The sequence below is a fragment of the Triturus cristatus genome, chromosome 2_1 (assembly GCF_964204655.1).
Source record: "Triturus cristatus chromosome 2_1, aTriCri1.1, whole genome shotgun sequence".
Taxonomy (NCBI): Eukaryota; Metazoa; Chordata; class Amphibia; order Caudata; family Salamandridae; genus Triturus; species Triturus cristatus.
In genome coordinates, this window is record NC_140581.1 from 46,380,693 (window position 1) to 46,452,781 (window position 72,089).

The 72,089-nt window shown below is 45.5% G+C and overlaps 1 protein-coding gene across 1 annotated transcript; it reads left to right on the top strand.

Annotated features, from left to right (window-relative positions):
* The first annotated feature begins 11,089 nt into the window (after positions 1–11,089).
* LOC146863696 (uncharacterized) lies at positions 11,090–52,296 on the top strand. Its single transcript, XM_085627834.1, has 4 exons — positions 11,090–11,202; positions 15,114–15,205; positions 24,823–25,329; positions 50,906–52,296. Exons 2-4 carry the CDS (start codon positions 15,160–15,162, stop codon positions 51,427–51,429), a joined length of 1,077 nt encoding a protein of 358 aa, XP_085483960.1. The 5' UTR covers positions 11,090–11,202; positions 15,114–15,159; the 3' UTR covers positions 51,430–52,296.
* Positions 52,297–72,089: the final 19,793 nt, after the last annotated feature.

Sequence of the window (72,089 nt, forward strand, 5' to 3'; positions counted from 1 at the left end):
ACTCTGGGTGATATTCATGCAGTGCCTAACCTTGTTCTAGCGCTGTGCGCACTTACGTGAAGTCTTTCCCTGAACGAGCCGTCTAACTAAGCATGATACTTGAACGGGGACACATTGGGCTCACTAACATGGCGCCTGTGGAACTGAGCGCTCCTCGTAATCGATGGCCCCTGATCCTATGAAGTAAAGCATATAAAACAAAGCGCTACGCGCAACCATTTGCAGGTAATTACAGGCGAGCAGAGCATATAATACAATACGTTACTCGTGATCCTGGTATGGCATTACCTTCGTGCAGAACATATAATACAATGCGCTACGCGCATCCCTTGGCATGTAATTACTGTTGAGTAGAGCATATAACACAAGGCGCTACTCGCATTTCCTGGCAAACAATTACTTTCGAGTAGAGCATATAACACAAGGCGCTACTCGCATTTTCTGGCAAACAATTACTTTCGAGTAGAGCATATAACACAAGGCGCTACTCACATTTCCTGGCAAACAATTACTTTCGAGTAGAGCATATAACACAAGGCGCTACTCGCATTTCCTGGCAAACAATTACTTTCGAGTAGAGCATATAACACAAGGCGCTACTCGCATTTTCCTGGCAAACAATTACTTTCGAGTAGAGCATATAACACAAGGCGCTACTCGCATTTCCTGGCAAACAATTACTCTCGAGTAGAGCATGTAAGACAAGGCGCTACTCGCATTTCCTTGTGAGGTAATTACTGTCGAGTAGAGCATATAACACAGGCGCTACTCGCATTTCCTTGTCGCTCCGGCTGGGGAAGCAGGGTCGGTGGCGGGAAGCGCCACTCGAGGGTAAAGTTAGTCAGTTCTTTAGGCGGCTTCCAGCGGGGAGACTGACCGGACTTGCGGAGCGGGTCCCTATGCTCCGGTGCAGTTCACGTAGCACCGCTTTCAGTCTTACGGAAGGGGGGACACGGACAGGATCCCTCGGCGGGGTCTCTCCGTCGCGCAGGCAGGGGAGGGGATTCCCACGGAGGGGACGACCCGGGCCAAGTGCGGTGCGGTTTCCGGACCAGCAGGGGGCGCACCAGGGGGGATCTCGGCCTCCGGGCTTACCTCCGTCTCGGCGTCAGCAGGCGTCCGTCCTCACGACGTTGGGGGAACTCGGCCCCGACCTTGCGCACCTCCTCACTCGGCTGCGACGGCAGCGACGGGGCCCCGGGCTTCTCCTGGGCCTCGCGACACAGCAGGACACTCCTCCAGGCCTCCAGGCCGCAGCGGTGAGCGCGCTGGCTTTGTCGTCGCGGGGGGGGCTCAAATTAAGGATGGGGTAAAGTGCTCAGCGGAGCACGCTGCCGGGGGTCCCAGACCAGGGTAGGAAGCGCGGGGGTCACAGCGCTGGTACCTGGTCGATCCCCGGTGTCTTGGCAATCGGCCTAGTATTTTGTTCACTAGGGTAGCTTGGACACGCAGTCTCAGCTCTGGCATTCAAGGCTTACAGCTCGCTCTTGTCATGCAGTCTCAGTTCTTAAAGTTAGATTTCAGTTCTCAGTTGACAGATGAAGTCTTTTGGCGCAGATGTATCTGGCGCCCTTAAGGGGTTCTGTTACAGGGGTAGGGATGGAGAGGGCGACTAGATCCTTCCTAGTCAGGTTGGCAGAGAGTCTCTGGGTCCTCCTACTACTGGGCAAGATCAGTGGGATTCACAGGGCACCTCACTCACTTAAGAGGCAGAACCTAAATCCTGTCACTCTCAGAGGCATAAGTCCCTGGCTAGGCCCTACCGCCTACACTCCTGGTGGATTCTTCCAGCTCTGCTTCACCCCAATGGCCAACTCACCACACAAGTATCCCTCCCACTCTTAAGTAGCCCTAGGTCAGGTGACCTCTAGCCAAGGCGGCAAAAGTAAAACCCCACCTCCCTTCTAGAAGGTTCCAGCTTCTTCCAGGAGCTTCCCCACTCTAACTATGGGACAAAAAGGCGGGCTGGTATCGCAACATTGTTGTGGGTCCCAGCCAGCTCCTGGCAGCTAGGGTGCTACTATGAAAAACGACCACCCTGCAGTAGCAGGGGTCGGTGGCAGCCATCTTGGGAGAAGTAAGCACCTGCACCTTAACACTACAAAAACGAAAAAAATCAGGGAAAAAGGGCCAAGTCCAACAATAACGGACTGATTAAGTGTATCTTAGTGAACACATGGGTTAGTGAGTAATGTTTAAATATGTAAATATCTGTATCAGTCTCTCACTTTGGGGCCGATTTTGATCCGGGTCGGAAAGCTCTCACACCGAGCTGGATCCGGAGTGTTTTCCAACTGAGCCGGAGTCCTGCAGTCCAACCTAGCGAGTACGATGCGGCCGTATACTGCCAGACTAGGTTCAGTCGGACTCCCATAGAAGTCAATGGGGGCCGGTCGTACGACGCGAACATGGGCTCCCATTGACTGAATGGGTACGACTTGCACAAGGGCACGCCCTACAGTGGGTACGCGTCAGTGCCATCCACACTGTACATGCCTGTGTTGGGGAGACCCTTGGGTCTCCCCCTGTGTCCGAGTCATAGGGCTGCGGGTGACAGGGGGTCCGCGCGGACTCCCAAAGGCAACTTCCCGGACGTTTTGCGAGATCCGGCTCGCACAGGCTGTCCGACACGTGCCTCGTACTGGCTCGGTCGTAAATCGCATCCACTGCACGCCACAGTTAGCTTAAGGCCGAGACGTACGGAGCGGTTTGGACCCGGAAACGACTCGGTCGGTGAAGTTCACGTAGCTCGCATCGTACTTGCTCGCTCGAACAGGTGTACGAGTCGGGCGGAAAACACGCATACGGCTCGGCCCCTTTGTGTATAAGTGGCTGCATGGGTTGGTGAGTAGCTACATGAGTGTCTATATAGGTTATTAGTTGGTTATTCGAGTATCTCTATGAGTGTCTGAGTGTCTGTATGGTTCAGTGGGGGGGATTTCTTAGTGCATAGATGCATGAATGAGTGCGTCACTGTTTGTATGTGTTGAAGACAGTATTTGTGCAGGACTGTATGGGTGGATGAGTGTGTGTATGGGTGTGTTAGTGAGTGAATGACTGTCTCAATAGTGTCTTTATAAGTAACTACATATATTTTAAACTAGTATATGTGAGTATTGGTGTATATAAGTGAGTATATGTGAGAGTGAGAGATTGGAAGAGTTCCTGTATAAATTAGTCTGTGTTTCTATAAGTGATTGCTTAAGAGAGTAAGTATGTGTACGTTTCTGTAGAGGTAAGTGTGGTGGTGTGTGTATAACTGTATATGCAGGTAAAAGGATGTTTGATTCTTTATTAGCATGAGTGAGCATGTGTGTGAGTAACTCTATGAATGAGTGGCGGTGTGTAACAGGATGTATAGGTGTATGAGTACATATGATGAGTGAGTACATATATGAGTGACTATATAGGACTGTTGTTGAATGAGTGGATGTGTATGTAGATCTTGGAATTATGCAGTGGCGCTTACTGAAAGCACTTGGTGGGCTAGTTGGCACCCAGGGTCCCTCAGGATTGAAGGGGAATTATTTTCCCAACTTAAAACATCCCACAGGGTGTGTTTGCACACCTCACCTCATGCCCCGTCCCCTCCCTTCACCACTGTGTAAACGCGCCCTATGGCCGTTCTAAGTTGAGAGATTAAGTCCCCTTGAATCCTACGGGTCCCTAGGGTCAAACCAGCCCACTAGGTACCTCCATTAAGCGCCACAGAGCTGCGCTGCAGAGAGGTGTAAAAAGGGGTGTGGCCTCAGAACACCTGTCTGCAACGCAGCTTCCTGGCGCATACTGGAGATACCTGTTGGGCTAGTTGGTCCTCAGGGACCCTCAGTATTGAAGGGGAATTAATTCCCCAACTTACAACTCGCCATGGGGCGTGTTTGCACAATGGTGAAGGAAGGGGGTGTGGCCTGAGGCGACATGTCTTCAAAAACACCGTGTGGCGCATTTTAAGTTGGAGAATTAATTCCTCCTCAATCCTGAGGGTCCCTGGGGGCCAACTAGCCCACCAGGTACCTCCAGTATGCGCCAGATAGCTGCATTGCAGAGACATGTTCAGAGGCCATGCCCCTTTTTACAACACTCTGCAATGCAGCTCCGTGGTGCTTACTGGAGGTACCTGGTGGGCTAGTTGGCCCCCAGGGACCCTCAGGATTGAAGAGGAATTAATTCCTAAACTTAAAACGCGCCACACGGCGTGTTTGCACACATGTCACCTCAGGCCCCGCCCCCTCCCTTCACCACTGTGCAAACGCGCCCCGTGGCGCATTTTAAGTTGGGGTATTAACTCCCCTTGAATCCTGAGGGTCCCTGGGGTGCAACTAGCCCACCAGCTACCTCCATTAAGGGCCACAGAGCTACGTTGTAGAGTGGTGTAAAAAGGGGCATGGCCTCAGAACACCTCTCTGCAACGCAGCCCCCTGGTGCATACTGGAGGTTTCCTGGTGGGCTAGTTGGCACCCAGGGACCCCCAGTATTCAGGGGGAATTTGTTCCCCATCTGCAAACGTGCCAGGGGGCGCGTTTGCAGAGTGCTGCAATGAGGGGGCGTGGCCTCCGGCACGATGTTGGTCTTTTATTTTTTGTTTTTTTTAAGAAGGGAGCAGTGTGGCCCCCCTTCTTTTTCAAATTTCTTGGCCCTGGGGACCCCATCCCCCACGGCCTGCCCCCTAATTTTTAAATAAAAAAAAAAATGGGAAGGGGGACGCATGGTCCCCCTCCTGAGGCCTTAATCAGCCCCGGGGACCCCATCCCCGGGACATGGTCTTTTTTTTAATTTGGGGAGGGGGCCGTGTGGCTCCCCTCCCGGGCCACTTGTAGCCCCGGGGACCCCATCCCCTGAGGCTGGCCCTCTCCGTTGGGGACCATGGGGGGGTCCCCAATCCCCTCACAGTCCCGCCGGCTCCCCGCGACCCTCGGGAGCCGGCATTGCTTTTCCACATGGGGAGTTGCTAAGATGCAGTACCCTGTGTGGAAAAGCAATTTGGTTTGCATTTTGAACGAGAGAGCAGGTTTCAAAATCCAAACCAAGTTTGCTATGACAGGGTGGGAGCCGCGCAGCAACAAAGCCGGCGCTTCGTTTTATTTTTTAATGGCAGGGTCCGCACATCCAGCGCAGATTTTGCCGATTTTTAAAACAAACACATTTTTTTTGGCCCTGGGGGTTCTTGTGGGACCCCCTAAGCAGGCCTAGGGGGTCAGGGTGTTTCTACCCTACCACCTTTTTGCGTTTTGCTCATTTTTTTCTGTGCTTTCTTGTGCCTCGGAGCGCCCGACGAGTTTTGAAAACTTCACGAAGATTCGTCGACCGGCGCCAAAGTTATTGGACATAGAATGTTGCGGATTTCCTATGGAAAATAGGTCCTAACTATAAGTATCTACTGGCGACCGCCAGTAGATAATATATATGTATGATTATGATGTGATTATGGTGTGATGGGTCACATGGTGCGGAAGCGCAATTTATTAGCTGTTAATGTAGTGCATTGTGTTATGTGAGCAAGGCTACCAGGGGTGGCCGAAATGCGTCATGCCGCCATGTCAGTATTAATAAAAAATGGATTAATTCGCAAATCTGTGAAGTCTGTGTCCCTGTGGTGCTTGAGCAACGCGTTATCTGGGACCAGCTGTTTCCATATATTATAAATATATATATATATATATGTGTGTGTGTGTGTATATAAATACACACCCACATGTTTATATATATATTTGTACATTTTAATATGATTTTAAAATTATAAGACAAATTAAAATTAATGGTTTATTAATTGTTTTAAATTAAATATATATTACTATATATTTATATATACTAATTATAATGTATGTGTGTAACTTTTTTTAATTAAGTTTATTTGTTATATTTGTTAAAATGTATATTAAATCTACTTTCTTTTTATATTAATTTTATTATGTAACATATTTAAGATTTATTTTACTTTCCATATATATAAAAATCGATATTTTGTACAACTATATTTTATACATCAATATTTGTTTTCGCTATTTTGGTGCTTACCTGTTTAAGTATAGGGAGACGATATTTTTGCATTCTATATTTTTGCATCGATATTTTTTACTTTTATATTTTTTTCATCGATTTTCTGTCATTGAGCCCACAGAAGCCAGGGCCACCATGGCCCTTCCTATCCTAATATCGATTACACCCCACCTTGATATTAATGAGGCCACCGACAAATACAATACCTGCATGGAATCACTTATCGACAAATTTACACCCCTGAAGTGCCCATTATCTAGACCAAAACCCTCCAATCCCTGGTTCTCAAAAGAACTTTACGAAGCAAGAAAGCTCATCAGAAAAAAACAAAAAAGAAAGGAGATTAGCGCCCTCTCGCCTGAGTATGAATAAGCTTCGCATAGCGCGAAAACAGTGCAAAGACCAAATTTTTAGAGCCAAATCATCTCACTTCAGAGCACTTGTGAATTCTGCAAAGAACAGACCAAAGTGCCTATTCGAGGTTCTGGCACAAGCTACAAACCCCTCTACTACTTCAGCTCTTGGGCCATCAGTGGCCCGCTGCAACATCTCTGGGGAATTCTTTGACAGAAATGTCAGTGACATCCATACATCGTTACACACCAATGAACCTCCAGAAACTCAGATTCTACCATGCAAGGCACTTCATTCGCTGTCCTCTTCCTCCCTTATTTCTGAACGTGACCTACAGCGAACAATCTGCAAAGCTAAACCCTCGAACCACCGTCAGGAAGGATGCCATTCCAGGGTCTATCAGCAAATCTCTTGCCACAAACCTACTCTCCCAAGGACCAACATGGTCAACTCCTCTCTTCAACAGGGCCTATTTCCAGAACGACTAAAAGTGAGTCAAGTCTCTTTTCTCTTGAATAAACTATCTCTTGACCCAGAGAACATGAACAACAACCACCCAGTCTCTACACTTCCATTTTTAGGTAAAATTATTGTAAGTTGCATTGCTTCCTAACTCACTTCACACATTAGAACAAACAACATCCTAGACTCTCCCCAATCGGGCGTCCGCTAGGGCCACAGTAAGGAAAGTGCGATCCTACAAATAGTTGACGTCTCCCTTAGAATCATCGACTCCGGGCACTCCTGCGTCCTGGTCCTCCGAGGCTTGTCTGTTGCATTCAACACTAACAACCATCTGGACCTCCTTCGCACTCTTGAATGACGCATGGGCTGTGGAGGCACAGTCCTCAATTGGTTCTCCTCTTACCTAACCAACCACTCCCAAATTGTGAAAATGGGAAACCCGTTCTCCAGGCCAGTCAATGTACATCAAGGCTCAATCCTTGTACCTGGAACCACTATGTGTGATTCTCAGAAACGCTGGGATTCTTTTCCACGTCTACGTTGAGGACACTCAAATAGACATGAAAATCTCTATCCTGAACCTTTGCCCTCCTTTCAATTGCGATCCCAAGGATTCAAAACTAGATGTCTAACCATCACCTAAGACTCAGCCCAACTAAAACAGAGTTTCTTTTCATCTCACCTCCGAAAGCAACAGGAATGGATGGCCAACTTTCCTACCCTGGATGGCTGACCTGCCATTGTCCAGAGTGATAGATCCCTTGGTATCACCATTGAGAATCATCTAAACCTCCACGTCCACATCACAGCCTTGGCCAAAAGCGCTGGACACCAACTCGGGCAGCTGTGGGGCGTCAGACGGCTGATCCCAGAACAAAACCTCAAAAGAGTGGCGCAGTCGCTCGTCCCCTCCAGACTAGATCACGGAATCGCCCTTCTCTCAAGCATTCCCAAAGTTCATCTAGGCTACCTGAGAGCAACTCTACACGCAGCAGCTCGCTTCGTGTTAGGTCTCAGGAAATGTGACCACACTTTGAGACCCTGCTAACCCTCCAAAGGCTTCCCGGGGCCAATTAAAAACTGCCTGCATTACCCACAGAGCCCTGCACTCCTCCTCACCCTCCTAAAAGAGAAAGTGAAAATCTGTGGAGCAAATAGGGGTTCCAGAAATGCCCAATCCCTGCTCCTGGAACCCCCCACCTTCCGGCGAGGATGGTACATGAGCCGGTCATTCTCTGATAGAGCGACACGAATCTGGAACTCCTTACCTCCCTCGCTTCGCCTTACAACCTGCGTAGCCACCTTCAAAAAGGACTTTAAGCTCCTCCTATTTGACAGACACCTGGGTTAATCACCCTCGACCATACCCGAGTACACTGTCCAGGAGACAAACTGCCTTCATTGTGTGTCCTCACCATCCTAATCAATGCTTGAACCGTGTATGTCGCTTGTCCAACTGCTGCTTTTGTCCTGGTCGCAGCTACCGATGCAATATGTCTTAACGTAATTATTGTAACTGTAACTTGCTATCCCCTTGTATCATGCTACTGTTGTAAAGCGCTCTGATGCCTTCGCGCCATGTCGGCGCTATATAAAATTGCAAAAATAAAATAAAATATAGTTTAAAAAACCCATAAGCCGCAGACTTGAGAGAGAAAGGAGAGGCTGGGGCGTTAATCACACGAGATCTAGCAGGGGTAGGCGACATGGAGGCGGGGAATGGAGCAGTCTAGAGTCTGAAGCATTTCAGGACAGTCCTGGACAGGTCTTGAGAAGCAGGCATGGAAGCAGACGGCGAAACAACAAGCAGTGGGGGCACTGAAGAGACCACTATTGCTGGGTCAGGGGGTCAGGATATGGAGGTTACAGCACTAGACGATGGCGGGGGTTACAGGGTCAGTCATGGATTGGATGGCGCGAGGCAGGAGAGAGAGCTGTGGAAGGGGATTACACTTTTAAATTCCGGCTCACCAGCAAACTCCTGTGATTCTGCGTAAATCATGCTACCTCAAAGTGTAAATAGTGTATTTGTGACTGAGTCATGTAAAGGAGGGGTGTGTAACACAGGCAGCTGCACACTGACTGCTGCCACGTGTGTTCAGATTATCCTTATCGTGATTGCTGGTTTCCTGGATTCTTTTCCGAATGAAGTTCCCACTAAACTCTTGTATGCAAATCGCTCGCGCTCCAGATGCTTCTCTTTGGCGCTTCCTGCTGCGCCCTGGAGCCCAGGATCACACAAGGGAGGTGCGGCCGGGTCAGCAGCAGGCAGAGCAGGGCGAGAGCTCGCGCAGGGAGGCGCAGACCTGTGGGGACAGCCAGAGGTGGCCGGGCCCTGGTGGGCGCTTCCTGCTGCGCCCTGGAGCCCAGGATCACACAAGGGAGGTGCGACCGGGTCAGCAGCAGGCAGAGCAGGGCGAGAGCTCGCGCAGGGAGGCGCAGACCTGTGGGGACAGCCAGAGGTGGCCGGGCCCTGGTGGGCGCTTCCTGCTGCGCCCTGGAGCCCAGGATCACACAAGGGAGGTGCGACCGGGTCAGCAGCAGGCAGAGCAGGGCGAGAGCTCGCGCAGGGAGGCGCAGACCTGTGGGGACAGCCAGCGGTGGCCGGGCCCTAGTGTGGGGCTTGCAGGGGTGTCGGGGACCGGTGATGAAGAAGGCGGAGAGGGCCAGGCATGGGATGCATGTACTTCCGGTGAGGGAGTGCAGGTCGGGCCCGGAGAGGTCACAGTGTAAGGGTCTCTAGACGGAGGTGTGTAAGGATCAGAGTGACAGAGGGGCGGGGGAGGGCGGCTACAATAGGTTGCAAGGAGCCGGAGGGGCAATGGTGTCAGGGGGGGCGGTGTGAAAGACTCTTGAGGTACACGAGAGGAGGGGTTAAACACAGCGACGTGAAGGGTCAGTGAGAGGAGGGGTGAGAGAAGGGAGTGGAGGAAGAGCAGAGAAGTATGGAAGAGTCAGGAGGTTGAGAAGAGAACATAAGAGAAGAGAAGAGAAGAGAAGAGAAGAGAAGAGAAGAGAAGAGAAGAGAAGAGAAGAGAAGAGAAGAGAAGAGAAGAGAAGAGAAGAGAAGAGAAGAGAAGAGAAGAGAAGAGAAGAGAAGTGAAGAGACCAGACCAGACGAGAAGAGAAGAGAGCAGGGTACAAAGGGATGGAGGGTCAGTGGGGGGAGGGAAGAGCAGAAGGTGGGGGGTCAGGGAAGAGGCAGCAGAGAGGTATGGGAGAGTCAGGAGGCAGAGAGGGGGTAGGGCATAGAAGAGATCTGGGAACAGCAATATGAAGGGTCAGCGGTAGGAGAGGCGAAAGGGGCAATGCAGGAGGTGGGTGAGGGTCAGAGAAGAGGAAGAGGCAGCAGAGAGGTATGGGAGAGTCAGGAGGCAGAGAAGAGGCCAGGGGACAAAGAGATGGAGGGTCAGTGGAAGGAGAGGTGAAGAGCAGGAGGTGGGGGGGGGTCAAGGAAGAGGCAGCAGAGAGGTATGGGAGAGTCAGGAGGTAGAGGAGAGAAGATGCCAGGGAACGAAGAGATGGAGGGTCAGTGGGGGAAGAGGTGAAGAGCAGGAGGTGGGGCAGGGTCAGAGAAGGGGGAGAGGCAGCAGAGAGGTATGGGAGAGTCAGGAGGTAGAGGAGAGAAGAGGCCAGGAACAATGAAGTAAAGGATCAGTGGGTGGGGAGGTATGAGGGTGAGGAGCAGGGGGTGGGGGGCCAGGAAAGAAGAGTCATGAGGTAGAGGGGACACAGGCAGGGAACACAAAGTGAAGGGCCAGTGGGAGGTGAGGTGAAAGGGTCAAGAGTAGGGGAGTGAGAGGGTCGCGGTTGGCTCAGACTGTTGTGAAAAATATGTTATTGGTGAATGGAAAGTTGTCAGGAGGAGGTAGTGTGCAAGGGTCAGGGGTCAAAGAGAGAAAGGTCAGGGAATGGAGGTGTGAGACGGTCAGAGAGGCCAGGCTTCGGAGGAGTCAGGGTTGGGAAGGTGAAAGAGTCAGAGAGTGGAGCTGTGAAGCGTGAGGGGTGGTTTGGAAGGGCCTGCTGAAGGCATTGGGAAGCTGAGGGAAGGGAGTATTTGAAGGGCCAGTGCAAGGAGTTGTGAAGTGTGAAGGGAGGTAACTGTGAAGTGTGAGGGTGAAAGGAATGATAGCACCCGAGGACGGAGGTGAGGAGGCCTCAGCAGAAGAAGGTATGCAAAGCTCCGGCCAGTGATTATTGGCTGTTTCAGCGGGAGGAGGGGCCCAGGTGGCAGGGTGAGTCCAATGGGCTGCTTCTTCCTCATGACACGTTACCTTATTTGCATTCCTGCGCCTATATACCCCCGGGCTCCCGCTCAGTGTCACACAGCGAGGCGGAGGCAGCGCTGAGGCGGCTCGACACCTGCTGCGACTGCGCGCTCTGGAGGTAGGAGGGTGAAAGCAGGAGTGCGGGGATCTTTTGTTATTGATAACTCGATATTGACTCTAAACAGGCCATGCAGGAGCGCACGCTCGTGTGCGTGTGCACGGCCCTCGCTAGGGGGCAGATTTACAAGCCCCTTGCGCCACTTTTGCGTCACTTTTCCCATGTTAAAAGTGGCGCAAGGGGCTTGTAAATCTGCCCCTCTGATTCTACTTTAGGTCACAGCTGAGTACTTAGCTATTTATTAAAAGATCACTGAACCTCGTCGGTACAGAGATGCTGTACTCCTATTTTAAATGCATCTCTGAGTGTTAGGCTAAGTCCATGGACACATCTTTTGGCAGTGAGCTGCTGCCCAGAGGCACGCGCCTCCATTTGGATTCTGTGGCAACTTCGGTGGCATTCTTGCCCCACAAAAGACCCTCACAAGCAATTTGGTTTTAATGGGTCAAATTATGGGACATAAAATAAAATGTTTTGCACAAATTATTGTTCACAAGAGCGTTCGGGGTGACTTGAATTCCAGGTGAGAAATGTGCGCGTTTATCCGCAGGAGTTAAGAATGGTTTATGTGAATGGTAAACATCTCTCTCCTCGCTGGCTGTGCTGTCAGGGCCCAGGAGCAGATATCACAGACATTTGGAAGATGCTGCTATTTTAGGATGCGTCCTGCCAACCAAGGCGCTTATTTACTAAAGATTGCGCGGGTGTAACACAGCTCATTGAAGCCCCGCTGCGCGACACGCAGGCACCCTTGATTGGGGCACACTTCCGAAGCTCGCGGAGGTCCCATTTTGGGAGGTGCAGGGAAGTGCAATCATCTGTTATTACTGTCATGCGGGGCACAAGTCCTAAAAAAAGAAGTGAGGGGACTAACCTAGTTAATCAGTAAGCAAGTGGCACATGGCGGCGCATGACGCGCATGACATCACAGGAAGTGGCATCACAAGAAGTGACATCAGATCTTAAGCCCTCACATACATGTTTAGCAGGTGTATCATGAGTACATTGGAGCACATTTCGAGTACACTTGCAAACCCTCCAGATTGAGGCAGAAGATTCACACTTTTGTACGCTACACATAAAACAATGGTGCCTTTTGTCAGCGTAAAGCTTCCTCTTGCCATAGTGCTTTAAAAGAAAAAATAGTGATATTTAAATTATTCCAACGCCTCCTCAGGGGTAGTAAGCGCTATATAAATGGTATTTATTTCGTGCAAATACTGGGAAAGACCAACACATCTGACACTCTTACAGGGCATGCACATCTCGTAAACAAGGCCTGAACAAAGTAAAAAGCTGCCTCTTTAAAGTATGTGTGAAGAGCTTCACAAGGTGTGAGCCTTTGTTTCTCCTCTGCTGCATTTTCTTCTAGGCGCTAGGCTCCTGACTGCTGCCAGCCAGGAGACTCAACAAAAGGAGGCCCGATGACCCCTCAGACTCGGCCTTTGTTAAGAGCCGACAGGAGCTAGAAATAAGAAAGCCCCGTCTGCGCCTGCACATTGTTGTGGATGGAAAGCAGATAACAACGTGCAGGCGCTGCTGAAAGTGTCCCGGTGTTTGGGAATTACACCGGGACGAATTCAGCATCTTTATCAGTGGGGCTCATCTTCTTGGCAGGGTGGACGGCGTCCACCCTGTGAAAAAAGTGGGTTGACGCCGTCCACCCGCGTGTACCCCCGACTCGTGCCCTGCTGTCATGCAGGGGCGTAACACAGGCCCCTGCAACCCCTGCGGTGCGGTGGGGCCCCCAAGCTCCAGGGGGCCCCCTCAGCACAATGCTCTGGCCCGGGAGCTACTGATTGAGCCCCGAAGGGGCCCCTCCACATACCTTGCAGGGGGGGCCCCCTCAAGTTTACGCCACTGCTGTTACGCCACTGCTGTCATGCCCTTGAGATCGGTAAGAATAATGGGGCATCTTTACTAATATTTCTCAAATCCCAGCGCAGCAAACTTAAAGGAGCAGGACTGCGCCAAACCTGCTACGATACAGCGCTGACGCGCACATCCCAAGCGCTGGGGCACGAGCAGGCACCTGTTTATTCCATTCATTAGTAGTAGCCGACTCCAGCTGCGTACAGTTGCCGATGTCACCCAGACGCATTTTGCCCAACACTCATGTGGATGAAGTAAAACATGTTCGCTCGTGATATATTTGTTAGCACTTTGGGAGAATTTATCAACACCCATTGCAGTCAAGTGTCTCTATGTCTACCAGCCTGCTCTGGCTTTTCTCCTGGAATCGCGCTGCATTCTGGGACCTGTAGTGTTGCATGTATCACTGGAGCAATGGCTCATAAATAGAAGCATGCAAAGTGCTGTTTGCTTATTAGCCAGGATTGGCTAAAGGTGTCCACTTGGCAGCTAGTAACGTCACCTGTAAAAATCACCATATCAAATATAACAGAAAATGTTTTGATTTCTACAAGATTAGCAGTGAGTGAAATATTAGCAGCAGTGTATCCAATGTGATGGCACAAAAGGCACTCTTCACCCAGCCCGCACCGCTCCTGTGTCCTCTGCGCCCACCTTGGGCACAGCATCAGCCTGCAGTCATCTGGCAGTGGCAGACACAACTCTCTGCGCTCCCGGCTCCTGTAAAGTGAACCTCGTGCGCCTGCCCCAATGTTCTTTCGGCCTCATTTATTGATCCAATACGGTGCATTCCTGTCCTTCCTACCTGTGCTGGTGCCGTTTCAGCTCCTAGCGCCCATGCAGAAGGCCTTGCAGCATAGTGCAAAGCTGCCTGTGTTGTGAGCAGGTTTAGTTTTGTGCTAAAAGGACCATCCTAAGAGGCATTTTCCTCCCTCAAAGTGTTCCTCAGAATGCAGCACACACGAAAAGAGGAAGAAACGAGGAGAAATTAATATATTTAAATTTCTCCTCGTTTACACCTCACCTCGGGAGGAGTACAGCTTTGAAGCCTCCCCAGTTTACATCACTTTGTAAATCTGGGGCAGCACCAATATCCATGGATTTTTTGTGTGGAAAAACCTGTGCAGCGCCCATGCAACGCCTCCCTGACACAGAGTAAAGCGACACAGTGATTTGCACTGCATCGCCTTACTCATGATTTGAGGCCACTCAAAGCCATGCAGGGTGTCTTTGCGTGACTTCATGAATCTTTATGAGAGCCCCACGTTAAGCATGTACCACTTTATGTGGTGCAAATGTGGCACAGGGCTCTCATACATAAGCACCTAAGTGACCAAAACAGTGATTAGAGTATTTCCTTCATTTCTTACTGACCTGTGGGAGGAAGTCATTGTCTGCAAGACGAGGGATCTACTGCAGCTGGACTGGTTTCTCCAGCCAGGCGCGCAACGCCCATTGGACTCATAGGGCTTCAGCCCCCCAGTCGTGTGTGGCAGCCCTGGATGAGACAGTTTCCCGGGCACACACACAGCCGCACCCGAGTACTTCACAGGTCTTTAAAAGACCTTTTGCTAGGTAATGAAGCTTTGATGTTTTTCACCCCTTCTTGGAGCCCCTGCAGCTCCACTCTGCCTTTTGCTTGAAGAATCAGCCCCCCCCAAATGTTTTCTTAGCCCCCCCCCCACCCCCGAAATGTGGCTCTAGGCACGCCTCTGTCTCCAGAAGCCTCCTGTTGTGGGTAGAGGGGGCAGCCTGTCCCCTGCATGGAACTTCTTCATCCATGCAGGAGGCGCAGCCCTTCCAGTTTGCCTTTTTTTTTTTGCCTCATTCAGTCCACTCTTTTTAGCAGTCCCCCCTCAGGAGGCCACTAAGGTGTCTGCTTAACCTAGTTCCAATCCATGGTGGGGGAGGGCGGGGGGTTTCAGGATCCTACATTGCAGGATCATGTGGGGTCCATAAAGTGTGACAACATTTAAAAATGGAAGATTAGCAAAATCAGTTTTCTGTTGCTCTTGATTGTGATGGTGATCTTTCTCTAGTCTTCTGCAGGAGTCTGTGATCCGTTGGACCCAGAGTTTGTCAGCCATGAATCCCATGATGCTCCGTTCCTTCGCAGTCTTTGTCATCGCAGGTGAGTCCGCGACTCCAAGGTCCATATTCCAAAGACCATTTGAAAGACCAAATCTAGATAAATCATTTGTTAGGAACCTACTGCTCAGCAGGCTTTGACGTCAGCGGATTCAGTATTAAGTAGTGTGAACCTGGGCCAAAATATTCAGCTATTGTCTTAGAAATATATCAGAATATTCCCAGGTTAGAAACCTCACTCTGGTTCAAAGCCTGCACCTAAACAAACAATAAACTTGGTAGACTGATGCGTCTCGTGTTGGGCCTGTGGCTATCATGAGCAAGGAGCTGAAGTAAATATCCTGATACTGTGGGAAGATGTCCCAGGACTACCTACACCTCTCTCCTCAACATCCTACTTTCTGATTCACCAAGATATTCTATTACTAGGCATGTCTTATCCCCTCCCGTTGAGGTGTGAATTGCTCCAAAATTAACAAAGCCTTTTCTACGAGTAAGTATGCTTCCTCCAGGCCTATGGGTGTCCAACCAGGACCTTCCAGCAGTAAGACATGCTTCCTGATAGAATAAAGGTTTTCTGCTTTGTGTCCTTGAGTAAACATCTCTTACTTGTCGAAGGTCCCTAGTGGGTCTCATGTGAATCGCAGTAGGACACTACTAACATCAAGAAGTGATTTGTTAAACAAGCAGTATGCTCCTGACAGAGAGGCCTATCACCCAGATCTCCTGCCACATTTACTAGTTCTGCAGAATGTGCGCATACTTTTCCAGAATTATGCACAACTGTCCCAAAACGAGCTATAATTATGGCAAAATGTGGCGTTGAATTGCCAGACCTGTCCTGGAATATCTTGCCCCAGCTCCAGAATACTGCAGGCCTGTGCCACAGCCCGATCCCTGCAGGTTGTCACATAACCACAAAAACAAATCCACTCCATCAAATTGATGTGCCACACCTGAATCAAAACAGCCCATTTGTGTTCCATAGCTGTACTATGATGTACACTTATTGTGCCACTGTGACAAATAGAGTACCACTCTGTCAGAATTGGAGCAGAATTCTCCACCTCTGGGCTTGAGTACTCCACCACCGTTGCAGAATTAAAACTGGATCAGAATTCTCCACCTAGGGGTTTGAGTACTCCACCACCGTTGCAGGAGTAAAACTGGATCAGAATTCTCCACCTCTGGGCTTGAGTACTCCACCAATGTGGCAGAAGTAAAAGTGGATCAGAATTCTCCACCTCTGGTCTTGAGTACTCCACCACCCTGGCAGAAGTAAAACTGGATCGGAATTCTCCACCTCTGGGCTTAAGTACTCCACCACTGTGGCAGAAGTAAAACTGGATCCGAATTCTCCACCTCTGGGCTTGAGTACTCCACCACCATGGCAGAAGTAAAACCGGATCGGAATTCTCCCCCTCGAGGCTTGAGTACTCCACCACCGTGGCAGAAGTAAAACTGGATCGGAATTCTCCACCTCTGGGCTTGAGTACTCCACCACCGTGGCAGAAGTAAAACTGGATCGGAATTCTCCCCCTCGAGGCTTGAGTACTCCACCACCCTGGCAGAAGTAAAACTGGATCGGAATTCTCCCCCTGGTGATTTGAGTACTCCACCACCGTGGCAGAAGTAAAACTGGATCAGAATTCTTCACCTTGGGGCTTGAGTACTCCACCACCGTGGCAGAAGTAAAACTGGATCAGAATTCTACAGCTCGGGGCTTGAGTACTCCACCACCATGGCAGAAGTAAAAATAGTATATGAAACGAGTGAGTAAAAGGGTCCGAGGGAAACACACGACCAACTTAGACAAATCCCCCAACTAATTATGTATAAAAAAGAGGTCCAGGGGTCAGAAGAACAGAAAACAGAAATCAGTAAAGTAAAAAATGTGGAAAACTGTATGGTATTGCACAAATTACTATCTGAACAAGAAAGTCCTCATAAAGAGGACGTAATTCCATCACCCACCGAAGTGGCATGCTTCATCATATGGGATCTCCTCTTAACCGCAACCTGGTGCAATTAAGGAGCTGCTACTCCCAGCAATTGTCTAAGGGAGGAGCTCGCGGATGTTTTGACTATACAAAGAGGACTAGATCTCCTAAAGATCGATGAAGATAGCCTGGGATGAGTGAAAAATCAGAGTGCAGTGTAAGAAAAAAGTGATATAAAATTGACTACAGGGAGAAAATGTGATTTAATGGAGATCTCCCGGTGCCAACATTAAAACAACAGTAGTAGCGCGGTCTAAACGAAATTGCGAGCGCGCATACAGTGGATCAAACAAAGGTCTACATGTTTCAGCCAATATAGATCAAAGAATTGTGATCATGGCTTTCTTCAGGACCATACATAAACTACTGCAGCAAAATACAAGTGCCTAAATCACTAATATGTGTAAATGTCACAAAAATTATATTAAATTGAAACGATACAACCAACTGTGTACCTGAGTGTTGACTCTATTGTATAGAGCACTACAGGACAAGAAGATAAGTACCTATAGAAAAATGACAGAAGACATAAGACAAATGAGAATTGTTCTCAACTAGATAGTGTAAACCACACAGCTTTAAACCAACATACCCAACTTAAGCCAGATAACTCTTGGCTGATCTTACCCATATTAAATCGAGACTACCGCCTGCCGCTCCTGGTCACACTCAGGGCGTGAGGCAACGCTCTGTGAAAGATAAAATAAACTAATATAGTGGGGGTCATACGCAGTGATGGCGGTAAATAAAGCAAGTGTATTAATGATTTTATCAACACTACATGTCTCTGGTAATGATCCCTAAGAAAGATCAAAGTAGCCGCTATAGAACTAAGATGTCGCGTAAATAGCGCTAACAAACCTAATAGACATAACGGTAGCTCGTTGTGGTTATATCATGGGGGCCAGATAATCATACATAACAGACTGATTGGCCACCTTCTGGATTAATTAAATATCTAATCTTAACAATCCCAAGGAGGGGTTACAACTGCTTAAAGACTGTTGAATGAAAGAAACGCCTCTAATTATAATGTTAGAAAAGGCCTCATTCTAACATAACGAAAGAGCAACCAGATCGTATTGAACATACAGAAAAACAAAAAACGAAGAGCATCTAGTTGCATATAAATGTGTAGCGGTAAAAAAGCTCCCTACCTCTCCGTCGTTACCCCAGGCTTCCTTCCAGGTTGCACCGAGCGGTAACCGGAGGGCCGGGGGACACAGAATTAAATACTTTCAAGACGCCAACAAGCTTGTTCTGATATGCGTGATGACGTCAATGCGCATAGACTGCTGGCCAATACCGACCAAGGTAGCGGTTAATGACGTAACTCAATCTGGTGGATAGATGGGAAATGTAGTTATCAAAAGCGGCAGCTGTGAACGAATAAACAGATTCAAATTGGCTCACTTAGGTGATATGCATAAACACACCAACGAGTAGAGAAACCTTTAAAGACTGAATCGCTCATGTTCGCACCAGTCTGAATACCAAATCATATCTGACTAGAAATTAAATAATTATCCCATTATTGAAAATAATAATCAGGTCATACAAAGGCATCCATGGGGTTGATGAATTCACGACTAAGAAGCAATCTCTGTCATACAGTAGTCACCGCTCCTAAAGTGTGCACGACCATGTGGTTGTCCGACACGGTACCTGTTATTTATAAAAGTAGAATTAGAATTATGTACTGCCCATCAATCATTTGTTATATGTACACAACCTAGAAATGGAATCCAATGAGCTCAAATGAGGTCATAGAGTGTATACATATACACAATGTGGTCAAGACCGATCATACCAAACGCCTCTCATCATTGATAAAAACCTGGTAGCATTGGACAGGAAAAAATCATAACAGATCATGACAGACTAATACTCTAGTCAAGAAAATCACACTTCTCAGACAAAGAAGAAATAATCATCTATTAGAGAAGATGTAGGCTACTGACTCATCTATTGTAATAAAGTCCACGGTATGGCATCGTTCAGACCAAGTCGATCACTACGTAGCTTGAACACCCAACGTTGTTCTTCTTTAAAAAGGAACTTAAAAACGTCAGTAACATGGGCAGGAATGTAGGGTTGTTCAAGTACAGTCCACAAGACCTGTTCAGGAGTATGGTTGAACTCCAAAAAATGATTGGTCAATCTAGTTGATGACTTCCTGCATCGAATGGTACTCTTATGCTCCATAATGCGTTGTTTAATCTTTCTTGTGGTCATTCCCACATAGTATTTGAGACAAGGACACGTGATGAGGTATATGACCTTATCACTGTTGCAATTAGTGTGTCGAAGCTGTTTCCATGGTTTGGACAGACCGATATCAATGTCAGTAGTATGTCTCGCTTGCGAACAAACAACACAGCTGCCACAGGGATAATGTCCCTGCACAGGAGGAAGATTCCACAAGGAATTAGATATAGAGGGTGTTTTGTTCCTGGGTCTAGTGTGGACTAAAGAACCACGCAGATTAGTCCCTCTTTTGAAAGAAAACAGTTGAAAAGCTAGTTTATCATTCCCAACATTGAGAATGCGCCAGTGTTTCCATACAATTTTTTGGATCTGATTAGAAGAGGTGCTGAAGGTGTTTACAAAAGTCAATCTCTCGAGAGGAGCTTTAGATACAGTAGCTTCTAACAGAGCTTCTCGGTTGTTGTTCGCTGCTCGTTTGTATGATTGTCTTATCAGTCTAGATGGATAGTTTCTAGAACGGAGGTTCTGTGATAGAACATCAGCATGTTTAGTAAAGACCTCATTAGTGGAACAGTTTCTCCTCAACCTGAGGAACTGACCAAAGGGCAAGCCTGCCCTGAGCGCTTTTGGATGAAAACTATCATATTGGAGCAACGAGTTCCTTGACATAGGTTTAGTGTATAGTTCACTTTCCAAGCCTTCACTGGACGGGAAGATCCGGAGATCCAGGAATGGCAGGCCCAATTTGCTAAATTCCAAAGTGAAATTAAGAAAGTTGTTTTGATCATTGAGCCAGTCATGGAAAGCATTTAAGGTGATATTATCACCTCTCCATATGACCAAAATGTCATCGATGTAACGTTTCCATACAATCATGGAACTCCAAAATGGATTAGTTTCAGTGAGCACATGGTTCTGTTCAAACGATGGACATAGACATTGGCCAAGCTGGGGGCGAAAACACTGCCCATAGAAGTACCGTAAATCTGAAGATAAAACCGGTCTTCAAACTTAAAAAAGTTTTCCATCATTTCCAGCCTGGCACACTCCATGATGAATGAAACTGGCGAACTCAGCGGGTCAGTGCTGTTATCCAATAGTGATTTAATCGCTTCTAACGTATCAGACTGAGGGATACAGGTATATAAGGATTCTACATCAAAACTGACTAGATAGTCAGTGTCAATGTTAAAATCAATACTTGGGAGGATGTTTAAAACATCCTTAGTATCCTGTAGATGCGTCGGCATCATTTTGACCAAAGGTCTCAAGAAAAAATCAACAAAGGAGGACAAAGGCTATACCCGAAATGATGGGTCTTCCGGGAGGCGGGCGGCGCTCTTTGTGTACCTTAGGTAACGTATAGAAATATGGTGTCACTGGATGTGGGGTAATCAGATGGTCAGCCTCATGACTAGAAATCCAACCTTCCAGTCTAGCTTCAATCACTAGTTCTCCAATTTCTTTCTGCAATCTGGCCGTGGGGTCAGCACTCAACAATCTAGAGGGACATTCATCGTTGAGTTGTCTGAGGCATTCCTCACGGTAGTCTATGGTGTTAAGGATAACAATCGCTCCCCCTTTATCCGCAGGCTTGATAATAATAGCCGAGTTCTTTAATAGAGAGTCAAGAGCCTTTTTTTCAACATTCGAAAGATTTTGATAATGTTTATTGGAAAACTTGTTCAGTTTAGATACTTCAAGAGAAAATGCTGATTCAAAACATGTGCTGGTATCTAATTGGCTTCCGGCAAGAAAGTAGGTTTAGTTCGTAATCCACTATCGGCAGTATGGTCTATTGATGTAACATTGTCTGGAGTTTTGTCCTTGAAGAAAAATTGTAGTCTGATTTTAAGGAAAAATCTGGCTAATTCCCATTGTATCAAAAAAGGATCACCAGAATTCGTAGGTACAAAACCTGACCCCTTGTTGAGGATCTTTTCTTCAGAGGAGGTCAGAACATATGTGCTTAGATTTACTATTAGTTGTTGCTGGGTCCTGCTGTCGGTGGGCCTTTTGTCATGCTGCGGAGGCTTCTTGGAGATGTAGGGGGTTCCAATGCACTCGTGTCTGACCCTGTTGTCCTCTCCTTCTCCCTCTGTTTCTGCACCGACCCTGTCCTACAAAAGGCTGCTGTTGAAACATCTGTGGAGGCGGATTAAACGGCATCATTTGTGGATGGAAAGGGACATTAGGGAATTGCCAAGGTGCAGGGTTCTACCATTGAGTCTGTGGGTTACCCTGCCAATTGCGCCTAAAGTTATCTCTACCACTACCTCTGTTTCGTGAAGGGACCTGTTCTGTTGTATCTGAATCACTAGACCAATCTTCAGAACCAGAGGACGAGTAGTTAGAGCCATACTTCCTGCCTTTCTTGTTATATTCAGGAGGTACATAGTTCTCCTGAGTATAAGGATAGACTTTCTCAAGAGAGAACTTGGCCAGGTCTTTCTTGAACTTATCAATCTTTGAAGCTAAGAGTGTCCTTCAACTCTTTACTTGATTTGTTCGTTTCATCAAGATTTTTCTTATAGACTGAGTTGGACAAAGTGGTCTAGATCTGGCCTTCTAGCAATTGAATCTCAATCAAAATTGTGTCAGCGATGCGTTTTGCGGTACTGATAATAAGAATTAACCAGTCACGCGTGCACCGCCAATCTATCAAGGACCAGCAGCTCCTTAATCGCACCAGGTTGCGGTTAAGAGGCGATCCCATATGATGAAGCATGCCACTTCGGTGGTTGATGGAATTCCATCCTCTTTATGAGGACTTTCTTGTTCAGATAGTAGTTTGTGCAATACCACACAGTTTTCCACATTTTTTACTTTACTGATTTCTGTTTTCTGTTCTTCTGACCCCTGGATCTCTTTGTTTATACAGAAGTAAAAATAGATCAGAATTCTCCAGCTCGGGGCTTGACTACTCCACCACCGTGGCAGAAGTAAAGCTGGATCAGAATTTTACAGCTCGGGGCTTTAGTACTCCACCACTGTGCCAAAATTAAAACTGGATCAGAATTCTCCACCTCGGGGCTTGAATACTCTACCACCATGGCAGAAGTAAAACTGGATCAGATTTCTCGACCTCTGGGCCTGAGTACTCCACCACCGTGGCAGAAGCAAAACTGGATCAGAATTCTCCACCTCAGGCTTGAGTACTCCACCACCATGGCAGAAGTAAAACTGGATCAGAATTCTCCACCTCAGGGCTTGAGTACTCCACCACCATGCCAGAAGTAAAACTGGATCAGAATTCTCCACCTCGGGCTTGAGTACTCCACCAGCATGGCAGAAGTAAAAAAAGATCAGAATTCTCCAGCTCAGGGCTTGAGTACTCCACCACTGTGGCAGAAGTAAAACTGGATCAGAATTCTACAGCTCGGGCTTTAGTACTCCACCACCGTGCCAAAAGTAAAATTGGATCAGAATTCTCCACCTCGGGGCTTGAATACTCTACCTCCGTGGCAGAAGTAAAACTGGATCAGATTTCTCGACCTCTGGGCTTGAGTACTCCACCACCGTGGCAGAAGCAAAACTAGATAAGAATTCTCCACCTTGGGCTTGAGTACTCCACCACCGTGGCAGAAGCAAAACTGGATCAGAATTCTCCACCTCAGGCTTGAGTACTCCACCACCATGGCAGAAGTAAAACTGGATCAGAATTCTCCACCTCAGGGCTTGAGTACTCCACCACCATGCCAGAAGTAAAACTGGATCAGAATTCTCCACCTCGGGCTTGAGTACTCCACCAGCATGGCAGAAGTAAAAAAAGATCAGAATTCTCCAGCTCAGGGCTTGAGTACTCCACCACTGTGGCAGAAGTAAAACTGGATCAGAATTCTACAGCTCGGGCTTTAGTACTCCACCACCGTGCCAAAAGTAAAATTGGATCAGAATTCTCCACCTCGGGGCTTGAATACTCTACCTCCGTGGCAGAAGTAAAACTGGATCAGATTTCTCGACCTCTGGGCTTGAGTACTCCACCACCGTGGCAGAAGCAAAACTGGATAAGAATTCTCCACCTTGGGCTTGAGTACTCCACCACCGTGGCAGAAGTAAAACTGGATCAGAATTCTCCACCTCAGGGCTTGAGTACTCCACCACCGTGCCAGAAGTAAAACTGGATCAGAATTCTCCACCTCGGGGCTTGAGTACTCCACCACCGTGGCAGAAGTAAAACTGGATCAGAATTCTCCACCTCGGGGCTTGAGTACTCCACCACCGTGGCAGAAGTAAAACTGGATCAGAATTCTCCACCTCAGGGCTTGAGTACTCCACCACCGTGCCAGAAGTAAAACTGGACAGAATTCTCCACCTCGGGGCTTGAGTACTCCACCACCATGGCAGAAGCAAAACTGGATCAGAATTCTCCAACTCAGGTTTTGAGTACTCCACTACCGTGGCAGAACCCTCTGCATGCTAATGTAGCACCCCCTGCTCAGATGGAGGCATTATGCATTTCTTTGCTGTCAGGAGACCCCCTTGGTAATCCCGAGCAACAGCTGGGTGAAAACAGGGCCTTGAAAGCAATACGAACTCCTCCTTATTAGAAATAGGTAGTCAGAAATGTGAGAGAAAATGAACGGGAAGAGAAACAGTAGGCATCTGTGACCTCTGTCTCACACATGGAGGGGTCCACTATCAGTGAGTTTATTAGCCCAGCAGTTGAGGACTTTGGCCTCATTTATAGGGGTTTGGTGTAGGGCAGCACAGCAGTCACCTTGCTGCACTGCCCTATGACAAAGTGAAAGGGCAGGAATGCACAATATTTATCAAAAGTGATGCATTCCCCTCCTTTCCCCCTGCGCTGGTGCAGTTTCAGAGGGTTAACGTAATCGCATGCACCCTTGCACTATGTTAAGCAGGATTAGTTTGTGCAGGAAGGAACACCTTCCGGCACAAAAACAATCCTAAGAGGTGTTTTTCTCTTTCTATGAATGTTGTAGAATGCAGCACATGTAAAAAGAGGGAAAAAAATGAGGAGAAATAAAGATATTTCTTCTTGTTACACCTCACCTCAGAAAGAATAAGATTTTAAAGCATTCCCAGGTTTACAAGTCCTTGTATATTGGCAATGTATCAAAAACCATGCGAGTTGTGTGGGAACACCCACTTTAACACCTATGGAATGCCTCTCGTTTGCAGAGTAAGGCAACGCAGCAATTTGCGCTCCGTCTTCTTACTCATGATTTATGAGGCCATTCAAAGCCACACAGGGTGGCTTTGCGTGGCTTCATAAATCTGACTCAGAGCGTTGCGTCAAACATGTACTACATTGCATGGTGAAAAGTGAAGCAGGGTGCTTATGAATGTGCCCCATGGATTTGGGCAAAGTTGTCCTTCTGCAATGGCCATGCTTCCCAGTTTGTAACCTCCCCTCAAGTTTCCCCTTCAGTTGGATGTGGTTTCTGTCTTTGTTGTCTTAGAGTGATATTCTTGTTTTTTGTTCTAGGAACCTTTGTGTGTTTTTGTGACCCAACACTGGCTCCTGTTACTGTTGGAAGCACAGGCTTTAGTGGAGCAGTTCGGGAGGCCTTCTTAACAGGAGTCAGTGCCCTGGAGAAGCTGGCAGAGAGCCTGCTCAACACTAACATCACTGGTAGGATATATAGGAGGATTCAGTCTCACATAGGGGAGGCTCACACCAACCTTCGGCAGGCAGAGATGATGGCCCTGAACAAAGAGACTACACTGCGCTCCCAACGCGCCGCATTCATGACCGAGCTACGAAGGCTAGCGGAGCAGCAGAACGCGCTAGAGCTGCAGGTCAACGGGACGAACACTGAGCTGGACGTGCTGAGTGACCTGGAGAACAGGAGCCGCGTTGAGCTTCAAAGAGCGAAGCAGAACCTGGAATATTCAAATGTGGACCTGAAGAAGATGAAAAAAGAGAAAGCTGCCCTGGAAGCTGACAGAGAGCAGGGCAAAGGCGTCTTTGCTTCTACCAGCAAGGTTGTGGGTAAGTGTGCCTCATTGCAAACAGGTATTTGTGAACATCAGTGAAGTAGCACAGTGGGCCTATCTGTGGGGATCTTTACTCCTCTGCGCAATGACTGACATGAATTTGGTACACAAAGGAACATACTGTGCTGTGGCATGAGATGTCTCCTCAGAGCCGAACCTCGGCCAAACACCATCATATCTGCTAAGGAATGACATTGGCTCATTCCTACAACATGAACCTGCCTTTGGATCATGAACGGCCTGCTCATAACATTGAGTCACACTGATGTGCTCCAATGGGTTCTTATTTCAGGGTCTGTGGTAGCATCTTTATGTAATCGCACAGTATTTATTGCTGCCACATACATCCATGAGCATATATATTGTGTCAGACATTAACACATAGCAGCTATTACTGGCCGCAAGAGCACTTCAAATTCAGTCCTATTGTAACCCCAAAGTACTTTATGCTGGTGCTTGACAACACATAATGCCCCCAGAGATTACACTACGATTTTCTTGAGAAGCTGTCCTACAACACTTAGTCCAGCCATAGTTTACATTTCACATCCCATGGCATAGTAACCTTACAGCACTTGATATTGTCATAGTCTGCACTGCATACGTCATGGGAAGGTAGACTTCAGCACTCCTGCCAAAGACTATCCTTCATAGCACATCAAAGAGTGAACCTATGTCACCTGATACTGCCAGAGCTGACACTTCGGGCCTCATTTATGACGAAGTCACGCAGTGAGAGCAGCAAGTCACCTTTCTGTGCTAAATAACAAGGAAAGGGCAGGAATGAGCCATATGTAAGGCAATATGGCACATACCTGTCCTCTCCCTTGCACTGGTGCCAATTTGGCAGCCTAGTGCCACACAGGCACCCTAGCACCATGGTGCAAGGGTGCCTGCGTTACATGCAGGATTGTTTTTGTGTAGGAAGGGGCGTCTTTTTGCACAAAAGCAATCCTGGGAGGCATATTCCTCTTTCTATGTGTGCTGCAGAATGCAACTCAAATTGGAAGAGAAAGAAATGAGGCGAGACAGAGCTATTTCGCCTTGTTACGCCTCCTTGGGAAGATGTGAGCTTTTGGCACATCCCCGGTTTACAAGTTCTTGTAAATCTGTGGATGCGTCAATATCCATGAGAGTTCCATGGGAGCATCCACACAACACCTTTGGAACACCTGCCCAGTGAAGAGTGGTGCAATGCGGTGATGTGCTCTGTGTTGCATTACTTCAGATTGTTGAAGCCACGCAAAGTGGCTTTGCGTGGCTTCAAGATTCTGAAGTTTGTGTCATGCATCTACCACATTGTGTGTTGTAAACATGACACAAACCTCTCATAAATGGGACCATTCATGTCATTTAGAAGGTGCCCAGCAGCATGTAGTACCGACCACAGTGTACATTTGCTCTTATATCACATGGCAACCCTATTACTATTTATACCTCCAAAGTTTGCATTTCATCACGCTTCACGAGGTACCCAGACAGCATGTGTATATTTCATCTTGCACCACAAAGTAATCACCCAGCAAGTTTACATGCAATCTTTGCTGACAAGATAACAGCACAGCAGGTTTACATTTCATCTTTTATCACCCTCTAATCACACAGCAAATTAGCATCTCATCATGTGTTCCCAGTTAACCACAGAGCAAGTTTGCATGTCATCTTTCATCACAAGGTAACCACACAATAAGTTTACATTCCAGCAAGTTTGCATTTCATCTTGACCACAATGTCACCACAGATCAAGTTACATTTCATCTTGTATCACCAGGTAATTTCACAGCAAGTTTACATTTCATCTTTCATCACAAGGTAACCTCACAGCAAGTTTACATTTCATATTGCATCACAAGGTAAGCTCACAGCAAGTTTACATTTCATCTTTCATCACAAGGTAACCTCACAGCAAGTTTACATTTCATCTTTCATCACAAGGTAACCTCACAGCAAGTTTACATTTCATATTGCATCACAAGGTAACCTCACAGCAAGTTTACATTTCATCTTGCATCACAAGGTAACCTCACAGCAAGTTTGCATTTCATCTTGTATCACAAGGAAATCACACAGCAAGTTTACATTTCATATTGCATCACAAGGTAACCTCACAGCAAGTTTACATTTCATATTGCATCACAAGGTAACCTCACAGCAAGTTTACATTTCATCTTGTATCACAAGGAAATCACACAGCAAGTTTACATTTCATATTGCATCACAAGGTAACCTCACAGCAAGTTTACATTTCATCTTTCATCACAAGGAATCACACAACAAGTTTGCATTTCACCTTGTACTTCACAGCAGTTTACATTTCATCGGTTCCCTGATTAAATATCGATTTATAAAATATAGACATACAAAAATATCGATGCAAAAATATAGAATACAAAAATATCGACTGCCTATACTACAACAGGTGAGTACAATAATATTGAATAAAAAATATCGAAGTAAAAAATATAGATGTAAAAAATATCGACTTAAAAATATGTATAACTTAAATAAAATATATTAAATAATATTAATATTTTTAACAAAATAAATTACATTTAATATATATTTTAACTAAATATAACAAATAAACAATTAAAAAACATATAAAAACACAAACATAAAAATGTATACATATGTTTACTTAAATATATTTTATTAACTATTATCTTTATTAAATTTATAAACTTTCTAAATTATATAAAATAAAATATATACATATATCAATTATTTAAAATAAAATAAAACATTCTATAATTAATTAAAACAATAAACTATTAAAAAAAAATAGACCATACATTTCGCAACACAATAAATACAACAGTAGGGAAAGTATTGGATAGTGGAGGGGTAAAAATTACTATTCCCACTCCAGTGAATGCAACAGCAGGGAAAGTGCTGGATAGCGGAGGGGTAAAAATTACTATTCCCATTCCAATGAGTGCAACAGTAAGGAAAGTGCTGGATCCCATACCAATAAAAAAAGACATCGACAATTTAAAAAAAATGCGAGTTGCAATTCTGGGCAATTTGCGACTCGCTAACCTGAATGGTCGTACATCTGGCCCTTAGAGGTGTATACATTCATTCTGTACACTAAAAACCCACTGATTGAGAAGCATGCAGAAGCATGCTCTACATATTGGCACCAGTCAACAGGTCAGTGTTAAGGATTCATTGTCTGCAGATATTTTCTGAAAGGAAGTGGCATTCGAAATATAGAAGGAACTCGTTCTTACTCGGCTATCGTGAGCTCCTATAATTGTTTTTAAGAGTATAATATTAGAAGTACTATATGAATAGGCATTTCAGTTCAGGAATACGTATCTGCCCGTCTACCTGTTTACACCCAAACATGCCTGTCAGCTATTGATCATATCATTGGCATTTCTGTCTCTTTGGCATTCTGTTGTATCTGTCTGAATTTGTCTTTTTCCCTCTATATATCTGATTTTCTATCTATTCATCTTTTTCATTACTTTCTTTTTACATGGTTTCCCGTTCATTGGTCTGTTTGCTGTCGGTCAGTTTTTCGATCTGTCCCTCTGTTTGTCTTTCTTTCTGATAAAGCATCTTTCTCTATGTACCTCTGCCTGTTCTTCTGTCTATCTCTCAATTTTGTTGTCCATTCTTGTGTCTAATACTCTGACGGCCCCTGCATCATCTATCCACACAATCACTCACCCATTCAAATTCATTCATCCATCCATGCATTCATTCATATATCCATTCACCAGTCGCTGTTTCTCAATTTTCTGATTCAATCTCTCTCCTTCCCTCGCTTGTTATATCTTTCTATTTCTATATATCTCTCTAGACCTAATTCACAAACCACTTTCTATAAATACTTTTGTCTTGCTTCTTACAACGAACTAAGGTGGGCCTCTAAAGTCACTTCCACTAACATATTAATTCTAATAACATCACGTGCGTGTGATTTCAAATGCATCATTGTTTTGTTGTGTGATGTTGCATTAAAAATGTCCCACTAACTTTCAGATTGGGTGACTGATTATTCAATTGCTATTCTGAAACATTTACAAGTGAAAGCTGATTTGACCAGGCTAAATTTGAAATAGCAATCACAAGCCTTGTTTAAGAGAAGTGGTTTGGCTTCTAAGTGAAAGTGCTGCTTTACAAAAAAAGTGTGTATGAATATTGTGGATGGATGAATAGGTGATTGCACAAAATGAGTCAATAGTTGGATGAATGTATGATGCCACCCACTCAATTATTACTCAACCAATAAAATGGTCACACATCTTTGCATTCATTTAATCACACATTTGTCACTCACCAATTTACAATATCACGGACGCAAATTTGCCAACCGATGCACTTCCAGGTATAAGTCTGACTTATTGGCCTTCCCAATGCTTTCTCTCACAGACTCCTAAAATATTGCTTGGGAGGGAAGGATTAAATTGTGTCCTAGTTGGGGGGAGTATTACCTGCTGTCAAAAGCAGGGACAAGGGCACAGTCTTCGCTGCCCTTGCACCCAACGCCTCAAGCAATTCAAAGACTCAAAATGTTTCCTACTTGTAATTGGGCCCCAAGTGTCTTAGTGGGTGACCCATCTACCTTCGATCGAACAATTTGAAATGGGGTAGCTTGCTTCGTAAGCATGGGCCTGCTTGCGGATTCCATCAGTTTAGTGAAATAACGCTTGTGCTGTAGCTGAGTGTAAATGGATGAGATGCCGGAGACTGTGCGGATTTCGCAGGGATGACGGCAGAACAAGAGGGGCAGGACGACAAATTTTAACAAAAGATGGCTAAGGTAAATTTGCTCAGTTTCCACTAAGAGACATTTTTTATATAGGCTTACTTTTAAAAACATGAATTTCACAGTGTGCTATAAAGCTTGCAAATGTTTTGGGAGGAACAGTTTTTGCTTACTTGTTATTGCAAATATGCTTTTGGCTTCTCTAGTAGCTTATCGTTAATTTGATGAAAGGGATTAGCGGATCACATATTGTAAAAATCTACAAAAATCCAATCATCACTTTACCAGTCATTTAAACTGGTGCAACACTGCTTTTCAAGAAAAAATGATGTTGTCAGCATTGTTTGGAAGCCTGCAGGGGCTGCGTTTGATGGCAGTAATTTGTAGCTCAGTCTGTGCTGAGGGGGCCCCCTGCAGCTCAGGGCCCCCTGCACCGCGGGGGCTGTGGGGGCCTGTGTTATGCCCCTGCACCCTTCCCACCATTTACACCTACAAACTTCACAACACACACGTAAAATTAATTAAACAATTACCATAATTAATTAATAATCAATTAATTTAAATGAATTGACAACTAATTATCAAACAATCATTAATACATTAATTTACTCATTTAACTTTATAACTTCACAATTATACAAATATGAATAAATATAAATTATTCAACACTTTTCATATAATTAAATTACTTCCCACCCTATTCCCCTATAAACCCACAACCTACTACGGAACTGAAAACACAAAATTCAATTTAAAAATAATTATTAACTACTATAAATAATAAATAAAATGTATATAATTAAATTACTTCCCGCCCTATTCCCCTATAAACCCACAACCTGCTACAGAACTAAAAACGCAAAATTCCATTTAAAAAAACATTAACTACTAACATTTTAACACATATGATAAAAATAGAAACAATTCTCATACAAAAAAACAAACAGCACACACATATAAAATAGATACTAACATACATAACATTAATAAAAAATCGATATTTTTAACAACCAGATTTTTACAAACGATATTTAACACTTTGATATTTTTTCAATCGATATTACTTACCTAAAAATCGATATTCTTGACCACGATATTTTTTCTGCCGATATATCTGACCCCTGATATTTTTACCTCGATATTTGTGCAAATCGATATTTTTACATCAATATTTTGGCTCTGCACCTTTCATCTTATATCAACAGGTAACCTCACAGCACGTTTGCACTTCATCTTGTACCTCACAGCAGTTTACATTTAATCTTGTATCACAAGGTAACCACACAGCAAGTTTAAATGTTTCCTCACAAGGTAAGACCATAGCATATGTCCATTCCATCTTTAATCCCAATATAACCACATAGCAAGTTTACATTTCATTTTACAGCACAAGGTAACCCCACATCACATGACTACCAGTGTTTAGACTTCAAAGGCACAGGAAGAAACTTTACTTATGTAAGTTGAAGTTGAAGTTTAAACTCACGTTTTATATGAAAGTACATTACTTCTGAATTTACATTTCATAGCATAAGAAGGTACCCTACGCCACAGAGAATATCGAGTTCAACCCTGACTTGGAAGCCCCAGGAAGAGAAGTCACAGTGGTCTCCTGGAGCAATCCAAACATCGCCATGGGGATTATCCCCCATAGGGACGGCTTTTTGAAATGGGGCATTGAAGTAAAAACCATGGAGACAGAGCGGTACACGGGCCCACTTTGTCCCAATCCAAAGCCACCGCAAAATACCGTTAGTGGGGTACTAAGGGGAGCTGTAGGCTCCACGGAATACCCTCTGAATTATTTCCCAAACCTAAGCATCCAGCACTCAGCAGCTGCAGGAGCCCTAAGCTACATGAGATATGTGTCTCTCCACAGTGTGGGATTTGGCACTACCTAAGTCACAAAAATACGGCAACACACGGTCCCTAGCAACATCCAACTAAAACTGTACTCCTGGAACATAAACAGCCTCAGTTGCAAGTTGGACGATATTGATTTTGCATCCTTTCTGCAAGAGTTTGGCATCTTATTACTGCAAGAAAATTGGGCTGTGCTTCCTTTGCCAATCACAGGCTTTAGGGAGCACCACTTAGAAGCGACCAAAATCAAAAACACAAGGTAGAGCTTCTGGCGGGTTATCAATATTTATTGCTAAGGTGCCAACAAGAATCGATTGATCTAGGCCAGACATGGTTTCAATGTGTCAAACTCTCAGTCCAGCAATATTCAAACCACTAAACCAAATCTGATAATGTCACCTTTTAATTTGCAATGTGTATATTTGTCCTTCCCAGCAGCAAAATGCAGGACAAATAGTGTCTAATCTCTCTTCTCAAATCATTGTAATTCATTTACCCGCAGGCCGCCATAGTTTTGTCAGGTGATTTCAACATATCGCTAATTCAAACAGGCATGATCCATCATGCTCAATCCACACACCCAGTTGCAAACAGCATTCCACCAGTAATAGCCAATCACTCCCCAACAGACCGCCAACGCAGAACTAGCATTGATGCATTAATAAATATATGCTTGTTTGCCCTCAATGAGTGTTTGCCTCAAGACTAACCAGCAGCCGCTTCCAGAGTCTCAAACCATTCAAGCACCATTTTAGATTATATTCTCGCAGATGTGGAGCTGTTCCAAATGATCGGCAGTTATCGAATAAACCCAAGACTGGAGAGTGACTACTTTCCTCAACTTATTTATACTGCCATCCATCCTTCAAGAGCTCCACAAAGCAATGATTTAAGGGTTCTTCCAAGTGCTTACAATTTGATAAGGCTCACTTGGAACGACATGGAGGTATCTACAATAATGGAGTCAATTATCAAGCACACTACAGGCACACCTGACAACCATTACGGCCTCCATGGCAAATATGGGAATCCACAATAAAGCAAATTATTGACAATTTTACGGCTCATCGCCTTCACCATCACACTTATCATAGAAAAGATGCACCCTGGTTCACCAAATCACTCTTAGTTAAAAAAGGAAACTAAATAAGGGGATTAGAAAACCCTGGAAACAAGACAAAAATACACAGCTCAGACACAGAACAAAAAAATCAAAATACTAAGGGGTGTCTATAAAAAAGACATCTGGTCAGCAAAAAACACATTAATCAAATACTTGGATAAAGTTGCTGCATACAATCAAAACTTAGAAAAACAAACAATTATGGGCAGAAATTAACACCGTAGCTAATGGCAATTTCCACCACCACAGTGCAAGCATCTTGGAGGCAGACTGGTCAACACACCTGGAATTTTCTAATGCCCAAGCACCATCGGCCAAAGATTTCCAAGGTTGAAAAATCCAGATAAATACCTATCCTGATAATCTGCTTGAGAAACAATGGCTGAATGAATCACAAGTCCGGAACACCTTAAAAAGACTGAGAGCAGATGGGGCTCTCAGCCCAAGTGGTCTCCCAAAAACTCTATTCAAACTCGACCAACCATTTTGGGCCCTGTACCTTACTCCTTTGCTCAACCATTTCTTCATAACTAACAGCATACCTGTATCATGGAGGGGTAACATCTGCCACCCAGTCTTCAAAGCAGGTAGTAGATCAGACCCAGTGAACTACCCACTGATCGCACTCATTGACTTCAAAGCCAAATTGTACACCTCTAATCTCTTTTTAGATCTTGAGACAAGGGCCACGGAAAAGAACATAATTCCAGTGACACAAACTGGCTTCAGACCAGGTACCAGCACAATGAGCAAAATTTTGGCTCTCACCCTTCTTGTCGAAAAAGCTTTCCACTAAATTATACACCTGCTTAGTCATTTGAAAGCCGCTTCCGACTTGGTTCCAAGAGAGTGTCTTTGGTCAAAGATGGGTAAATATGGTATTCCCCCAGCTACTCGAGGCCATAGTAAATTTTTATTGAGAGACATGGGTCCATGTCAAACTAGGCACAGGCTATAATACCACGGGGAAGATCCCTATGTACACAGGTCTAAAACAAGGGTGCTTTCTCGCCCGTGCCTATTTCAAACCTACATGGCGGACCAAGATGATCAGCTGTTGGAACCTCATAGCGATCCACCCAAACAAGCATATCATCCAGTGAGGTGCCTACAATATGCTGACGACATAGTCCTATGCAGCCAGACACCAATTGGTCCTGATACATAAATTACACGAATATACGGAGGAGCTTGGTTTGAAATAAAAATATAATAAAACAAAGGTGATCTGTTTTTCTGCAAATGGGTACATCCACAACGTGAAGTTCGAGAAGATGGTAGCAGGGAAAACAATAGACCTGGTCGATCATACAAATATCATGGGGTGGTCCTGGATTCTAATTTAAAATATATAGGACAACTTGTCACAGAAGGGCCGAGGCGAACAAAATCAGATTCGCACTTAACACACTACGAACAAAGTGGGGGTGCTTGTCCCATGCTCACCTCCTACAAGTAATCACAGCCAAGTATCTACCCACTCTCACCTATGGATCAGAACTTTTAAAGGGAAAGGACGGGACTACTTTGAATCAACAGCAATCCACTCTGTTTAAATGCAGCTTCCGCCTCCCGTGATTAATCTCTCCGGCACAGGTGCGATTGGAATTTGGCCTATTCCACTAATCCCCGGTTAGGATGGCCACACTTATCAAAATGTGCTGGAGATTAAGAGTAGCACTGCCAGAATCTTTGGCCACCCTATGCTGGACAAAATAAAGAGCCAGCCCAAATCCAAGAATGACTGGCCAACAGCGATTCAACAAGCTCTAACCTCTCTCAAACTGAATGAAGCATAGGGCCTTAACATCAGTTTTTCTGCCTTCAAAAAAATCACCACCAAAGCATCTAAATCACAGGCCTGGTTACTTGATAAGGCTGAATTGGCACGGAAAAATAACAGATGGATGGTATTCCATTCATATGAGTGTTTGGACCCACAAGCCTACCTCATAAGTCATATATCCCCATCAATACGGCATTCTCTTCTCCTTATTCATCTGGAAGCTTCTTCAACAAAAGACCAGGTCCCATCTTGGAAACAAACATGGCCGACTCTCCTTTGCAGGCTATGTGGCACTTCCGAAGAAACTATATTAGATCTTTTGTGCATCTGCCTCGCGATTGGTCTACTGAGAAGACAATCACTATTACCAGCACTCTGGTCTCTTAAGATCAGATTCTGCCGACCAGCCGTGATGACACTTTTGAATAGTCAGTCGCTGCAGCTTGCTTGTAGGGCAACAAAGTTTCTGCAGTTAGTAAATAAACAGCTACAAATACAGTGGAAGGAGAGCAAGAAGTCTGACAGTGTCAGTACGGCACATGGAAAGGAAACTAAAATTAAAATTGTATTCATTGAAGATTCAATGGCACATCAATAACAACTGGGAACTTACATCCCCTCGAGTCATTCAAAAGTGCACAAGGTCTAATCTAACCAGTGGCCATACTCGGAGTAGACTTTTTGGGGTGACCAACCAAGCTAAATGTAATCACACAGCTCATGAAAGGCCACAGACGAGGGCACCATGGCAAATTGAACTCTGAGTGATTCCCCTGATGTGAGGCATACTCATTTGTGTGGGACAGTTCTACCTTCACCGAACTATATTTCACGTCTTATAAAGCAAATTGACATGCAACATGAATCGGTTCGGACTTAGCCTGTAGATGGCCTTTAAGCATGCCCTTGCATTTTGGTTGACTAAAAACATCACCTCGACCAATTTTAATATTTTATCCTTGTTATTAGTATATGGTTTTTTTCGCAATGCTATTTTATACACTAGCTGCTATACAAATGTTTTATGTCTTTGTACAAGTTTTAATTATCAAACAAAAAAGATATCTTCTTCACAGAGATTACACAACAGATTAGAGGACAGGGTCCCTCCACACCACTTTAGATTCCTAAACATTACACTTTTAATTGCATCATGCAGCATTTCAATTTGTCTTTATATGCACTTAAAATTGTGTCTGAGTCATAAAGCAACAATTGGGATGTATTAAATCTAACTATTACCTAGTACTATTGGAAGGCTGTCTGCCTGTTGTTCATGTTTTCATATGCTACACTTTGGTTTCGGACGGGTGCACAGCACTTTATTTGACCAGATCCAGCACTTCCTGTTCTATTAGAGGGTGATACTAGGAAATACCATGTAAGAAAAAATACAGTTATTATTGGATCGATGGTTAACAGGCAGCATGTTATGCCCTGATGTTATGCATCCAAGAATTAGGGCAGGATGACTAACCTGTTTTGCAGTCACAGATGATCCAATTTGCTAAATAAGTGCATGTGTATCAGCAAAATAGGTTTAGTCTGTAAAGTGTATCTGACTTCTACAATGAGGTGTTAAATAGATATGAATTAACAATATGAATGGGGATATGTTAAGGTGCCCCATCAAAATTGCAAGTTGATACTATATGTAAAAATGATGTGTGACCTGAATTCTGGTCACAAACCATTGAAAGATTGCTGACTCCCAGTTTTGGGTGGCAACACATTCGAGCTCTTCCCCATTGTTAATTGCGAAGATTTTCTGGCGGGTGGGGGAACAGTGGTCCACTGCCAGCTCTCAGAGAAGCTTGAGTTTAAAAAAGACAAAAACATATTTATTTATTGAAAAGAAGCCCTGTTTTCTTTAAGGTAAATGGGCTGATTTATAAGACAAATACTATATACATAGCAATCACAAGCATGGTGACCTGCTAACCTTGCAGGCCATCATCCCTGTGGTCAAGTCGCAATTTGTGACTTACCTAATGAATATGGGTATGATTGTTGTAGCAAAGTGCCCCTTTTTGCATGGTTACCCCCCACGTTTTGCCTGACCTCTGATACAACCTGACTTGATGTGCCCTGGGTACCAAGCCAGTGGCAAGACAGGAGGACACCCAAAGGCCCACTTAATCCCACTACCAGTGGTTGGAGTTCCCTTTGAGAGTATAGTAATGGATATAGTGGGACACTTGAACCTCCCACAGCCTCAGGCAACAAGTTCATACTAGTAGTAGTGGATCATGCTACTAGGTATCCTGAAGCCATTCCCCTTAGGACTACTACAGCTCCTCATTGATGTCTTCACAATGGTAGGGGTTCCTAAGGAGGTAGTATCAGAAGAGGTTCCAACTTCATGTCTATATCCTTAAAACACATGAAAGATGAGTGGGGAGTGATCTACAAGTTCACAAAACCTTACCACCCACAAACCAGTGGCCTTGTTGAAAGACTAAGGAAGACATTAAAAGGCATGCTAATGGGACTCCCTGTAAAACTCACAAGGAGATGGCATGTTCTGTTGCCCTCCCTGCTTTTTGCCTACAGAGAGGTGCCTCAGAAGGGAGTAGAGCTTTCACCCTTTGAACTTCTGTTTGGCCACCCTCTAAGGGGACCACTTGTGAGGGAAGGAGGGAAGAAACCCCATCATGTACCAAAACAAGATGTGGTGGACTATATACTAGGCCTTCATTCCAGGATGGCAAAGTACATGCAGAAAGCATCAAAGAATCTTGAGGCCAGCCATGAGCTCCAGAAGCTCTGGTATGACCAGAAAGCTGCACTGGTAGAATTTCAACCAGGGTAACAGGTGTGGGTTTTGGAGCCAGTAATTGTTCCCAAATATTTGCCCAGTACTTCAGGCACCGGAAGTTTGTGGGTGGATCAGTAGATTCGTAGCAAAATTAAAGAAAAAGAAGAGTGGACTCCCGTGCTTCTTTTTGGGGAAGCCCACAGGTGGGCCAAATCCCAGTGGCATGCAGGCATGTGGTCCCGTCCAGGGCTTTGTAAAAGACCGCCACCTCCCGGGGCACTTTTTTTCATTTATTCGGGGGTGCCCACACAGCACCCCTGTGCCCTGGGGATTGCCACCTCCCTGGGGCTATTTATAAAGTTAATGTGAGGGAGGCAAGTACAGCCTCCTCCGCAGCTCAGTGGACCACCTCATCCCCGAGGCTAATAGTGATAAAATCTGGGGGCATAGCGGACCCCCCATGCATGAGGTCCACCACCTCCCTGAGACTGTTTAATGTCTTCACGGACCCCCTAGGCCCCAGGGATCACCACTTCTCTGGGACCAAAATACATTTTTTTAAATGGGATGGGGTCTTTGTGTCCACTTCTCCAGGGCTGTTCTTGATCCCGTGAACCACCACATCCCCAGGGTAGGCCATCATACAAAAAGGAGGGAGCCGTGCAGCCCCCTCCTGGAGCCAATTATCACACTGGGTACCACCACCCCCTAGGGCCAGCTCCTGCAATGTCCCAGGGTGCCCACCCCCAGGACATAGCTGTTTGCTGTGGCTAGAAGGGAGCTTTACCTCTCCCGCAAACGCTCTGCTTCCAGCAAGTGAGCAAAATTGCTTTCAGATAGAGGGAGCTGCCTTTCCAGCAGCTCCCTCTGTCTGAAAGCAATGCCCCGCAGGAGGTGGCAAGGACAGCGGGGGCCTTCAGACTCCCCCCATGGTTGCAGTGCACCCAGCACATACGGGGGGCCCAGTTGATGGGGTCCTCAGGGGTAAAATCTGTCCGTGGAGGGGGCTACATGGCCCCCCTCCACCATTTATGAGAGGTTGGGCTCCGGAAGAAGGGATCCCCAGGGCTGAAATTAACCCGGGGCCTTATTAGAAATAGGCCGGGCCCTGGGTGATGAGGTCCCCAGGACCAAGATCGGCCCATGAAAGGGAGCCACATGGCCCCCTTTCCTAATAAAAGATAAAAAAAAAAAAACAGCCGGCCTAGGAAAGTCACCTGAGACCCCACCACTATGCAAACAAGGCTCCTGCTGCACTACTGGTTGGGGATGGAGTTTCCTTGGATGCTGAGGGTTGTTGGGGGCCAAGAATCCCTCCTGTTACCTCCAGTAAGTCCCACACACTGGGATTCCTGTGAGCTGGTTAGAGGCCCGCCCCTTTCTCACCACTCTGTAACTGCACCTCCTGGTGCACTACTGGTTTGGGCATGAAGTCCTCTTGGATACTAAGGGTCCTTGGGGGCCAAGAACCCCCCCCTGTTACCTCCAGTAAGTCCCACAAAGCAGGATTCCTGAGAGTTGGTCGGAGGTCCCGCCCCTCTTCTCCACCACGCTGGAAACGTGACTACTAGTTAACCTTAGAAATTCACTTAAAAAAACAAAGGTTACAGGGTCTTTATAGTTAGGAAATAGTATTTCAAAAACCTTAGAAATTTGTTGAAAATACCAAAGGTTACAGGGACATTTTAGTTAGGCTCAGATTTCACTTGTATAAAACCAGAGAAATTCAGCAGTTATAGTTAGTTGAGCTAACTATAACTTACACCCCCACAATGCACTGTGTATGACCTCACATATTATAATACTCGTGACATAGTCAGTGACATCACTCATGACATCAATGATGGCATCTCAAATTACATCACGGATAACTTCACTGATGACATCCCAAATTACATTATTGAATGCATAACTGATTGCATCATCCACAGGACCACTGACACACCCACTTACACCCACATCCAAAATATCATACACCCACTCCCTCACAACCAATGGCTTACCCATTCACATACCCATACAAACACACACCTACTCACTGATCCATAGAGCCACTCACACATCAACTCACCCACAGAGCCACTACAGCACTACTCACTAACCAAAACAGCCATTCACACATCCAGTCATACAAACATATAGAGATTTACCCACCCTCTTATACACCCGTACAGCCACTCACACACCAATTCACTTACTCATAAATATACTAACACATGTACACACTCACCTATACAGACAATGATACAAACACATACTCGCTCATACAACCTCTTTCACACTCACTTACTCATCCATACAGCCACTCACACACCCATTCACTCACCAATGCATGCACTCACTCACCCATACACCCACTTACACATCCATTAATCACCCATACAGCCACTCATATACCCTCTCAATCACCCATACGGACACTGATGTACCCTCTCATTCACCATTTACAGCCACTGACATACCCACACAGTCATCCAAATAGGCACTCACTTACCCTCTTATTCACCATTAAATCTGCTTACATAGCCACTCAGCCATCCCTGTAACCTTTGTTTTTTTCAATGAATTTCTAAAGTTTTTGAAATTTTGTTACCTAGAGCTGTTTTTTTCAGTAAAAAATATTAAATCAACATGTCTGTATCATTCCTTATACATTTTTCAGCCCACAAAGTCCAATCATAAAAACACTATAATGTCCCTTTAACCTTTGGGGTGTGCGTGTGTGTGTATATATATATATATATATATATGTGCATATTATGAATAAGCACATTCATGTTTATATATAAAATATATTGTATACATATTATATATGGATATGCAGCTCTCCCCACCGGACACCCCTTCCATCATGAAATCGGTCCACTCAGGGCCCCAACCGAGCCATGCCCTCACCACATCTTCAATCTAGGCAAAACCAGAATCAGCCACATACTCACCACTTGGTTATACACCTTAATTGCCATGGCCACCTTCCCTGAGGACTGGAAACACGCAGAAATCAACACCCTACTAAAGACACCATTAGCAGACCCAGAGAATTCAACAACTATCGACCGATCTCTCTGCTCTAATTCCCAGTCAAAGTTTAGAAAAAACTATCAACCAACAACTGTCCTCACATCTGGACTGGAACCTCCGACTTGGCTCCTCCCAATCTGGATTCCACAGCAACCACAGCACTGAGACAGCCCTCATCGCGGCTACAGATGACATCCGAGTCCTTCTCGACTGAGGAGAGACTAGGACTCTGATCCTTCTAGACCTCTCAGCAGCCTTTGATATGCTCTCCCACCACACACTCATCATAAGTCTGCATAACAAAGGCATCCAAGGAGCTTCGCAGATAAATAGCCTTTTTCCTCAATGGAAGACTGCAAAAAATCTGCATACCCCCTTCACCTCTGAACCGAAGGAAATCATCTGTGGAGTACCCCAAGGATCCTCGCTCAGTCCCACTCTCTTCAACACTTACATGACACCTCTGGCCAGGATCACCAAAACCCACAGACTCAACAACATATCTTACTCCAACGACACACAACTCATCCTCACTGTCTCCAAAACACCACCACGACCAACTTCCACAACTGCATGGCAGATGTTGCTAACTGGATGAAGGACAAATGCCTGAAGCTCAACACGGACATGATTGAGGTACTGTTTTTTTAAGCTAAAGCTCCCCATGGCAGAACTTTGACCTACTCGTACCCCCATTGATCATGCTAGGAACCTAGGCATCATTTGTTACAACAAGCTAACAATGATGACTCAGGTCAACTCCGTCTCCTCCTGCTGCTTCTTCATATGTGCTTCGCTAGATATTCGGGAAACAGTCAAAACACTATGGTTTAACCAGGCGTTTTCCGACTACTCAAGCTCAACCACGCTTGCCTTAACCATGCATATGCCTTAACCAGCATTGACGGAAGCAGGAAGACCTCGCCAGGAAGAGAGCTGCGGTGAGGAAAATGGGGCTGGGTAGGGTAGTTTTCTGGGCTGGAGGCAATTTTCAGGGCTGGAGGTTTCGGGGTAGTTTTCTGGGCAGGGGTGTAGGCGGTAGTTTTCTGGGCTGGGGGTCAGTAGTAGTTTACTGGGCTGGGTGGGTCGGAGTAGATTTCTGGGCTGGTGGGGTTCAGGTAGTTTTCTGGGCTGGGGGGTCATGGGTAGTTTTCTGGGCTGGGGGTTTCAGGGGTAGTTTTCTGGGCAGCGGTGTTCAGGGTTAATTTTCGGGGCTGGGGGAGTCAGGTGTAGTTTTCAGGGCTGGGGGAGGTTTGGAGTAGTTTTCAGTGCTGGGGGATGGTCGGGGAAGGTATTTTTTTTAATTAGGGGTTAATGTATTAGGTCTAAGGGCAGTGGAAGGGGTTGGGATAGTTTTAGGGACAGCGTGGGGTGGGAAGGGGTCAGGATAGTGTTTGTCAAAAGACAGGGTTTTAGGTCTCTTTACAGGGTGGCCGAGAATGGGTAGTCGGGGTAGTTTTTAGGGCTTAGAGAGGGCAGGGTAGTTTTTAGGGCTCGCGCTTGGGGGGTCCAAGTAGTTTTTAAAATAGGGGTTTGGCGTTTAGGCCTAGAGGCAGTGGAAGGGGTTGTGATAGTTTTAGGGACAGCGCAAGTAGGTGGGAGGCTTTCGAGGTAGTGTTTGTTAATGGTTAGGGACATGGTGGGAGTTGGTATGGGGTTGGGATATTTGGACCTCAGGGTGGGGTGGGGTCAGGGGGAGTTTGTAGCTTATGGTGGGGGAGGGGGTCACGACCTTAGCCCCGCATACCCCTTTACCATTCCGCCTTTACCGCGAAATTACGTGGTAAAGGCATGCATGGTAAAGGAATGCGTGGTTAAGACACATTTGTGGTTTAGGCTGCGTGGTAGAGGCACGCATGGTTTAGCCATGCATGCCTCTATCATAAAACCAAGATATTCAAATGGCTGCTCTAAAGCTCAAGACGCACGATGGCCCAGGCCATCGTCTCTGGCCTACTGGACTACGGCAATGCTCTCTATGCAGGGATCGCAGTTCACCTCCTCGAACCACTACAGACCACACAGAATGCAGCAGCAAGACTCGTCCTAATTCTGCCTATATGAACATACATCACCCTCTACCTCAGGAAACTCCCCTGGCTTCCTGTACAGAAAGGATGCCAGTTCAAGCTCCTGACCCATGCATACAGGGTCCTACAGAACTGCGGACTCACCTACTTGAACCCCCATCTGAACTTCCATCAGCCGACCAGACCCGTCCGTTCTGCATCCCTTTATCTAATCCCCACCGGTATCAGACATAGCAGATGCTGAGGCTGATTGTTTTCCTAAGACATGGAATGAGCTATCCTTGATCTACAGACTTCCCCATCTTTTCCAGAGTTTCAAAGGTCAGTATAGACCTGGCTATTCAGCTAATCAACTGGACCCTGCAGTGCCTGGATACCTTCATGGGTGACAAGTAGTGATCTACGCATCTACTGATTGATCGGATGTATATAAAGAGAGCGAGGTTGAGGGAGGCGAGGCAACAGAGAACAAATAGACAGAGAGAACGAGGGACAGGGAGAGAGAGAAAGATGTGCTGGACCCAAATTTATAAAGAAATGCTGTTGTTTCCTAGCACCTCTCAAGGCAGTGCTGTTTTGGAACTATTGATGGGTGACTTGTTATGACTATTGTTTCTACAAGGCTCACCCATTGACCTACTGTGATTGAAAAATAAAATTCATGTTTCCTCAATGGATTAAAAAAAAAGGATTCACTCAATCAGAAACATTTGCAATGAAAACCTACAAGTTTTCTGGTGTCGTAAATAGCTCTGGGTGAAATGTAAATATTTTGCGTCATTTTGGGAATATCTTGTCACGCCTGTTATGCAAAATTTCCAAAACGACACTGTTATTCCATGTTTTGATATTATGGGCTATATGTAGTAAACATTTACAGTGAGAGGACAGGAAAGACGCAAATGTTCAGAATATGAATATCTGTGCGCAACTTGCTTTTTAGGTGCTTTTTTAAACACAAAATGAACCCTTGCATGAGAAATTGATGTGAGGCAGCATTATGCGCTAAAATATAGCACTAAGGGGCATATGTATCAACATCACCATTTGCGATTCTCAAATAGCGATTTTTAAGGAATCGCTATTTGAGAATTGCAAAACGGGATGTATTTAAAAAATTGCAAACTTTTTGCGATTTCTTAAAATTCCTTAATTGCGAGTAGCAAATTGCGAAATCGCAATTAAGGAATACCTGCCCATTCATTCCTATGGGCCAGGAGACCCATAGGAATGTATGGGAAGTAATTCTCAAATTGCGAATCGCAATTTGCTAATCGCAATTTGAGAATAATTTCAAAGGTGCAAGGGTGTCAAGATGACACCCTGATACACCCCTGAAATTAGCATGTGTGGTCATATGGCGCACACACATGCCCTAAGGGCATGTATGTGCGTCACGTGGCACTTTGTAAAATTACAAAACATGCATTTTTAAAAGAAATCGCAAATTAACACCAACTAGTAGTTGGTGGTAATTTGCGATTTCTTAAGGATTAATCGCAATCCTTTGGTGAGTGTTACATTTCATTTAAGAAATCGCAATTTGCGATTTCTTAAATGCCTACGCAAACTTAAGAAATCGCTAAATTAGCGATTCCTTAAATTTGCGTTGGGATGTGGCTCATACATCCCGTTTTGCGAATTTTTAATCGCAAACGCTGTATTTTGCGAATCGCAGCGTTTGCGACTAAAAATTTGCTTGATACATATGCCCCTAAATGATGTGTTTGCATTCCTCATATTGAAATGTCGTTTTGCATAATTTTCTGAACATTTTGCATAATTTAACTAATGCAAATTACACAAGTTTCAAATTTCCTTAGTTATAAAGAATTTCCTCTTCCTTGACATATGGTGCAAAAGGAGGTTTAAGCACACTATTCAGTTTTTCTTAATTCCCTGAAAGGGAAGTTAGTCAAACCCAAAGACCACATAAGGACTGGGAGCCCAAAGCAGTCCTGGCACAAATGTTTAAGCCAGTCCACTCCCTACCTCCCCTCACCTCTTTCTTTCCATCCATTGTTTTATTCATTCATTCTCTCTCTTTGTCGTTCTCTCCTTTCTTTGTCTCTACTCTCTCTCCACTCCACTCTAACTGTCCTCTGACTGACAAATCCATCAGGATGAGGGCAGCTGCTGACCTTGATCAATATATTATCAATAATATGAATCAGCTGGTGAACTCCGCTACTCATAATGGTGGTCGGATCCGAGATGGCATTTTTTCGAACTCCTCTATCCTAACTTTGGAAGTGGTGTTTCCACTAACCTGGTCTGATCATAGCTCAGTTTATTCTAGATTAGATTTAACAGTTCAGAAGCCTTCAGTTAATTTGACCAGGATGGTAAAAACATATCATGCCTGGAACATGGTAATTCCTGAACAGTTGGAAGCGCTCCCCCCAGCGGTGGGAGTGTAACATGTGGCTGCTTGATGCAGCCTCTGTTGTTGTCCCAGAGAAAAATATGAAAACCTTTAGAAGCAGCCCATCGGCTCCTTGGTTCTCTGATCAGTTAAGAGAAATGAAGCAGGAATGCCGTAGACAGGAAAAATCTGGAGATCTAGCTACAGGGATGACAAAAAGTTAAATACTGAAGCATTTTTCAGGAGTCTAAAAATCGTATTACTAAGGAAAAAAGAGAAACTATACAGAGAAAACTAAGGGGGATATTTACAAGGAAGTGGCGGAGCACGGCGTTAGCCTTCTTGGCTTAATGCCACGCTCCCCCACTTCTGAAACGCAAGGCTGCACCATATTTACAAGAGTGTGGTGCAGCATTGCGTTTGCCACTGCAATGGCCCTACGTTTAGTGCAAGGGTGTCTGCGTGTAGGATAGATTATTTATTTTTAATAAGGTGTCCCTTCCTGCACAGACACAATCCTAAAATGCCCTTCTGTCACGTTCATGTGTACTGCTTCATGCAGCACACATGAAAGTGACAAAATGGCAATTTGTTTTAAAGGTTTGTTTATGTACAGGAAGGGACTCCGTCCAGTACACCAACAAATCATGGCAGCACACATGGAAAAAGCAAAAACGAGGAGAAATAAAGCATTTCTTCTCAATTCGCCAACTTAAGACCAGGATTTACCTGATCTTAATTTTGGCGCTGCCTCCTATGTATGCCAACCTTGTACATAGGGGGCAGCGTCAAAATGAATGGGTGTTGCGGTGGAACGCCCACCACAACACCCACTGCCCACCCCTTTCATGCTAACCATAGCATGAAAGGGGGCCTTATGTACAAGGCAACGTTAAGCCACGTTAAGTGGCCTAATGCTTCCTTGTACATAAGGCGCAGCCCCTATCGCCACCACAACGTCAGTAAAAGTGACGTGGTAGCGATAAGGGCTGTTCAGACACGAGTTGGTTCCAGTCATTTGACTGGCCTCTTCCAAGGCAATCTTTCTGTGCTGAAATGGCATCATATTTTAAAGAGAAAATCAAATGCGTTTACTGCGAATTCGATTCCATTAGATCTCCACAGGATCTAGCGGTCCAATATACCACTTAAGAAGACTGAGCTTTGTGATTGTCCGCTACTTACACACAACCAAGGGATTGAGCTACTTATGCTCACAAAGTCAGGAGCTCCCGCTGACCCCATTCCACCTAAGGTAATGCATAAATTGGTCCAAAAAATAGCGCCAACTCCTACATTGTTATTTAATAACATGATTAGGCAAGGATGCTTTCCGGCGGAGTGGGAAAAAGACCTGGTTTTACCACTTCTGAAAAAATCATTTCTTGATCCGATGACAGAAAGCAAGTATTGACCTATATCTCGACTACCTTTTCCTGCTAAAGTCATCAAGAAGTATCTTAACAGAATTCTGTCAGAATATTTTGAGACCAACAATATTCTTAAAGATTCACAGTTTGGCTTTAGATCGGGCCACAGTACTGAGAGTGCCCTAGTTTCAGTCTCCGAAAAGAGAACACTCACAGTGGATAATGACGGGAGGGCTGCGGGGGTCCTTTTGGACTTTTCTGCAGCCTTCAATACTGTAAGCCCAACATTTCTTCTGTAGTGATTTGGGACAATGGGATCTCGGGAACTGCTTTCGACCTCCTGGCTTGGATTCGTAGGAGATCAAGAATAAAGGGTGACCATTAGGAAAGGCAGAGTTTCCCAAGGGTCGTCTCTCAGCCCCACGCTATTTAATATCTATCTGACTACTTTAGCCAAAATTATAGATTTTTTGGGCTTTTCCGCCATTGCATATGCTGACGACTTCCAGATAGTGGTGTCGATTCCAAGTAATGTTGAAGAAATGGCTGATCGGTTTCACAACTGCATGCAGGCCATTGTAAACTGGATGAGAAGTAACTGCTGAAAATTAAACACCCAAAAAACGGAGAGTTCCCTCTTTGGAGAAGATGTTACTTTTTGGAAAAATTCAAGGTGTCCACACCCCCTTGGTCCCCCTCTTCTGCCAATTACTAAAGTAAGAAATGTAGGGGTCATATTTGATGCTGAGCTGTCATTCGTGGAACACGTGACCACATTTACATCTTCTCCCTTTTTCATTATGAAAGCATTAAGAGAGGCGTTAGCTTTCTTTCCAAATGACCTGCAAACATCCGGGATCATGTCCCTAGCTTGATCTGGGTGTGATTACTGTGATGCCCTTTATTTGGCCATTAAACAGAGGCCTCTAAATAAGTTTCAGATGCTGCAGGATACAGCTTGCCGGCTGCTCAAGAAGATCCCCAAATTCAAGTCTGTGACAGCTGCAACGGAGGAGCTTCATTGGCTCCTGGTCAGGAAAAGGATCCCCTTTGAGGCGTTTTGCCTGGCACATAAAGCGCTGCCTGAAACCAGACCCCAGCACTTCAAAAGTAATTCTGATGGCACTTTCCAAAAGAATACTACGATCAGCAACCGCTAAATCTGTAATTGTCTCAAGCATTAAGAAAGCGTCATGGGGTGGTCGCAGTTTTCAACACTCCATTTTTAATTTGTGGAATGCTTTGCCCTTTCTATCTCAAAAGTCAGGATAATTTTCTTTGCTTTCACAAGCAACTAAGGGCCAGATGTACAAAAAAGTTAGTTTGCGATTTCCTAATTGCGAATTTTTGCAATTCGCATTTGGGAATTCACAAATGCCCATGTACAAATGTCTCTTAGACACATTTTGTGATACCCAGTGGGTCGCAAATATACCTACCTCCTTAATATTCATGAGGTAGATCTCGCTTTGCAATCCACTGGGAATGTCTTGCCCTCGTAGGTATGGGGTCAGCAGACCACCATGTCTGTGATTTGTTTTTAAATAAATACATTTTTTTGTAATGCAGCCCGTTTTCCTTAACATGCTTTTTGATTTTTTGGGAGTAGGTAGTGGTCTGTGGGACCACTGTCTGCTCTTAAAAAATACTGGCACCCACATTCACAAAGGGGGACCCCTTCCCCTTTGCGAATGGGTTACCACCAACTTGAAGTTGGTGGAAACTGCAAATGTTTTGCAACCGCATCCCTGGTCACCAGACATTCCTACATACCAGTGCGATTCGCTATTAGGAAGGAACCAACTTAAGACGCCCCTTCCTAAGAGCGACTCGCAAACCCTATTTGCGATTCGGTAGTAGGTTACCGAATGACAAATAGGGTTTGGTATATTAGAACATGCTTTCTTCTGGTTGCAAACGGCCTGATTGTGCTAATCGGGTCGTTTGAGAGCAATAATAAGCTTTGTACATCAGCTCCCATATAGTTAGCACTATTCCTTGTGGAATAAAAAGTCTTTTTGAGGTTGTAGGACATAGTGCTTAGCTAGTCTCTAGATGCCTGTGGGTTATCGGGCATTTTAGAAAATTTCAATCAAATCAAAATGCTATGCATCCCCAGGGAAGGCATGATGAGGAGAAATATCTTCATTTATCCTAGTTATTTCCTCTTTCTACCTCAGAAGATTGTTTTTGGAAGGTTTGCCTTCCTCCACATCTCGCCTATAATGCACGCACCCTTGCACCATGGTGCAAGAGTGGCTGCATTGGCGCACGGCAGCACAATGTGCGCCAGCACTGGCAAAAGACAAGAATGCACTCTATTATGTTAAATATAGTGGGGCAGATTTACAAGGAACTGACGCATCTGCATAGATGCGCCAGTTTCCTTGCGCCACAATCAAATGTCCTTGCGCCCCCATGGATGCGCTGTATTTACAATACAGTGCTCCATGACGCAAGGATTAACAGACGCATCTGTTGGCCCAAAAACCACGCATTGCTGGAGTTGTGTCGCAAGCACGACACAACCCCAGCAATGTATTTTGAGGCCTACACTTACTGTACTGCGTCACTCCTTACGGCTGCTTCAAGCAGGCGTAAGGTTTTGACGCAGTGGCATCCTAAATGTAACGCAGTGAAATCTTGTAGATTTCACTGCGTCACTTTTATGAGGCTTTCCTGCGTAGGAACGCCCCCTGCATACATTATACCTGATGCAGGTATAATGTGACGCAGGGCTTTACAACGTGACGCATCTCCCTAGATGCGTCACGTTGTAAATAGGGCGCATTGGTTGCGCCGCCGTTGAGTCAAAACAAGTGACGCAATGGCGGCGCAAAGAGGCGCATGGGGCTTGTAAATCTGCCCCAGTGTGTTCCTGCCCTTTACCTGTCACGCAGTGTAAGATGGCTTGCAGTGGTGAGCTGCGTGACTTTTTGGTAAACACGCCACCTAGTTTTGGACAATTGAAGTTAAATTGGCCTGGTGAAATCATAGGGCATCCTTAGGGAAATGGAGAAAGTAAGGGGCATATCAGCAAGGGCCGGCGATAATTATCGCTCAGCGCTCTTAGCGTGAGGATAATTATCGCCATCCAACGAATTTTAGCGCGGAGATAGCGTGCTATCAGCAACGCTTATCTCCAAAGCGATAAAATTCGGAGCGCAAGCTGCCAATTGTGAGATTATCGCTGGAAATACAGCGATAATCCCACAAGGTTTGGCCATAGCTTGCTGATAGGGATAGACAAACTTAGCCATGATATCCACCTTACATAGGATATCATGGCTAAGTCAGAAAAATACCAGACGTAAAAAGCAGCGTTAACCGCGGTTAGCGCTGCTTTTTTTATCGCTAACAGGGTGAGCGATATCCTTGATAATAGGAGAAATGTCGCTTAGCGACATTTCTCCTATTATTTTACTCTTGAACGCCCCCTTTGCATCTCATTAGAGATGCAAGGGGAAGCGTAGAGTAAAAGGGTGCTAACATGCAAATTTGCGTGTTAGCACCCTGTTGCTGATAGAGCGCTAGTTTTATCTCTGCTTTTGTGGCTTTTAAAGCCAAAAAAGCAGAGATAAAGCCCTCGTTGATATGCCCCTAACAGAGTTGCCAGCCTTTGGCTCCTTTCTCTGCCCCTTGCCCCACGCTAATCCATAAGACTTCCCCTTTCCCTGCGCTTAGCCCTAAGACCACCCATTTTCCCACCCTTTTTCCCCTTCTCTGGGGAAATAAACCCGGCCTCCAATGGCTCTAAATCCCCAGAGAAAGCCTGATGGAGTAAAAGGCCAGAGTGGCTGAGGAAAGGTAACAATGAATGATTCTGGAGCAGGGCCCAGTTTTCAGGCGTTTTTCAAGGCCACCAATAAAATAGGTTAGTTCCCGAGTGATTTCAACTGGTAGGAGGTCACAAAGCAGCCCCTTCGAGGAGGCTTCCAGACCCATAAGGGATGGGCGCGCCTCTGTTGGACGTGATGTAAGATGTCCAGAACATCTTGGATAATGGAGACATTCGCAAGCTAGTGCAAGTGGCAAACTAGTTGTATGACCTTCCTACTCTAGCGGCCAAGCTCATACTATTGACAAGCAAGTCGTGCTGCAGTGCTGGCCCTGTTCCCATGCTGCCCTTATTGCCAAGCTGTTTGTTAATGCCAAGCTAGCCCTATCACAAAAATCCTACTGTTGTAGGTCACGCTAAAACTGTCAGTTGCTAATGACTAGGTCACACTACACACACGGTAGCACTGTATGTACCAGGTTGCTCTACCAAAGGTCGCACTGTACACACCGTCAAAGGTCATGCTGTACCTAGATAGAAAGTCATTCATCTTAATTGTACCACTGTTTATGCCATTTCAAAGCACTGTGAATAACAGGTGTCACTGTTAGCTTCTTTATTAGTATGAAATGTAGTGACCAGTGAAGGATAAAATGCCGACTATGCCCTATCACAGCTTTTCTGTATGCACCTCACGGTCTCTTTTCAACTGTAGGATTTTCTCATGAGTGGATTGTGTGATCTCCTCCTCTTGCAGGTCTTAGTATGATCACCGCCAGCCTGGAGGCTCTGGAGTTAGCCCAGAAGAAAGCCAATGAGGCCAACAGAAGTTTCCACGCCCAGATAGCCACAGTTGATACCTACTCTGCAAAGGTGAAAAGCTGTCAGAAGAAAATCGCAGACATCCAGGTGACCATCTCCAATATCGAGGGGAAAATCAACGCTATAACAGCAAACATAAGTCAAGAAAATGACTTCCTGAAGAAGCTGACCAATTTTCAGCTTCCAGTAGGGCAGTGCAGAACATTCCTATCGGTGATGGTTGGGAGTAACCGTACAGCGAATGTGCGCTCCACACTTAGTGCCCTGCTAGATGTCCTGGTCCCAACCTTTGATGAAATGGCACACTTTGTAAGCCCGCTGATTGCAAATAATGATGGTTTCAAAAGGAACCTAACTTCTCGCCTAGGTGCCATCACCGAAACGATGAACCAAGCCAATGGGCAGTTCAAGAATATGTCTTTGTCAAATCAGCCGGATGACATCCAGGACTTCCTCTAGATTCTGACAGGAACTGCCACATGCTGCCTGAGATCACACATTGCTTTCATTAATTATTAGGAAATGTTAGAAGTCAGCCCTTTTTCTATTCTCTGATATTTGTTTACCTTTATTTTTGTGAGATATAAGTGGTTGAGGGATGGAGACATTTTAGAAACATATGCAATAGTCTACCACCATGATAGCCTCAGTCTGGGGTATAAGTTAGTTCTTCATTTCCTGCCCTCCTCTGTATCACTCCACTTCCCCTCCAGTTGGTCATTATCACCTTTCCAACCTTCCAACAATTTCCTCTGGCCCCTTGGCTTCACACCTATGCTCAGAATGACCCCTGTAACCCCTGTCTGTCTTCGCTTCTTGGCCTTTGCTTTGTAATTCTTTCTTCTTTTGCTTTATTAGCTTGACTCACACTTCCTTTCAACCTATCTCTTCGAAGCCATGATGTTAAATGCCAACCTGTGACTTCTCAACTACTGTCCCCTGCAAACCTCACAGTCTGCAATTCGCCCCTCTTTGTTGACCTGTATTTACCCCCCTTAACAAGCGCTATCTAAGTTTGCTTTGCAGGTCTCTATCTTCATGTCTCTACTCACATTGTACTCCCATAATTGACCTACCTGTTGCTGCGTCCATGGCGGCCAGACACATACTGCCTTCTTGGTCGCCAGTGGGTCAATGTGGCCAGTGCTAGTCAGAGTAGTCTATGCTCCCCCAACCTATGTTGTCCCCTCCACCTTTCAATGTATCAAGACTAATGTAACACCATGATCCCCAGGACAGCCAAACAGCCCCTGTGTGATGTGCCATCTTCCCCTTTACCTCCCTGTGATCTGCTGTCTAGAATCAATAAAGTGATCTTAAGCTAAATAGCCTGATTTGTGCATTAATGTTCTATCTCAATATTTATATTGTTTGCATTGTAGATGTACAGCAGTCTCGTGTACTTGACCAGCCGATTATTAAATGTACATTCCTTGGGTGACTTCAGTTCACTCTTTCAGGCATAGTCAAGTTGCTTGCATTTTCCTATGGCTGGAAAACTCACAGAACAAATAATGAATGTATGAATGAAAAGAGTATTCCAAAAGTGCAACAGCAAAATACTGAGGTGCATTGGTGCTTGAGATGATGGGCAAACATAGTTGATATAGTTTTGGAAACTACAATGCAAAAAACAGACGTGTGCTTACAGTGAAAATCAAGGGGGAGGGAATTTCATATTTTTGTTATTTGGTAGAAAAAAGATGTACACCTTCATCCAATATTGTGGATTCTAGCTACCATCAGAAGATGCACTTATGCAGATGTAAGTGACTTCTGTGGTGTGTATATCTATTAAAATAAGATAGGCACCAGAACCTGAAACAGCTTAATGACGGACAGAACTATTATGAATTTGACACCAATGTAGTGGAAGGCACTCCTTGGACCACCCATAGGCCAGTTCTGGGTGGTCACTCTACCCTTGCTGGGTATAGAAACAAAGAGTAGTCTGGCCTAGGAGTGAGCCTCACCAGCCAATGACTATGTAGACATCCTTTGTAGCTGGGGAAGGGGCTTAGCACATCCCCATGCCCATGCCATTCTGTCAAGGAAGAAGTCCTCCTCCTCACTCATAGGGTCCATTGCCAATTGTCTGGGAGCAACACACATCTCACCACAGGTGTGCCATCAAACGTCAGGTGACAGCCGAACTCTGGCAGGAAAGCCTTTTGGTTTCAGACAGGAACATGACAACTTTCTAAAAGTACCATTTCCACAATAGTGATATAAAAAATCTGACTTGCCAATTAAGTTGGATTTTCAATTACTATTAAAATGAGTGCTTAAATCATTTTTCTAGATATTTCCAAGCGGAATTTAGAACTTATTAAATGTAATAGTGTAAACCAGGTGTGAACCAACGGGAGAGACAGCTTTGCTGCAGTGAGTAACACTTTGGGTGTGTTTCACTGCAAGGGCATGTAAAACATTAAATACATATGTCCTACTTTTTAAATCGCATACACCCTGCCCTGTGGAATTTTAAGGCCTACCTTAACAGTGACTAATCAGTATTAAAGAGAAAGGTTTAGGCCTGGCAAAAGGTTTGTTTTGCCAGGTTTAAATGTCCGCTTAAATATATCATTTAGGTGTATGCCAATTTGAACATGTCTGGAAGGGGGAGCACCACCACCTTACCACCGATTGGCAGGGGTAACACGCCCAGAGGTCTGTGGCCAACACAAAACAGGCTCAGCAAAAAGAGACACAAATCTGGGGTGACCCTACAGGAAGGACACATTTCCAACATCTAATCTAAGAGACAATGCTAAAGGTTGAATTACTTCAAGTTGAGGTAAGCAAACATTAAAGCTAGACAACATCCTGCAGCACTGAAATGGGGCATATTTAAGTTGCTTTCACGCAACACAGCAAGCCACTTTGCTGCGCTGCATGAAAGGGTATAGGCAGGAATGCCCCGCACGTATCACATTACAATGCATTTCTGTCCTTTTCTTGTGTGGCACCCTTTTGGCTGCCTAGCACCAGCACAGGCACCATTGCACCCTGGGGCGAGAGTGCCTGTGTTGTAAGCAGGATTTGTTTGGCGCAAGAAGGGGTACCTTCCTGCACAAAAACAATCCCCTCAGGCAGTTTCTGCTGTATGTGTGTGCTGCAGAATGCAAGATACATAGAAAGAGGAAGTAACAAGGAGAAATAAAGATATTTCTCCTCATTACACCTCCCCTGTGGAGGCGTAGCATTTTGACGCATTACCAGGTGTACCACTGATGGTAAATCTGGGAATGCACCAAAACCATGGGTGATGCATGGGAACACCCATGTTCCACCCATGGAACGTATCACTGGTGGAGAGTAACGTAATGCAGCAATTTGCACTACTCTGCGTTACTCTGGATTTACCAAGCCATGCTTGATTAATCAAACTTAGGAGTTGCATGGCTCATGCGCCCCATTGCCTGACAGAAAGGCAACGCAATTCCAATGCAGTTGAGGGATGCAATTAGACAAATAGCAACTGCCATCTAACTCCAGATTAAGGTGGATGTCATTTAAAGTTGAAATTTCCACGCCTGTCGAGAAGCACTTCTTGAACCCCCATTACCTAAACCATCAATGTCAAGACTAACGTGTTAATACATTTAGCACACTATCAAGCGGTATCCAGAAAAGTGCGTGCAAACATTGGCGAATCCTAAATATTGGCAATCAAGCAATACCTCCTCCTCTTTTCGCTTTCAAAAGAAGCTCCAATCTGCAAGACAATCTGGCCCACACACGACCAAGAATCCATGCATCTCCAACACAAGAAACTCTTTGGAACTTGCCAGCAGTAAAGGGGCATTTCCCCTGTGGGTACTGTGCTGCGTGTCCGCAAACTACACATACTACTACAGTTGATAAAGGAATAGATAGACCATGGTCACAAGTTAAACACACTAACTACAACAGCGACAAGTTGATCTATCTTGTCACATGTCCATGTAAGCTTCGCTATGTGGGTATGACTACCCGCAAAGTCAAGCTCAGGATCCTTGAAAACAAGAGCACTATTACGTGCAACAAACAAGCCACTAAATTAACCAATAATTTTTGGGCCCTCAAACATAAAGCAGACAAACTCAGTTGGACAGTACTAGAGCAACCTTTCGTTCCAGCCCACATCACAGATGTAGCTAAATTTTTATTCCGGAAAGAGCAGAGATGGGATTTCAAAATGCAAAGCGACAATAAGGGTCTTAAAGATGATATTCCAAGGACCTTACTGTAACCTGACCAGTAGATCAATTCTCGATTAATGTTCTTTCAATGTACGTTTCAGCCCAAACATATTTCAATGACCTAGGTATACCAATGAGCCAATGAGCCCTGAGTTCCTTCTATGTAGACTGTCTGGTTAATGAGCGTGTAACGCGGTATGATGCACTCCACTCTGAGCGATACAGATAAATATGGCTTTCCCATCTATACAGTCTGTCAGGCTCTCTAGTACACTTGAGAGCACTTTGCATGACTGTATTCACCATATGTATTGACTACTAACTACACATCAAGAAAGTTGGTTGATGCAAACAACAAACTCTAGGTTATTGAACTACAACGCTCATGTCTCTACGGGGCTTGAGTAGTTCTTTACCCACAAGATCATTAAAACATGGTCATATGCAAATATTTTTCGAGCCATACAGATAGATCGGACTTCTTAAATACACATGGTCTGTCAGGCTCTCTAGTATTAATGAAAACACTATACATTACCATACTGTCAAGATATATTGATTATTAAATACACACGTTGAGAGTAAGTTGCTGCAAACAAAAACATGAACTTATTGAACTGCAACTCCCATGAGCCTATGAGCCTACAAGCAATTCTTAACTTGCGACGTCATTACAATGGGCCAAGAAAATTAGGATTATTATCAACACCGGTAAAGGGCGGCAACGATAATCTGCATATAAGACCATCTCTAACCCACCACTGGTTACCTCCGGCGTGAACCATACTGAAGGACTGGGTTTTATTAAGGCCCAGCGGTGCCAGGGAACAACACCTGAAACCTTCGTGGGTTACCTGTTCTGGCGTACAAAACACAGAGACACGGGACACTTCCAGCGACGTCAGAGATCAGCGTTTATTTACTGCAGGGATACAGAGGTCACAAGAAGTACACAACGTGTAGGTTCTCGGAGACTGCTTCAAATTCGTAGAAGTGGGTCGCTCCTTTTATACACATTTTTGCCATAGCACAGTATGGCGAACAAAGGTTCAACTCAGTTCCCACAATAAACTTCAAAAGGGTCGCGTTCATGTTTCAGGAGGCCGGAACATAATTACAATCAACCTTGTCGGTTCCCAACTGTAAAAACATATTCCCTCCGCAATAAACACATTTCCTCTCAACCATAAACACATTAAGGAAGGACGGAAAACAGAATGTGAGGAGAGGATGAGGATGCACAACAGGTTAGAAAAAGAGTGTTTAGGGCAATAAAGGAAACTCGATAGAGGGATCAAAGGCCTCGTGTCTAATGTATGCGTGACTGAAACAATAGACCGGAGTGGCAAGATGAGCCTCGAGCGGGGCCATCTGCCTTACTCGTGTCATTCCCCTCGTCATAAAGTCACCTCAAAGAAACACGTGTCCTTCGTACTATCTTGAAAGTCCCAGGGTCACGAAGCGGACAAAAGCCCGTTCGCTGGCTACTTGAGGGCAAGAAACAAAATGGACGCTGTATCTAAAATGGAACCCGAGGGTTCGAATGAACAAACACGAGAATAAGACGAACCATACATGGCTGCATTGCAAAACTTCGCACACCCACTGTACTCGTCATTTGCGGTTCATAGATACCACACTCGTCCATATTCGTCACCACTCAAAAAGTGCCGTCCCGTCTTACACGGAACCTCAGACGCTCCTTTTGCCCTCATGTAGGCAAGCACTAGTCTAGATCAGAATCTATATCGATATTCATCAGATCGTTCAGATGCTGCTGGAACATCATTCTATTCATCAATGTCTCCTTGGTAACCGATGGCCGCCTTATACACGTCGTAGCACATAGGCCACATAAGGCAGGACCACACTGTACACAAAGACAACACGTGAACAGAAACGCTACAACAGCCCCGACAATCATCAGAATACTCCAACCCCAAGTTGACATCAGACCCCAAAACCATCCTAGAAGCGTCCAATTACCTTCGTCCACGTGTATGGACTCGGAAATCTTATGCAACTTTGAGATGGCTTGATATACAGTCGGAGCATTATCAGGGATGAAAATGCAACAACTAGAATGGATAATTTTACACACACCCCCTCGATCTGCAAGAACAACGTCTAGAACCATACGGTTCTGCAACGTCATGAGCCTATCCGCCTGTAGTTCCGCTGTTAGATTACCAAGGGCAGTTGCAGTAATATTAGCAGTCGACTCTACCACTCGGGTCAACTGTCTTAGGTTCCTACTATTGACCATAGGTCCCCAGAACGGCAGGAAACCCTTAAAGAAGTCCCCTGCTTCTTGACCAGCAGTATCCTCTTTGCTAATTACACCTCTCACAACTCTAGTTTTGTGGTAATCCGAAGCAACTGTGAAAGTCGGAGGTAAGAGATTCGCGATATAACAGGTACCCGAGAAGTCGCGGGGTAACCATGTATATGCGCGCTCATAACACACAAAATAGGTGCCCTTGGCAGTCAGGAAAACAGGGGAGGAGAGCATCGGGAGGACATACGTTTCAGTGCAAGCACTGTTCCCAAGTTGTGCTCTCGGATTTCGACCCAAACCCTGCAAACAGAAATTGCCAAGGTGCGGTACAATCCATATCGGGGACGAGCTCTTCAACTGTCTATCTCCCACTGACGTACCATACTCAGCCTCACTCAGATCCTTATAAGCCTGCACTTCTTCGTCTGGAATGAGTGATGCATCGAAAACATCTCTGTCCAGATCTGCTATGGCTATCGCCAGAGGCTTGTGGTACGGACCAGGACCGGATTTGACAGATCGTGGCTCCCGACTGGGGTAGGAGTCTAGTGCACTGCGAAACATTGTTTGAAATGCTCGAGCAGAACCCTGGGAGCTGTATGGAAGGACCAAGTACGGAATACCCCTATCCATGGTGTGTGGCATTAACCCACATACCCAACAATTTGTAGTATTCACCACTAACTGATGCTGATGCAGGAGTTGAACAAAGGAATTATTCCTGAATTCCGCACGTCTAACCTGCTCGTGTTGAGGCAACGGATGAAAAGAATGTGGGGAAACAGTAGTGAGGGAACTTAGGTTAGGAGAAAAGGTAGGTGTAACAGAAGGCATAAATTGTGATACCCCAAAATACACTCCGCCCACCAATAACATAGATACAGTTAGGAATAACAAAAACACCTGAACCAAAAAACATTTCGTTCGTGCGACCCTTAATAACTCTGATCTCTGTGACAATACCCTTTCTTCTTCCACCAGCTTAGAGAATGCCATCCTCTACAAACCGTCCGTGACGTTCTTGACGCACTTTGTTCTGAGCAGCAATTATCAATCCCCAGGAGTTCCCAGGAATCGACAAAAGTAACCAACCTAGCGTCAGAAACCTGCTAAACAGAAAGAAGTACCCGCACGGCCCTACGGTAACCCGGATGGAGAGGTTCAAGTTCGTTACAAGTCTCTTAGCAGTGGAAAACACAGAAACTTCACAAAGAAAGGATGCAATTGTTCATAATATTCGTAACGTCAAAACCACTATACTATCAATTTTTATTAGTCCTTGAATTCCTTGGACGAAGAAAGTATCGACTTCTTCCAGGTTGAGTTTGCTCTACGAACAATTGTTCAGGTGGCGCAGCAGTGTTCAATGAGGCAGATGACGAGTCGGACCTTGGGTTCTCTGCTATTGATGACTCCACTTGTGGATCTGGCAACAACGAATCTTCCACAAGTTGAGCGTCGCTGAATGGCACGAAACGCAAAGGAGTCTCAGTCTCTTCTGCCGGAATCCCAGTTCTCACCCAACCGTCGGTTGGTAAGGGAATCGGTACCTTCTTTGTATGACTGGCGTGGACCCAATGTCTACGGCCCTCCAGTCGAACCGCTGTCCTCGTCGTCAATAAGACTAGATGGGGTCCAACAAATCTTGGCTCCAGATTACGCTTCCGGCCGAAATTGCGGGTGACAACCCAGTCACCTGGCCGGAGCTGATGTCCAGGACCCTCTGTCTGCGCCGGTAGAGCTTCAAAGACCTGTTGATGAATTAATCGTAGTTTAGTGGTCAAATCATACAAATAATCGATCAACATTGGATATTCGAGACTATCAAAAGCCCTAGGTCTCGGGACTCCCCAAATATTCGCAGGGCGACCGAACACAATCTCATATGGGCTGAGCCCTACTCGAGAGTGTACCGTCGCTCTGGTCGATAGGAGAGCCAGAGGCAAGGCATCCGGCCATGACAGACCAGTCGAAGCCTGAATCTTAGCGAGTTTCAGCTTCAGGGTACCATTGTACCCTTCAACCAAACCCGCTGCCTGAGGATGATTGGCACTGTGGAATTTCTGCTTAATTCCAAGGCCCTTACACACACTCTGCATTACACTTCCCACAAACTCACTTCCATTATCCGACCACACAATCCGCGGCATTCCATACCTAGGGAAGTATTCCTTCAGTAAGATTTTCGCTGTGGACAGGGCAGTGTTATCTTTAAGAGGATAGGCCTCGATCCATCTGGAGAACGCGCAGACCACAACCAAAACATACTTTAGGTTATTGCATCTCTCCATATGGATGAAATCCAGCTGGATAACCTCAAAGGGACAGGTAGGAGGAGCGAAATGACCAGGTGGAGTGGGGGTACCTTTTCCGGGATTGTGCATCAAACACACCATACAATTCTTAACCACTCGTTCAGCACACTTAGCAATACCATCATTCCTCCACACAGGAGACAAGAACTTGCATATTCCTTTCGCACTGATATGTGACAAACCATGAGCCATCGTCACAACAGCTAACACGTATGCATCTGGAAGCATCCATCTCTGACATTCCGTCAGATCAACCCAACATCCATGCATATCCAATTTCCCTGTACTTTCTTTCCACTTGGTCTTTTCAGCTTCAGTAGCTCCATTCTGAATTTCCTTCACACTTTCGACAGTGTTTTCACACATACCAGTCTCTTCCGGCCATCTCACTGAATTCGTAACATACATTCGAGTCGCAAGATTCTTAGCCGTTTCTTTAGCAACTTCATCCGCAAATGCATTACCACGACCAACATCATCCGTCACTTTCCGGTGCGCACTACATTTCACAATCGCCACTTGTTTAGGCAATGTAAGTGCATCCAAGAGATCATTCACTAGTTGCCCATGCTGGATCTTCGTACCATGCGATGTCATAAATCCTCTTTCTCTCCACAATCTTCCGAAGTTGTGCGCAACCCCAAATGCATACTGACTATCGGTAAATACATTCACACGCTTTCCTTTCGACAGAACACACGCTCTCGTTAATGCAATTAATTCTGCCGCTTGTGCTGAATTCTGGTTCAATCTCGCAGTCTCCACAACCGTTCTCAATGTCACCACAGCATACGCAGTCGTTACATCACCATTCGGCAATTTAAAGCAAGAGCCATCCACATACAAAGAACCATCGGGATCTGACAAGGGAGTGTTTTTCAGGTCCACGCGACCTTTCGTTTCTTCCTCGGTTCGTAAATAACAATCATGGGGCAGTACATTATCTGATTCCATATTGATCGGCAACAATGTCGCCGGATTCAGTACATTACAGCGCTTAATTTGTATATGACTCGCCAAAAGGGTAAGCTCATACCCAGACAACCGTGCACTCGTTAGATGTTGAGTCTTTGTCCGATTCAAGAGCGTATCAACTGCATGCGGAACCATTACTATGAGCATATTGTCCATGACCAAACCTGCGGACTGCCTAATAGACGCCGCAGCTGCCGCCGTCGCCCTCAAGCAACTTGGCAATGCTCTAGCTACCGGATCTAAGGTCGAGGAGAAATATGCACACGGACGCTGCTTATCACCAAATTGTTGCGTTAGAACACTCAACGCACAACCGTCCCTCTCATGGACGTATAATGTGAAAGGCTTACTGTAATCAGGAGTGCCTAACACAGGAGCCGAACACAGTGCATCACGCAGTTCAGAAAAACTTTTCTGACATTCCTCCGTCCAAGGCAAAGGAGTCGAAACATCCTTGCACGTGAGAGCTACCAATGGTTTCGCTAACAGTGAAAAGTTCGGGATCCACTGTCTGCAGTACGATGTGATACCTAAAAAGGCACGTACATCTCTCTGGGTTGTCGGCACAGTCATTCGAGCAATTGCTGCAATTCGTTCAGGGGTCAACCTTCTTCCCGCCTTTGACAATATGTGACCGAGGTAGGTTACTTCTTGACAACAATATTGTAGTTTGGAAGGTGACACTTTATGGTGTAAGACGCAAAGGTGCTGTAACAGAGACACTGTAGCAGATTGACAAAGCTGTTCAGTATCAGCAGCAATTAACAAATCATCAACGTACTGAATCAAGGCTGCACCAGACGGCAACACAAATGCGTCAAGCTGACTTTTAAGAGCTTGACTATAGATTGATGGACTCTCACAGTAGCCCTGTGGAGCGCGTTTGAATCTAAAGCTACGACCACCTAATGAGAAACCGAACAAGTCTCTGCTTTCCACAGCAATCGGAATGCTGAAGAACGCATTCTTCAGATCGATGACCGAGAACCATGATGCAGTGGCTGGAATCAGAGTCAGTAAAGCTGTAATGTCTGGCACCACAGGAAACTGCGGAACAACAACTTTGTTTACCTCCCGTAAGTCGATAACCAGACGGTACACAGGAGGCTTGGAGGGATCCGTTCGTTTCAGAATAGGCAACACGGGACTATTGCACACATTACCTCGGGTCTCCTCAATAACACCCTTGCCGATCAAGTCGTAAATGATCGCTAATAGTGCCCTTTCACCATCAAGGGAGATACGGTACTGAGGTATACGTGGCAACCGCGCACCCACTTTTAGTTGGACAACATAAGGTGGTATATCCAACAGGCCCACATCGTTGGGACCTGTCGCCCACAAGGAATCTGGAAGAGATCTCAATTCCGGGGGGAGTTTGTCGAGCGACAAATACATAGGGGAAATCACGCTCTTACCCAACGTGAGCTCCACACCCGTAGGGGAACAGTACAAAGTTGCATGTAACCTCTTCAACAGGTCTAAGCCCAAAAGATTCTCACCACAACCAGTAGTCAAAATCAAAGGAGCTTCCAGCTCATGAGACCCAATTGTAAGGGGCAAAGGGCTAGAGACCGGATTGCTAACGGGGGCGCCAGAGAATCCAACGGAAACATTCGTGAAGCCAGACAAAGGCGCGCCAGGGAGTTTCGAATGCATGATGGAGCTTTTCGCTGCACCAGTGTCCAACAGAAAAGGCTCAACAACACCCAAAGTGGCTACTGCAACATAAGGCCCTCTCTGATCAACCGGAACTGATACTTCTCCCTTCCTTTGTCTATGGCTGTCCTAGTAGATACCATCCGTATCAACATCATATTCAACATAATGATCATCCACATGATACTGTGCCGACCGACCGGACAATGGCTCGCGTCGATCGAAACAATTTTGTGAATCCGAAGACGTCACAAAGCGTTCGGTCTGGTTCTGGGCAACTCCGCGACCTCTACCGCGAGAAGCCTGTTGAGGACCCCCACGTCCTCCCCGAGCCGACACACCATTAGCCTTGTCACGGAGAACCGGACAATTGAACTTTAAATGGCCTTCCCCACGACAATATGCGCACTGATTATCTCCCAGCACAAAGCGAGGCGCAGGCGAAGCATTGCGCGACTGTGGTCTAGAAAATTGTGGTTGCGATCTAGTCGGCTGCTGCGTATCACTAAAATTTGAACGCGGAGGATAAGCTTGCTGCAACAAGACCTTAGTTTTGAGATCCTTAGTTTTCTTTTCTGCACGCTCACTTTCCTCTTTTCCTCTATTCTCATAATATTGGGCCGTAGCCAATATTTGGGCAGTGGTAGAAACAGCCCACGCACTCTCAGAATTTTTCAGTTTGTTGCTCAAGTCGGGCAACAAATTCGATACAAATTTGTCAACGAACAACCGCTGACCACCCTCAGAACCCATGTCCTGACCACTATGATCAAGGAATGCTTCCTCAAACCTAGTAAAGAAGTCAGACACACTTTCATCCTTCTTTTGCCTACATGCTGATAATTTGTCCCAATTGACGCGCATCGCTGGCATAAGCGTCTTCATGAGGGTAATTATCCTCTGGGGCAAAGCCGCAATAATCTGTTCAGGTTTAGCTCCACCAACCTGTCGGGCATCTGCCGCTGTAAGGGCAGCCCAGTCACCGCCTAACTCGGCGACATGATTCTCATGACGGATTTTCGTCCAAACCGGCTGAGGCACCACGTTACCGAACAGCATATCAATATCGGCTAAGTTCATAACTGTAGCATCCACCAATTGGGACAGCTCCTTATAATAACCCGCAGGGTTCTTACGAGGATCGGGTAGAGATTGCTTCACTTGCAAAACCTCCGATCGTTTCCACGGGAGGTGTATCCACACTCTCTGGAAATGCGGTTGGACAGGAGGGATAGCAGCAGCATCACCTGGCATCCATACTGGGGGAACTTCTCGCATTGGATACTGACCAGGTTGTGCCATCCATTCCGTAGTTGCGTCCTTAAACAGTGCATGTGGCTGCACTGTACATCGAAAGGATAGCAAGCGCTCCAGAGCCTCTCGAACTTTATCGCCTACAATGACACCCGCGGAAAACCGAAGCTGTAGCTCGGAAACTTCAGGTGGTAGATCGTCAGCCATATCATCGTCCCACTCCTCTTTTAATGACTTACACAATTCTTCGAACACAAATCGTTGCGTGGGAGCATTAAACTGAGAAAATGTTTCGAACACTACACGTGGGGTGTATCTAACAGGATTGCGAATCCATCTACGCGCAGTCTTTACCAACGTCTCACGTTCCCTATCATCGGGAAGCTGACTGCGTCTCTGAGCGACATCTGAAAGAGTCGAGCCAAGTATCGGCCCAAAGAACGGAGAATAAAGAGAAGCAACAGCAGTCAAGAGACGACTACGAACAGAAGGAGAAGAGGAAGAAGACGAAGGTGTAGCAGCCATAGGAGCAAAAACAGTAGAGGTAGATGCAGCAGCAGGAGTAGCGGGAACAATAGACTGAGGAGGGACTGGGACAGGCGCAACAGGGAGAGAAACCGGCACAAGGGGATATACGATCTGTGGCCCAAGGGGATTCGGGAGTACAGGAGGAACGGCAGGCTGACCAGCAGCCGCCAAAACAGCAGGTTGAAGAAGAGGGGGATTAACGGGACCCATAACATCAGGAGCATAAGGAGGTGGCGATTTCATCAGATAAGACAAAAGCGAATCTTCCACTGATTCTTCTCCTGTCTTATCGATCGCAGAAGGTAGCGTCGGATAACACTTGTCCACCGCCATATGGTGAAGCCGAGCACTAACCTCTTGCTCCTTCTCGTTTTTATCTAACTGATATTGTTCTGCATTACGCATCACCGTAATGACACCTTCTCGTTTATTTTTCTTATTCTGTTTGATTTCTTTCTGCTTGGCCTCTTTCCGCCATAACCGGAAGGAATCAAACATGGCCGGCCTAGCTTTCTTCTTAAATAATTTCGCTTCCAAGTTATCTAAAATGGCAGTCTCGAAACTACCATGAGGTGGCCAACTAAGGACACCATCTTTTTTAGTGTAACGGACCCAATATTCATTATATATGATAGGACCCACGCCATGGCGACTATAGAGCTCATAAACCGGAGTTCCAACCGGAGGTATCGGGCAGGAATCCTCCAACCGGGAATCCATGCTGCAACATCTGAGAAACCCAAACAAAGTACTACGGCCAGGCATCGTGCACACTAGCCAAGTATCCAAACTTCAAGGGCTATCGAATTACGATGTCCTCGCAAAAATGCAAGACCCTCGGTTTTTGGCAATTGCAATCGTCAAATAAAACCCAACAACTAAGAACCAACAACTAAGAACCAACAAATGCAATGGAACCATGCAAACAACAAAGGAACACTGGGAGCGACCCACAAATACTTAACTGAGAGAACAATGGCGTCACCAGGAAGGCCCGTCAATCGTCTCGCCGTACAAAGGACTACGCCAGGCACCGAACAGGTCGACAGTCAGGGCATCGGTCCGTCGCAGCCGTCAGGGGGCGGGGATCTTCGCGGAAAGGACGTCGGGCCACTTATTTCGACAACTGGATCGATGAAGCGGGGTGCACCTTCCCTCGGAGATTTCACACGAAGTTCCTCACGATCGTCGGGCTTTGGACCGGTACCGTTGATGTCGCCCCACGTTGGGCGCCAACTGAAGGACTGGGTTTTATTAAGGCCCAGCGGTGCCAGGGAACAACACCTGAAACCTTCGTGGGTTACCTGTTCTGGCGTACAAAACACAGAGACACGGGACACTTCCAGCGACGTCAGAGATCAGCGTTTATTTACTGCAGGGATACAGAGGTCACAAGAAGTACACAACGTGTAGGTTCTCGGAGACTGCTTCAAATTCGTAGAAGTGGGTCGCTCCTTTTATACACATTTTTGCCATAGCACAGTATGGCGAACAAAGGTTCAACTCAGTTCCCACAATAAACTTCAAAAGGGTCGCGTTCATGTTTCAGGAGGCCGGAACATAATTACAATCAACCTTGTCGGTTCCCAACTGTAAAAACATATTCCCTCCGCAATAAACACATTTCCTCTCAACCATAAACACATTAAGGAAGGACGGAAAACAGAATGTGAGGAGAGGATGAGGATGCACAACAGGTTAGAAAAAGAGTGTTTAGGGCAATAAAGGAAACTCGATAGAGGGATCAAAGGCCTCGTGTCTAATGTATGCGTGACTGAAACAATAGACCGGAGTGGCAAGATGAGCCTCGAGCGGGGCCATCTGCCTTACTCGTGTCATTCCCCTCGTCATAAAGTCACCTCAAAGAAACAAGTGTCCTTCGTACTATCTTGAAAGTCCCAGGGTCACGAAGCGGACAAAAGCCCGTTCGCTGGCTACTTGAGGGCAAGAAACAAAATGGACGCTGTATCTAAAATGGAACCCGAGGGTTCGAATGAACAAACACGAGAATAAGACGAACCATACATGGCTGCATTGCGAAACTTCGCACACCCACTGTACTCGTCATTTGCGGTTCATAGATACCACACTCGTCCATATTCGTCACCACTCAAAAAGTGCCGTCCCGTCTTACACGGAACCTCAACACGGGTATGGTATTTTTGTAAATCAGTGCGACAAACTGAGGGTTGCACTGTAGACTTGTATATAGAGATTAACATCTCCACATATTGATAGTGTACGCTACAGAGCAAACTTGTTAAGTTTTTCCAGGTATAACGTTAAGACCATAAGCGTGTTCGCACTCATGACGTGGTGTAGTAATAAAGCATATGCCGCACGCTGCTGGCTGAGATATTTTATGTATTCATATCCAGCTCTAGACATCTAGGGATGTATTATATTTTACTATATATCATCACAGGTCTTTGTAGAATGCTATTTACGCTTTTAAGTATTAGGCTCTTACTGCAAAAACCTCTGCGAACTTAACAGTGACTTGTTCGTAAGTAGCATGCCAAACTCTCCACTTGTGAGTCCATCATTTACTCAGTACATTCTTGACTTTGAATATTAGGCCGTGCTTCATATAATTGAGAGTATTCTAGTGAATAACAGTGCACAGTTGATAAAAACACTAAAACTGTGAAGCATTCGTTAGAAAGCTCAATGGCATTATCAATCTGGATGCCCTTCATGGGATATAGACAGATCGTTTGTTATGTTGCCAGTATGCACGCCTTCTATCTACCAACTTTGTGTTCCCGCACTGTTCCTTTATAGACTGCAGTGTGTAACAATTGTTTTTAACTATCACGTAGTGGCAGGCCAGACTAGACTATATATCTTAGTCTTACCCCTTGCCAACATTATGGTTTTATAGAGCAATGCCTCCCATCCTGAGCTGTTGCCAGGTGAGGTGAGGCTTCTTACTCGTAATTTACGGGTAAGTTTACTTTACAGTCTTGTTTTTCACTGTATATATAACGATACATCAAATGATGAGTACATGTGACTCACATGTTTATGAAGTTAATAGACACAGGCATTTGATCTCACTTTGTTTTCTACACAGATGTCACCAGTATCTCATAATCTACCCAAAGTCCTATTGGAGATGTAGGTTGTATTTGTTCCGAACTACAAATCCCTATTGATTAACCTTATTATTTGATCACTTTGTTACGCAGTAGCATTTAACATCAAGGTCCTGAGGAAGGCCACAACACCGTTGTGGTCATATTGACTGAAAACATGTAGACCTGGTTTTGTTCAGATGCAGTTATTATTTTCAACCTGCACATGCACTGTTTTGAATCCTGACCCCAAGAGTCAACTATTAAACTTCCTCTTTTTTTCTTGGTAGTTAGTTTTATCACACACTTCACACTTTTTTGCACTGCGCCCGTCACTCCAGTACAATAATACTTTACATCTGCTGGATTTTAGTAGATCCTATGCAAAAGTTGTATCTGAAAACATCCCTGAGGTCCTCCCTCATAATTAGGGGGGAGTAGCCCTTGGCTACACTAGGTGTTGTAGCCAAGAGGAGAAATCCCAGATGATGAAGCATGACACCTTGGTGGGTGAAGGGATTCCGTCCTTATTTAAGGATTCTCACTGGGCATGATTAAGAGTCCTTTGCTTGTGTTCTAAACTGTCAGTGCTTTTTTAATCCTGTTAGACCCACGGATGACCAGGTGCTTTTCAATGGTCATATTGGGGAAATTATCCCTGCTGGTCTTCAAACATCCCTTGGATCCTCCACTTCTAGTTTTGTATTCTCAATATATTATTCCCATGTTCAACCCTTGGCTGCTATCAGGCAGGCTTAACTTACATGGCCCCGCTCGCAGACATTGTCTGACAACATGGCATCAACATCGTATCCTACGCTGACAGCACCAAACTCATCATCTCCCTCACCAGAGATTCCACCCCACCAAACTCAACTTCCAGAAAGGAATGCAAGATGTCGCAGCCAGGATGACAAACAGCTGCCTAAAGCTCAATGCCAAGAAGACAGAGGTCCTCGTCCTCTGTACCACCCCATCAGCATGGGACAGCACATGGTGGCTGGCTGCCCTCGGAAGCCCACCTATCCCCTCCAAGAACCTCGGCATCGTTCTCAACTCATGGAATTGGAATTGGGATTGTATTTAAAAAGCGCAACTATCACTCCGCGAGGAGTATCTTGGCGCTGACGTCATACGGTGGTGAAAAAAACAAGATATTGACTTACTGAGAGTAATTAGATCAGAGCAAGACAACAATCGTCCGAAATACCATAGATCCAGGTTTTGAGATCTTTCCTGAATGAGAGTTCAATATTACACAGTTTGATCTGGGCTGGCAGCTTATTCCATGCTCTGGCACTCAAGAAGGCTAGGGTTCTTGCGCCTTTTAGTTTATATCTAAAGTTGGGCAGTTTAAGAAGATTTGCAGAGGAAGATCTGAGTGGCCTAGTAGTGGTATATGGAGTGAAGCGTGCCGACAAAAATTTGGGACCAACCTTCATCTTTGCCCTAAACGTAACAAGAAGAATCTTAAAAAGAATTCTTTTGGGAACCGGGAGCCAATGGAGTTTATTCAAGGCGGCGGAAGCTGAGGTCTTTCTGGGGAGTTTAAGTACCAGTCGGGCTGCAGCATGTTGTACCACCTGAAACTTCTTTAAGACTGATCTATTAACTCCAGCCAGTAGCCCATTACAATAGTCCATGCGAGAGAGAATCAGGGCCACTGCTACGGACTTTCTAGCAGACAGAGGGAGAAACCTAAAGAATTTTTTTAGGGTTTTTTGATTAAACCGAAACACATTCCTGCGACCGCTTTGGTAAGGGGAAGAAAAGAGAGGGAGTTATCAAATTGGACTCCTAGGTTCCCGGCTACCTTCACAACCTCAGGAGGTGGGGTTGCTCCATCGGGCCACCAATTAGACGCGTGGAAAGAAGTGTCCATCCCTATGGGAAGAATCTCTGTTTTGTCCGTATTACACTTCAAATGATTAGTCGACATCCATTGAAGGACTGCAGTCAAACAAACTTTAAAATTCATTTCAGCTTGCGTAGAGTCGTTCTCCAAAGAGATAATCATTTGAGTGTCATCTGCATATGACAGAACCTCAATCCCGAAGGAACTAATCAGGGTAATGAGGGGAGCCATATAGATATTGAAAAGTAGTGGACTTAGGAAAGATCCCTGAGGGACTCCTGCTGTAATGGGTCGTTCGGAAGAGAGGAAGGGACCCAGGGTAACAGCCTGTCTCCGAGAGACCAGGAAGGATTTAATCCATCTCAACACCATACCTGAAATGCCGCTGCATTCGAGACGCCTCAAAAGAATGTCATGAGAGATCGTGTTGAATGCAGCTGACAAATCCAACAGAATCAAAACCCCCTTCCTGCCTCTATCTGCAATCATTTTCAGGGAATCGGAAACTTCAATAAGGGCTGACTCTGTAGAATGTTTGGGCCGCAATCCAGCTTGGCATGGATGAAGAATATGTTGCTCTTCAAGAAATTTTGTGAGCTCCTTTAAAACAAAGGTTTCCGTGATTTTACCCAAAATTGGAAGAAGTGAGATAGGGCGAAGATTTGAGAGCACTGCCGAATCAATATGTTGTTTTTTTTAAAGTGGTTTAACCAGTGCCAACTTCCAGTCAGCTGGAACAACGCCCGTTCTGAGAGACGAATTGACAATCTGATTAATCATGGGATTTGCTACCTCTGACAGTTTGTGAAGGACTGATGGAGGACAGGCATCCAATGGAGACCCTGATTTACAATTTTCCATGGCCATAAGAGTCATATCTAGCGATACAGGTGCAAATATAGAAATGGAGGCTAACCTACTCGTCAGAGGGGGATCGGGGGTGGAATTGCCGCCTGGAAAGTCTTTCTGAATTTTGAGGATTTTTTCCTCGAAGAACAGGGAGATCTGATCTCATAATGACTGAGAGGCAGGACGCTCTCTTTGTTCCACCATCGGTGTAGTAAAAGACTTCACAATTTGAAAAATCAGCTTCTGATTGTCTTTAGCTGTGTTGATTTTTTTTGTAAAAAATTCCTTTTTTGCCAGTTGAATCTGGGTAAAATATGCTTTCCTACCTTCCCTAAATATGTTTTTTTGTTTCTCCATATAACCCTTTCTCCACTGCCGCGCCAGTTGCCGGCAATGCAGTTGTGCTTGAGCCAATTGGGGCGTAAACCAGGGAGTATTTAGATTTTTAGGTTTTAACGGCTTGCTCTTTATGTCCGAGGGCATGAGAGCCTTGCCGATATTGGTAAGCCAGGACTGAAAAAGGCGAGAGTCTATCTCTGTTTTGCCTGTTAAAATGGGGGCAAGATTTTTGGCCACCATCAATAAATTAGGATTTTTAGCAATCTGTGTCCATGAAGGCCCCTGCTGAGGTTTATTAAAAAGTTTCACAATCTGTGTCATCGGGGGCATTGTAATTCTGAGGGGAATAAAAGAGTGGTCAGACCAGATTAAGGGGACGGGGGTGTCTGCGGCAAGCCAAGGTAAATTCGAGCAGACTCCATCAAGGGTATGACCTGCCAGATGGGTAGGGCCATTCACTATTTGCTGTAGTGAAAATAAGTCTAGGATTTGAGAAAAATTATCTGTTCCAGGTTCAGAGTTATCCTCTAAGTGAAGATTAACATCACCTAAGAGCGTAAAAGTGGCATATTTGAGCATGAGGTAACTTAAGGAGTCATTAAGTGAATTAATAAATTTAGTACTTTGACCAGGAGGCCGGTAGATAAGTGCACCTGAAAAGCATGAGGTGGCATTCAAAGAAAGACAGAAACCTAAACTTTCCACTTCTAACATCGCATCCAGTTAAAAAAAAGTGCAAACAAATGAGTCACGTAAAATGATGGCCAGCCCTCCACCCCTACCCACCGGTCGGTCCTTCCTATGTATAAGATAACCTGGTGGGACGGCGTCCGCAATATCCGGGCTGCTCCAGTCCTTAAGCCAGGTCTCTGTTACGAATAGAATATCTAGTTGAGAGTCTAATATGAGGTCTCTGATGTCTTGACTATGTTTGCCCATGGATCGTGCATTAATGAGACCTCCAATAAGTAGACCCCCATTCTTAACATTGCCAGACCTGGGATATACATTCTGAATGAATGAATGACCCACCAGATCAACGCCGTCACCTCAGCTGCTTCAAAACCCTCTGCACCCTCCGCAAGACCTTCAAGTGGATCCCCCCTGAGTAAAGGAAGACAGTCACCCACACACTCATCACCTGCAGACAGGACTACAGAAACGCACTCTACGCTGGCATCAACAAATCCCTAATCCGCAAACTCCAGACAATACAGAACACAGCTGCCAGACTCGTCCTCGGAAATTCCCCGGCATGAACACATCACTCAGCACCTACGAAGACTCCACTAGATTCCAGTGGAGAAAAGAGTCACCTTCAAAATCCTCACTCACGCCTACAAATGCCTACACAATGGACCCAAATACCTCAACGACAGAATTAACTTCCACGTTCCCAAAAGAAACCTCTGATCCTCCAATCTCGCACTGGCAGAAACCTTGTGCATCCACAGAGCCAGAGCAGGCGGAAGATGCTTCTCCCACATTGCGGCCAACACCTGGAACGTGCTACTGGCAGACATCAGACGAGTCTCCTCCCTGAACACCTTCAGGAAGACCCTCAAAACCTGGCTCTTCGGCTAGACTGATATATAGATAAATACCCCCCCCCCCCCCGCCCCAGCGGCTTCAGACCCTCACGGGTGAGTAGTGCGCTTACAATTCCATGATTGATTGATTAATTTATTGATTAGGAGACAAGAATGTAAAGCATTTAAAAAACACCAACTCAGTAAATAATTAAGACACACCACACAATTAAAATCCCACATCAATTTATAAAAATAGGAAATCATTTTATCTTTT

What these genes read in the sequence shown, in the direction of transcription:
- LOC146863696 (XM_085627834.1), top strand. Translation starts at nt 15,160, where the DNA reads ATGAATCCCATGATGCTCCGTTCCTTCGCAGTCTTTGTCATCGCAG. An exon ending in CGCAGTCTTTGTCATCGCAG is followed by an intron (nt 15,206 to 24,822) that starts GTGAGTCCGCGA and finishes TTTTTGTTCTAG; the next exon opens with GAACCTTTGTGTGTTTTTGT. An exon ending in TTCTACCAGCAAGGTTGTGG is followed by an intron (nt 25,330 to 50,905) that starts GTAAGTGTGCCT and finishes CTCCTCTTGCAG; the next exon opens with GTCTTAGTATGATCACCGCC.